Source organism: Augochlora pura, chromosome 10 (assembly GCF_028453695.1).
Source record: "Augochlora pura isolate Apur16 chromosome 10, APUR_v2.2.1, whole genome shotgun sequence".
NCBI lineage: Eukaryota > Metazoa > Arthropoda > Insecta > Hymenoptera > Halictidae > Augochlora > Augochlora pura.
In genome coordinates, this window is record NC_135781.1 from 31,085,213 (window position 1) to 31,157,301 (window position 72,089).

The window sequence follows — 72,089 nt, forward strand, 5'->3', positions numbered from 1 at the left end:
CTAGATGTTTATCACGAGTCTGACTCGTTATTATGGCGTAAGGGGTTAAGGGTATGTAAGGGATTAAAGGTGTGGTCTAAGAGATGCGAACTCGGTGAGAAGACGTCTCCTTTGGCCAGATGTTTCGCGGACTGCGTTTATTTCTGGTCTTAATCGGCGGTTTAAACCGAGCGCGATGTTTATGTATCAGGTGTGCGATCGTCTAAACCACCGTTGTGATATCTTAATTGCGATTCGGGCTCTTAGGAATACTACTCACTCGGAATTCCGAGATTATTGCTTCCGGTGGACTCGTGGATACTCGAGCGCGTCGTTCTGCTCGATTCTGTATTTATTATTGCATTGATGGGTACAGTTTTGTGTACTTTATTTGGCGCAGTTCATTTAATAGTAAATTATAAAATATTATTATTATTATTATTATTTTATTTATTATTTTATTTTATTTTTTATATTATGCCAGTGGACAATTCTGTTCGATTCTATAATTGTTATAATGCAGATCGATACAGTTTTATATGTCATTCTAGGCGCAGATTAATTTTTTTTAATTAAATTTCTTTTTCGGTATCGGTGCATGATAAGTAGCTGTGAACAATTTAGAAATTCGATATTGTAAATGAGAAGGGTTGAAAAGATTTTGCAGAAGTTAGCGCCAGCAGTAGGCAGTGGCTAGTATTTAAACATAACTCTACAAGGAACACGCCTGGTTGGTAATACAGATCCCTATAGTGTAGAACTATAATCTACCTGATCAACTGTTGATACTACAGGGATTATTTCCTATAACAATTAACAATAAATAATGATCACTTTAAAACAACGCGTCAAAGAAGTATATGAAATATTGATCTTCGAATTATCGTTATAATAATTTAATATAATTGTAAATTATGCTCTGTTGCCAAAGATATCATTTTTAAGAAATATATGTCGTAAATAAAATGACATTAGTGGTCATAATTTTTTGATGGACCTAAAATTCCCCTCTCTAATTATTAAATATTAAATAAAAGTACTCGTGTTATTATTTAATCCAATTTATATTGTTGACAGCGTGATGGCGATTTATAAATACCATCTTTGAGAAATATATAAAATGACATCAGCAGACATAATTTTCCGGTATAATTAATATAAAATGCTCTTTGTTATACAAAATAAAAATACTAAAAGACAGAGAAATTATTATAAATTTACAGTTAAAATCGTGAAGTCAATTGACAGTCTTTGCTCCGAGTGCAAAGGGTTAGCAAATAAGACATCAAAAGCATCCGCCCCATATCGTTCGCATCGCGTCTTCGTAACACAAGACGATTAGGTCAAGAATTTCAATGGCGGCTGCGAACATCTGACCTTCTCTACGGTTGAAGACGTATTATTGGCTTGTTTTTAAATGTTTACGATCATCATAGTAAACGCGAACGCGGTTGTTCGCGGTACAGGATCTGAACCGTGTAACATGATAATGCCACTACCTTGACGACAGTAGGAATGGTTTAACCCTTTGCGCTATTTTAACTCCAACATCGAGACATTTCACACGACCTACAGTATCTCAATTTTATGTATTTTATTTTTTGCGGTACACGTGACATTCAGCTTATTGATTTATAGAGCATTTTCATTTTTAACAAATACGTCGAATAAAAAAATCGATCTTTTATTTCCTACCTGACAAATGGTAAAAATAAAAATATTAAAACTTAACGTGTCCTTGACACGCGATATTTTATATTATTTCTACTGAGTGGAATAACAACAATTTTATATTTAATTTAATATTAATAGTTTTGCGAAGAGAAGACACATTTTATACTATTCTTTAATTAATAAAAGTTCTAAAAGCTATTTCTAGATCTAAATATAATTCTAATAAAAATTTACTTTTTAAAATTTTTGCAGCGAGTGCAAAAGATTAATAAATATCCTGATATTCTCTTTATTCAATTTAACAATAGAAATCGTGTTTTATAAAAATCGTATAAGCTTCAGAGTAAATATAAAACTATTAAAATTTAATTTTTCCTATCAACTCCACTTAAATTTCTCAAAATTCTTTTTTCAATTTATACTATTTATTTAAAACTAGTGTATAGATCAAATTAAACATTTTCATCTTTTCACACTATACTTAATCTCCAAATGCAACCGTTGCAGAAAACAATGAAAATCAGTGCTCGACCATCGTCGGTAATTAGTAGAAAAGAGCGGCACGCATCGAACAAATTAATCGTGATTGCGCGTGGAAACGCAAGATCGTCCATCGGCGGTCCCTTAAGATCGCGCGTAGTAGCTCGCTCCGACTGGAAATTGTTCCTCTTCCCATCTTGTTCTTGGGGACCACGCTTGCGCCAAAGCAGCTAGTACTTACCGCGTCTCTGTATAAAAGCGGCCACTTGTTGAACGACTTGCATTCCACCGATCCCTCCTCAACCGTGAATATATCTGTTTTTCCCCAGTTCGGAAATTTATCTCCTCCGCACGAGAAGTGATCACCGGACCAGCGATAAGTTGATCTCTCGCGCGAACCATCGACGTAACGAGGAATCCGCTCGCACCGTGGGATCTTAAACAATTTAACAAGGTCAGTGGCAACGTTATTCTTTGTTATTTTATCGAATTTTGCGGAAATTTTGCGAATTTTATTTAGTCATGTGGTTATTCGATACAAGCGAGTTTTAATTAACTATAGAATTGTCAAAATTGTTAAATGAAACGTCAGATAGCTAGTTGATCTTTTATGTAAAAATATCGAGAGCTAACAAAAGCTAAAATGAATCGCTGAGAATAATTATTAATTTTTAGCTTGCGTGGAAAATCGAGAAAATCGCTTCGCTCGAGAATTATACGTCTTTTTGTTGTAAAATTGTCGCGAGTTCTGCGAGATTTTGTTATTTGTTTAACGTGATATATATATAAAAGGTGATAGGGATCTAGCGTTTTTTTATAGCGAGCAATTCGCGGTCCGACGCGATTAGGCGGCCGCGATCCCGATTTCCATTCCGCGTGCAGCATTTCCCCGGGATGAAATCGCGAATCGGCATCGGCCAGCGTCACACCTAAGCAGCCCAGGCATCGCTGATAAATCCTTCGAATCGCGCACGGATACTGAAAGCTACGGGAAATTACAAAAGTCGGAAACGGAAACGGTGGAAGGACGAGCTTTTAATATCGTCGAGCGTCATTCTAGCTTAAGCTCTTGCAGATCCTCGCGACTGTCGATGTTCGATTTTCCATTTTACGTTCCGCTGGCGCGCGCGCGGGCCGGGGACGGATCTTTTATTTTCGCGTGTGTAATCGCCGGCATTGATAACGTCTCCGATCGTTCTCAACCGTCCCCGGGGTTGATCCTTTCTTTCGAAAAAAACGGCGAGCATCGCGGCCGTCGATTGTGTCGCGGGCATTCGTGCACGAAACGCCCGCGAACAAAGAATACGGCGAACTGTGCCGCGACTTCAACGCCGACCTTTGTTAATCGGTTCGATTTTAGGCGACGCGCGGAATTATGATAATTGTTAAAATTAGTAAAAATTAGAATTCGACGGACAAAGTCAATTGAAAATATTTGTGATAATTTACGTCGGCCAAATTGAGATGCAGAGTCAATTGTCGATTCCGACGTCGTAATTATTAATTAACAGTCGAAGTGTTATAAATTTCGTAGGTTTATAAATTACAAGATTTGATTCATTTTAAATATACACAATTTTTGTTTTAATATATAGGTGAAGTTTATCTGAAAATTTTGTATAGAAATATTTTATAATATTGAGCATTCGATGACTTCGTTTTCAAGTAAATGCTACTTCTGTCATACTTTTAAAATATTATTGTTACATAGTATTTTAACATAGACTGTATAATGTTCATTAATTTCTAATTTCAATCTCTAATTTCATATTTAATTATTAATTCGCTATTTCGTGCATTTTTATTCGTTCCTCAGTTATAAAATCATTTAATAATAATAAAATATAATTTTCCAAGCTTCGTTAATCTTATTATTTTCTACAATTGTTTACAAAGAGTTACCATTAATTATTATAATTCTTTTCCAATAATTATTATAATTCTGTTCCAATAATTTTTGCAAGCAGCACATAAGTACAGTTTCTGCTGTACAGTGTATTTGCTGTATAATTGTTGGCGCGTCGCTGCAGTGCGTAAAATGCCACCGAAACGCTAACTCCTCCGGTCAGCAGCCATCGTTTAAGTTCTCGATCCGTTCCAACGGAAGACAGAAGCGCGGGGTGATATCCGGCGAGTGAGGTTCTCTGTTTCCGAAAACAGGATTAATACCTCCGAAGAAGTCACTCCCTGTTCACTGTAATTCCAGACGTTCCGCACCGTGGACTATCTTCTCTCGCGCGTTCCTGTAACGCGATACCGGGGTTCCAGTTCTCCACTTCCAATTCTGGTTTGAACTTCGACCGTGGGCGAAACACGGAAACGCGTAAAAATTTCAGTGCGCGTTTTATCGTTTCGGAATAACGCGCATTGATCATGATACGATCTAAACGATCGAACGAACGAATTTACACAAAATAGCGACTGGATCGTTTAGGGATGATTGTTAACGAATGTATGGTATGGCGGTTCTGTTTTATGGTGTTTCGGGAACTTCCTATCTGAAATGAAAACTCTTTGATTTCGTCATTGTTATTTTCGATGCGTATTTGAATTCGTTTTTACTTTGATTTGATAGGTTTTTCGATGTTTTTTAAGGGAAATTTGGTATGTTAGGTTAGCTTAATAAAAAATGTAACTTTGAAAAGTTACTTTAGCTGAATACAAAATTTAACTTTGAAATGTTACCTTAGCTTAATAAAAAATTTAACTTTGAAAAGTTACCTTAGCTTAATAAAAAATTTAACTTTGAAAAGTTACTTTAGCTTAATAAAAATTGTAACTTTAACTGTTTTAAATTATTAATATTGCTCGTTGCTGCTAAAGTCTGTACTATACTACTTCACGAACCTTAGCTGATCATACAGCCATATCTGCCGCCATTTTGGGTACAATCTGTATCTTGGCATTTTTACTTTACGCAGACAGAGAGAAAAATACCACAGTACTTTGTTAAATGAAATAATTGTAACATAAGTAACATAAATTTTTACCATTTCAACTGTTTACTTTAAAAACGACAATTTAGTTTAAAATTCAATTATTCAAAAATCTCGCATTTTAATAAACCTAGAAATATCCACGCAATATCTTCTAAATTAATAAATTATTAATTTCTTCTAAATGGAAATCAAATTGAATTCTTTTGTCATCAAAGTCTAGAAACAAAAATAAATAAAGGTAATACAAAATACAAAAATTATCTGGTCCTATTAAAGACAAATAAGAAGCTAATCAACGTAGCGTAGAAAGAGTTGTAGGGCAAAGGGTTAAGTACAGTATTAATGGCAAATAAGTTATTATTATTATTATTAATTATATTAAAGACTATTCAACGCAGTATAAAACGAGTTACATCGCAAGGTTTTAACTATCCACTACATCCCCCGATCGTTCAACCTCCATCTCACGAATCGCTCCAATTGTTTATAACAATCCAAACATCGAATAATTAGTAATTCCGTCGAAGTGACGAGTTTCTCACCCGGCAGGACAGAAAGAAAGGTCAAATCCCGCATTCGAACGGGTTCGATCTAGTTCTAGGCCGCGGCGAGCCTTGTGACACTAGCCTAATAAGCTCTCGGGGCCCATGTGACGAGGGGACGCGATCGATGGATGAATCCGTACAAATCATTCGCGAGTACTGCCGTCCTACCCGTGGAAGTGTTCGGCGCTAGGTCAACACGCATACGGCGTGCCGTGTCCCTTCTTCTCAGTCGTCACGGTGAAATCGCGTTGCGCCGCGGACACGAAACTTCCGCGAGGCTACCACGTTTGGTCATCGTTGCCGCGGGCCGCGACTTCCGCCGGCTAGGTCAATTAATCGTCGCCACATGCGCCTGATACGGTGCCATCGAAATTTCGAGATCTGGCTGTTGTGAGAGACGACGGTGAGGAGATCAGCTCCGCCTTCGCGATATTCTTTCTTCGAGTCTACGATCGATCGCAATCGCGAGGGAACGCGACGCGGATTTTCTCGATCGTCGCGCTTCCGGTTAGGATAGCAAGTGGTGGCTTGATATTGGTTGATATCACTGGCGCGAGTGACAAGTTGGCCTAATTCTTTTAGACGTTCGTTTGTGGAATTTGATCAGGATTTGATCAGTATCGCGGCTGTGGTCGTTTAGGGTCTCCGAACGCGATGATGGTGACGGTGATCGATGAAAGAGGATCGAGGAAAGGGGATCGAACGAAATGATCAATATGATCGATATTATTCATTTTTGTGATAGTGATTTTCGCAGCAGTATAACCCTTTTCCAGCCCTTTTCTGAGCCATTTAAAATTTGTCTTTATTGACTCCATGACGCAGCCATTTTGAATTTGTCTTTATTGCCTCCATAACAGAGCGATTTTTAAATTTGTCTATATTGCCTCCATAACGTAACCATTTTTTATTTGCTCTTATTCTCTCCATAACAGAGCGATTTTTAAATTTGTCTATATTATCTCCATAACGTAGCTATTTTGAATTTATCTCTATTGTCTCCATAACAGAGCCATTTTATATTTGTCTTTATTGTCTCCGTAACGGAGCAATGCAGTTCGAAGATCAATTTTAAATGGCCTCGTTACGAAGTGATATTCGGATTGCGATAGTTAAAGGGGAAATTGAAATAGATACGAGTTGATTTAGGGGATGAAGGGGTAGATTTTCGCTCGGATTTGTTTTGTGAAGACCATTTCGCCCAGTTCTGCTTCGTAAAGATCGTTTCGCTCGGTTTTGCTTCGTAAAGATCATCTCGTTCGATTTTGCTTCGCAAAGATCATTTCGCCCGGTTCTGCTTTGCGAAGATCATCTCGTTCGGAGACCTTCCTCATGTTTCAAATAGAATTTAAATATTGCGTCCTTGGACACTTCTGGGATAATGATGTAATGTGTTGTATCGTTGCAGATAATATGAATCTAGAAGAGTATCGAAAGCATGGTAAGTGAAATCTTACATTCCCACTTACGCTCTTTATCCAACAACAGGATTGCGCTAGCTTCCCCGCATGAGATCGCCGAGAACCTGTGCACGCATTTTACTATACATTGTTATTTTATTTTTAGAACAGGTGCCTTGTTTTTAATAGTATATTTAATAGTATAATTAAATATTTAGATTCGCAATTTTCATTCAATAATAATAGAAATCGTAACGCTGTTTTCATTGGAAATTGTTAAATAATAATAATTAAAACCATGAGAATCAGTTCTCGCAACAAAATCCCTAAACAATACTAACAAAACATCGAACGAAATAAAATCCATGACAAATGAAAAAGAAAAAATTAAAATAGATTATTCATCCCTAAAGAGGTTATGTCAGAGTATTTTATAATTAAATTAATTTATAATCCTAAAATTTGTTCGCACAACTTGTCGCGACGTCAAGCTGCCCGATAAACGGTACATTCGTCGTGCAGAAGGGTCGGCGAATCGTCGATCGAAAATCGCGTATCTATCCGCGGAACTGTGTCAATCGTCGCCGCGATCCCTTAGCGCCGATTTACCGGCGAATCGGTGCGCAAGAGAACAAAATGAGACAGATGCCCGTAAAGTCTCGCGTCCGGGCATCGTCGCCCGTTCCACCTTCCCGTCTTTGCATTACCACAGATGTTTACGATTCCTGTAAACGTTTGCGAACGTTGTAATCTGTCGGGCGGAGTGGGTAACGCGAGGATCGTTCACGGGGGCAGGCGTTAAAACGGCACCAATAAAGAGGGATCACCGAACCGGGGAGACAGAGAGAGAGAGAGAGAGAGAGTAAGTCCGCCGGGTGTTTTATGGATTCGATACCGTTTCCAATACCAGACTAGATTTCTGTCTTTCGAATCGAAATCTATTCGAATCCTAGGCGAAACGACCGGCCGTGTGTGATCCACCCTTTTTCTTTAAATCCAATTTCGCAGACGGACCGGGCGTCGTCAACTTTGTCTTACGTTCGCGGGACAACCGGCCGAATTCGACGCGATGAGCGCGTCGTATATGGCTGGGTGACGGGCATGCTTCTATGGGTGCTCCGTCACCCAAGCGTATGGGTGACGATGTTCTTGTTTTCATTAAATTGGATTTTATTTAGTCTGTTTAGTTGATTTATGGAAATTTTATTTGTGGCAGAGGAATATGGTGGAATAAGCCATGGAAAATATGAAATATATAAAATAGAAAGTTATTGCAGAAATTGTTATGTTACTATAGAAAGTTATTATAGAAAGTGTCTATTGAAATTCTTATATTGTTATAGAAAGATATTATAAATAGAAATTGTTATAGAAATTGTTATATTGTTATAGAAAGTTATTATAGAAATTGTTATATTACTATATAGAGGAATTATAAAAATTATTAAATTACTATACAAAGTTATTATAGAACTATATTACTCTACAAACTAACTACAAAAATTATCGCATTTACTATACATTAATTTGCCAGCATACAACTCCATCAATTCGCACTATACTCCAAAGTGTTAAACGAAATCCTTGTCCTCCACTTTTCCATCAAATGATCTTTGCGCTCGCGTAAAACAATGTTTAACGTCCCCTACAACACAGTCCATAATCGGACAAATCGAGTTTCATTGTTTGGTACCCGATTCTCGAACAGGACAATTGCATCGAGATCCGCGATTCCATCAGAAGTATTTAGGAGAGCGACGAATTAAAAGCTCCTGGAGATAATAGGTTTTACGGTTCCCATTGGAGTTTAATGATTGTTCTACGACGGTGGCCACCGGCTCTCTCTCTCTCTCTCTCTCTCTCTCTCTCTGTGTTGTTGTTTCTGCCAATCCGAATCCCCCCCACCAACAGTTTATCTATCGGATCGGTCCATAAGTTCGCGCTCGGTTTTCACATCGATTGAAACTTCCCGCATAATAATTGCTTAACAGTCGCGTCTGACACGTCGCTACGACAGCTTTGATTTTCTCCTGTGCTGCGATTGTGTTCGGTTATTCGTTCCGCAATAAAGTGATCGATTTTTCGAAAATTACCGAGTGGCAGGTATAAACGTTTCCGTTTCATTGTGATTTTATAACAACTCGGCGCTGCATGGTTCTTAGAATATTAGTTGCATTGTTACTTAAAATTTAATTAGAAAGTAATGGAGAATTAATTAAAATTAACTAGTTTGTTACGAATTTATTTTATTACTCCTTATTGTAAATGACAAAGTGCAGTATTTATAGTTTGCAATATTCATATTTCCTAGTATTTATATTTTGCAGTATTTATATTTTAAATTAATTTTTAGAAACTGATAAAAGAAAATATTCTCCTTTCTACGATCTAACCCTTTCACTATAATAAGGAATCACACTCGTGATAAATATTCAATGCTAAATCTACTAAGTATGAATATTATTAATTTCCTTTATGTCTAAGTAAAAATAAATTCTTCTGTTATCGAAGATAAAATTTTGTAAAAATTTATAAAAAAAATAAATTTATAAAAATCAAAACTAATAAGTCAATTACATTAAATAGAATTGTAACTAACTTGAAAGTCTAGTTGTAAAATAAAGTCGACTTTAATTTAGGAAAAGAAATGGTGGATTACATCGCCGACTACCTGGAGAACATCCGGTCGCGACGCGTTTATCCGGCCGTTTCGCCGGGTTACCTGAGGAACATGCTGCCGTCGTCGGCGCCGGTGAACGGCGAGCCCTGGGAGGACATCTTCGCCGACATCGAGAAGTGCATCATGCCCGGCGTCACTCACTGGCAGAGTCCTCACATGCACGCTTACTTTCCCGCTTTGAATTCGCCCGCCAGTCTGCTGGCTGACATGCTCGCCGACGCTATCAACTGTCTTGGATTCACCTGGGTGAGAAACGTCTTTATTGTTTATAAAACGATACTGATTAATAATGGTTATAACACTAGAATAAAATTGACTAGACTGTGGATCTTTATGCAAAATTCTGTGCTTCAGTTCTAAGAGATAATTGTATAGTCATTTAGTCTTGGATTTGAATCTTGAAATTTTAATTAGTTAGAAATAGTCTTAATGAATTATTAAAATTGTGCATAAAGTTCGCAGGGCAGTGGTGATTATCTAATATTACATAAAATATAATATATGATAATATATTATATAGTATAGAATATAATATATGATATAGTATAGAATACAGTATAGATTCTGTACTATTATATAAAATATATTACAGTAATAAAATAATACAGCGAGAATTAGTAATAAATTTTGCAAGCAGAGACATCTCAGAACTTACTCGAGTTACAAGCTGCCGCGTTCACATTCGGTGTTTTGTCTTCCGACTTTAATATACATCACTGTTCTCAACAAGTGTCTCTACAGAGAAAGAGAGAGAGAGAGAAAGAGAGAGAGAGAGCAAGAACTTTAGTTCTTCATCAAAAGAGCAGACGTTCTCGCAAATGATTTAAAATCGTCGAGCGGATTAGAAGATCGTAAAATAATTCTAAAAAATATATTACGAAAAGCATCGCATTTTTTCCAACATTTGGAACGTATTCTTTCAAATATAAAACTTTAAAATTATTAAAATCAAATTTATAAATTTCAAATAGCTTGCAATTTTATATTATTGCACTCGAATCTAAATTAATAACCAAACTAGAAAATTATAGAAAATGTGTTCTTTGTTAATTTTCAAATCAAATTTGTGCAAACGAAATTTCAATTTTAAATCATATTTAAATTACAAAATAAATTGCTAATTATTTGTCATCATAAAAATGACTTGGAAAATAAATGAGAAGATTATCGATAATTCTTGATGAGAAAAGTCCATACTTTAGCGTCTTTTGAACTGGTTTTCCCTGCACTTAAATTACAAAATAAATTCCAAATTATTACGAACGAAATATATTCCAAATTATGTTCGAACTGGTTTCACGCGACGCTAACCCTTGCTATTCGATGCGTGCGCTTTAAAAAGGCATCGAGCCCGGCGTGCACGGAACTGGAGACCATCGTAATGAACTGGCTGGGTAAAATGATTGGCCTGCCGGAGGAATTCTTGCATCGTCCCGGTGGTTCCGGGGGCGGTGGCGTGATACAAACCACTGCGTCGGAGGCCACTCTCGTTTGCTTACTGGCGGCGAGAACCCGAGCGATTAGGGACGTTCATGAGAACGAGCCGGACCGTTTAGCAGTCGAAATCAATTCGTGTCTTGTCGCCTACTGCTCCGACCAAGTACGTCTATTTTTCCATTTCTTAATGACCAATCAACGCAGAGTTCTTTCCCCGATTTATTATTCCCTGTTGTACGTCTTGTAAATCTGCTGTTAAAAAGCGAAAAATGCGAGGACGTTAGTGCTGTTTTTCTTATTATGCTTTATGGTATTCTTTTGTGGTATCTCTTATAGTGATTAATTCGTTGCTAGTTAAACATCATGATAGTAAATTAATCTTTATAATTTCAAATGCAATTTGAAATTAAAAATTGACATTTTATAGTCGAGGAATTGGGACATACTTTTATAATTATAATATTATTTTTGTTACTCTATTAATTCTCTGCAATTGTTCTACCACATTTCAAAATAATTTTTATACTAATAGAGTTTCCCTTAGAATTAATTTTATTATTTATCTGTTCACCTTTGAATTAATTTTATTAATTATCTATTCGCCTTAGAATTAATATTAATAATTATCTGTTCGTCTTGCAATTAATTTTATTATTTATCTGTTCGCCATGATATTGTTCTGTATTCGATTTTATTATATAGGCTCATTCCAGCGTTGAAAAGGCTGGTCTGATAGGTTTGGTGCGAATGAGATACATCGAATCCGACGATCAATTTAGCATGAGGGGTGAAGCGTTGCTCGATGCCGTAACACGTGACAGATCCGAGGGTCTGATCCCATTTTTCGTGAGTATTCATAATAATTACGAATAACCTAACCAAAAATGCACGCAAATCATTAACTTTACCCTGGTTACCCATGGTTTACCCTTTTGCAGTTATATTATATTTATAAATAAATGTCATGCTCACCAGAATTAATTCAGTAACACGGCAGATTTTAAGAAATTCCAAAAATAGGTGGAGAGTGTATTAGAACCCTTTCCAATTAGTGTCATTAAGTCGAGGATCAGTATCACGGTATAGACATATCGAGCTCCCAATTAACCCTACCGGAATTGTTAGTACTTACGATAGAAAATAAGACGGGCACGACGTTGGTAGGCGGATTGTCTTTATGCTAGTTGGTCCCACTGGGCGCAACCTCCATTTTCCAAACGAAAGTAGTACCTATAAGAAGCTGATATCCCCGAAAGCAAAGTATTTGCCTCCGATACGCATATAAACCGATTCCTGTCTCATTCAACAATCTATCGACAGAACTAAACAAATGAAATCATATATCATTTCATATTAAATTGCAAGTTAAACTCAAACAATTCTAAATGAGAATAAATAAATTCTGTTTAATATCATTGATTTAATAAAAAATATTTCGATGAATTATAGTGAATTATAGTGAATTTTAGTGAATTTTAGTGAATTGTTTAACCGTGCTCTGTTTCTTTATAAAAAGGTTTGCGCTACTCTGGGCACAACAGGTGCCTGTGCTTTTGACAATCTTGTCGAAGTTGGCCGAGTGTGTGAGTACATGATCATTATTATTTAACAATTATTTTCACTTTTGCACGGAGAAGATACGTTTTACTGTATCATCGATCTTTTTGAAGCTTAAATTAAAGATTAAATTAAATTAAATCTTCCTCGTCGAATATTGAACTGAAATTAACTGAAAAAATATTATAATAACTGAAAAACTTAATTAAGAATTATACATATACTGAATTATGAAATATATATACATTCAATTACAAAATCTAAACACAATTAGTAGCAAAATATAAATACAACGAATTAATTAAAATAAATAAAAATGAGGAGATCACATTATTCGTGATTGCCTCATTTTAATGATCTTCCTGCGTCGTCTAGGCGCCGAGAACGGACTGTGGCTGCACGTGGACGCAGCGTACGCTGGCAGCGCGTTCGTCTGCCCCGAGTTCCGTGGCTGGCTCCAGGGAATCGAGTACGCCGATTCGATAGCGTTCAACCCGAGCAAATGGCTGATGGTGCACTTCGACTGCACAGCGATGTGGTGAGTCTTCTTCGCGACGAAACGATTAAGAATTTCCACACCGGCAAACAAATAAGAGAAAAGCGCAGACCCGGACGCAACGTCGCCCGTAGTCTCTGACGGTTTTGTAGGTCGACCTGCGGATGCAGAATCGGGTTTTTTTTCCATTCTTCCCGTAATTTCCGTCGTACCGTCGACCGACGTTAATTCACAATCTTTCGGATTGATATTTAAAAGGGGAGCACTTTGGTAGCGATCGGCGCCCGGCTACGGTATTATTACTTTCGCGATAAATTGCTCATTATCAGCTGATTCCACGGCGCGCCCGGGCCGCGTTCCGATTTTTCGACAGCCGTTCTAGTAGTCCTGGCCGGTGCGAGACTCGAGGGAAATTTCTACTCCTGCGATAACGATGTTCGATCACCGTAGATGGAAGCTTAATTCTCCGTTAAATCTCTTTCGTCGCCGGCAATTATCAGAGAATCTTTGCGTCCGCGCCGCGAAACTTCGCTCCTCGTAATTTGCTTGTGTTTTATTCGTCGGCGAGAGTTCGACGATTCGACAGGCTCGACGAGAGAAACGTTCGGTTAATTGCAAAAATTGCGATCGAACGGGTTAAGTGACACGAATTTCCGCGAGAATGAAGCTTCTGGTTTTGTTCACTTTTATTGCTGTAACAAAGAACGAATATTAGTCGAATATTTGATATTTTCACCTGCAGTGCACATCGACGCATATGTGTGTCAATAACATTTTTATTTAATATTTTATTACGAGAGAACGCAAGCAACTTTTGCACTGTTTTTGACAGAAATAAAATATCGTCGTTGTGAAAAAGACAGCGATGAAGATAATTATTTACAAATGTGTGAATATTTTTCGTGTTGCCTCCGATTTGAAATTAAAATAATTAGTAATTATTGCTTGAAGTAAGCTTAATTATAATAAACTAATAATAATAAAAATAAACTATTTATTTTGCTATGAAATAATACATAATTTAATAAAAGCATATGAATATAATTTATGCATAATTCATACATATAATAAAAAAATAATAAAACAAATATTTCATTATTTTCTTCGTGCTCCAATATATATTTTATGCACAGCTGCTTTCGCATTCCACAAACAAAATTGCGCACAGGAATAATTATTACCATCAAGAAATATATTAATTTCGAAGTCTGGTTGGTAGAAAGATATTAGTTCGATTGCAGAATTAAAAGAGCATAAATTCGAGTGAAATCGGCCGTAATGGAATCAAATCGAACGAAAGGGTAATTTATAGAAAAGTCGTTCTAATCAGCATTAATTCGCATAATTAGGTAACGATCCTTTTGGACGGTTGTTTCAGGGTGAAAAGCAGCCAGGCGCTGCACAGAACGTTCAACGTGGACCCGCTGTACCTGAAGCACGAGAACTCAGGTAAAACAGAACGCGCGCCGTTACTCTTTTTTTCTCCCTTTGTCGTTTTCCTTAAATCGTCGTTCTTCCGTTCAATCGAGCGTGATATGCAATTAAAAACGACGTCTTATTTACTTCCAGGGCTTGCTATCGATTATATGGTAACTAAAGACAACAACGTCGGAACAATGTTTCGAAATGATTCGTTTGAATTTATATTCTAGATTTGTTGCTTGGATATCGTTATTAATCGTTTCGTTGAAACGTTGTTTTAGCACTGGCAAATCCCGTTGTCGAAGAGGTTTAGAGCCCTGAAACTCTGGTTCGTCATTAGAAATTACGGAATCACCGGCCTTCAGAAACATATTCGCGAGGTTTCTATTACATCATGCATTCTTTGCTAAAATCACACAAACGGCACTGCACACACACAAATACTTGCTGCACTTTACTAATGCTTCTTAAAACTGCAACATTATTATTTTCTATTCGCTCTGGAGAAATATTAATACTGTGCTTCGACAGAGCAGCGAACACTCGTTTTTCCAAATTTACAAATTTTTGGAAATTCGTCTCGAGAAAAACAAAGCGAATTTCGAACTCGAGAGACTTAACTTGATTAATTAATTAATTAATTTAATTTGATATTTCTGTGATTCAATTTAAGGACTTTAACTGTGAGGATTAACCCTTTGCGGTCGAGTGGCGATTCTAAGGCGCCGCTAACAATTATTACGCTACATTTCGAAATGATTTTTATTAAGTATGCTAAATATTTAGAAAATTGTTAAGAACTGTTAACTGTTGAATTTTGTAATTCGCGTAGCAGGTAACAGCTTCATAATATTTAAAAAATGTCCGGATAGATATTTTGGATTTCCAGTTGAAATGACTCCGACTTCAAAGGGTTAAATATTAAATATTAAATATTAATTCTGTTGCAAATCACAAAATATGATCATACTGATCGAATTATGGTTATGGAATATACAAAGAATTAAAAGTATAGGCACACTATACTCTGTTAGATTTTTTTAACGATTGATTTTATTTTATAATTAGTGAGAGACTGTGCGGATTGTAACGAATGTTAATGATAATTGTAGGGAGTGAGGCTGGCACAAAAGTTCGAGGCACTGGTCCTAGCGGACAGTCGCTTCGAAATCCCTGCACCACGGCACTTGGGGTTGGTGGTCTTCCGTCTTCGTGGCGAGAACACGTTAACTGAGAAGCTTCTGAAGAAAATGAACACGAGGGGAAGAGTGCACTGTGTTCCTGCTGCTTTACATAAGAAATACGTGATTAGGTTCACCGTCACCTCCACAAAGTGAGTCTACGAACAATTGAATAGACCTAATAAATTATCATCCCTTGACTGAGGGTTCCTGCATTTTAAATTCAATGTATTAATGCAATATTGACGCGATTTAAACGACTAAAAAGATATAATCAATATTATATAAAATTAATTGCAATTTTAGAAGCAGAGTTTAACAATTTTTTGAACGATTTTAGTTAACTCTCATTTTGCACAATTTGCGTAGAATATGTTGATATACAATATATATTAAATTTACTATTCCGATTGAGCATTTATCATTACTCTAATTTTTATAGAATAATATGAAAAAATTGGAAATGATAAAAACAAGGAAAATGATTTAAAGCACGTTTTTTAGTTCCTTTTTTACATAAGAAATATTTCTGATATTAAAGTTTTGGAGCAAAATAAATTCCATAATAAGAATATTCATAATGAGAATACCTTAAATCTTGACATAACCTCAAAGAGTAACCTAAACATAAACTTGACATAACTTTAAGTAGTAATCTTAACATAATGTTAGTATAATCTTGTCATGACTTTGATATACCTTTATAAATAATCTTGACATATCTTTAATAAACTCTCGACCATAATCTTGGCACAACCTTAAAGAGAATCTTCAACAAAAGGGTTAATATAAAATCCTGACATAACCTTCATGTAATCTCGACATAACCTCTATAAAACTGTGACATAACCTTAAACAGTAACCTCATCATAATAAACGATAATAAATAATGAATTGGTTTAATTTATTTATTGGAATTAATTTATCTAGCACGACCAACGAGGACATATTGAGGGACTGGGCAGAGATACGGAACACGGCGAGCGAAATAATCGGGGACACCGCTAATTCACCAGTTAGAGCAAGAGTTCCACTCGCAGGTAATGCAGACTTGAAACGTAAAAACCAGTCGGACCTTATTGACATACATATGATTGATCCTTGAAAGTACGGCTGCGAACGTTGCGCGCACACAGACTTTTCAAGCACGCTGCTCGATCGAGAAAAAAAAGTCTGGGTCAGCGTGTGCTTTGTCTCCGTTATTAAAACTGACATTCTGTTTCAGCTTCTTAAACCGAGCCAAGTATTATTTCCTTCAATTTTTACGTTAGTTATTTAGCGAATGAAATCAGAACCCGTTTCAAGCGACAAACGATGTTCCGTTGAAAGTATGCGCACCATCGGGTATACCTTCGTTCGATTAACCCATTCGCAAGTATTCGTTTAGAAACGCGTCGATGTTGTTGCATCATCCATTCAGCATGATGTTTATCGAAAAATTTCTGGATAGCCTTAATGCTTTGTTTAGTACGCACTTTAACCGAATCCGTGTGGCATCGATTTATGGAAGTTCACAATATACGAGGTTTGCTTGATTAATTAAATTGTTCATTTCTCCCTCTTTGTATTCGTTTAAGTTTCTGATCGGAGATAAGAAAAAGAAAAAGAAAAAAGAAAGTGAAAGAGAGACCGAGTCCGTGCGAAATTAACAAAACAATTCTCCTTTCTTTCTGATCGTATTCTTTTACCTCTTCCTTTTGTTTGTTCCGTAAAAATGCATGTTCCAAAAAAAATGTTTGGAGTGCAGAAAGCTCAGGTAAGACGAGTTACAACCAGTTTGTTACCTATATTTATACATCGTTTCGTTGTTGTTCGTTTCTATATTTTTTTTTCTATGATTTCGCTCGCGATTGGTTTTTTAATTATATATATTATAGACGCGCGTGTTTTGTGTGTCGCCCGATTATGGTAAAACGGTGCAGAGATTGACAGGTGTTTTCAAACGAATTTTCAGACACACGAGAGAAGAACGAAAACTTCGGCTCGAGCTTGCTGTTAGCCAATTCGCCGATGTCGCCGAAGATTGTGAACGGCAGTTTCGCCGCCATTTACGATACGGCCGACGTCCTCGCGGAATGCACGAGGGCTTTCGGCCGATTACGTATGGAAGCTAGAGATAGCCCAGGTAAAAGAGACTGGATATTAGAGTTGTTAATAAATAGAATATATTGTTAATTAGGCGACGAATGGGGTGTGTTTTCGTTACAGCTATGCGGCGACGAATCAAAGGCATTCTCATGACGGGAAAGCAATTCTCTTTGGACTCGCACATGGACCTCGTACTGGTAGCAAACATAATTTATTATTAAATTCGAATATATTAAATTTGAATATAAATTCTATATATATTTAAATAGCATAGAAAAGTAGTCGAGAATTGATCTATATAAAATTGCAAAAATAAAGTCACAGTTACCTCGACAATTGTTACCATCAACGAGCCAACGAGTTCAACAAACGACGTGAAAATACACCGATTGTCCACGTTCCAGGGATACGCCTGCTGTCGCCCGGCCGCGGACGTGTCCGTCGAGCTACCGTTGAAGGAGACCGAGGACGGCTGCGGTACCAATAATGGCAAGCACCACCACTAAATATCAATATAGTCTACCCGTATCTCTCTTCACGTGTCGATTAAAATTCCAGTACACCTGTCGTTCATACCAAACACGCTCTCTGTTACGAAATAAAAATCGCAGCCCCCGATCTCTCGCGGAACGGGTTCGCAAAAGCTTACGCATTTTGACCTTGAACCAGATGCTTCCGACGAAAGCACGGCCACGCTACAGAATACGCCGGATGCCCGGACGTCGGACGAACGTCCGCGAAAGCAAAACAGTGTAGCCCGGTCGAATTACGGGGCGGTGAACGGCACCGTGGCGATCGGTCTCGAAGATTGCGCGAACGAGTTGACGTCGATGGTGGTGACCGAGGCGAATCTGCCGCGGAGCGAGACGATCGGCGCCATTTGCCATCGGTCGTACGACGCGCTGGAGCGACGCGACGCGAACGAGACCGAGAAGAAGACGAGCAACGACGGGGACACAGGTTTCTGCAGAAAGTGTGGCCACTGTATGGCGAAGGAAGGCAATTAGTCGACGCTATATGTAATCTCGGATGAAGATATTTCACGTATTGAGAACGAAACGGCAGCGGCGACGGAAGCACCGCGTAAATTGGTGTTCGATCGACGATGCGAACGGTTGAGAATAAATACGAGTTTACTGGTCGCATCGTATATTCTCTGTATTCGTTGTCTCTGTGTCCATGGGGTTTTTACGGTTTTAAGCTATCTAATTTTAACCGGTCCGACCTTTCTTTCTGTCCGAGTGATTTACGAACGAAATCCACGCGAACGATCCACGGTGATCGTGATTTACGCGGCGCTTTCGGCGACGATTTTACTCGGTCTCCATGCGTGAAATGTTTTCGTTAAAAACATTGAAAACCGTTTAAATAGGATAACGTATATATATAGCTGCGCTTTTATCAGTTTATTAGTTAAGGGCGAGGCTTCCAATTTGACGGAAAGAATCAACGCGTTGCGAGTTCACGCAACTTTTTGGTTGGAAAGGGACGGTGGCGCTGATTGCGGTGAAAGTCGGAAGCTCGAGTCGATGATTCGGGTTTTGGCAAATAACTTCGTAAATAAACAAGTAAACGGCTGAGAAGACACCCTGCTGTCTATGTATATGGCTTGGTGACGACTGTGCGGTGTTATTATTTCAGTACAGGTAATAAATCTTACGGTATTTAAGAGAATCTCCCAGCGGCGGCCATCTTGTGATTACCTCGCGAGTGACGCCATGCTCTCAAATATAAATTTCGTCACCATGAGTTAAAAATTAATATTTTGAACACCGCACAGCCGTAGATTAGACTTCAAAGAAACGGATTATTGCATCTTCGATGTTGAAAATTATATTTGCTAAAAGCCACTTGGATTGCACTTATAAAACATAATTGGATGCCCTGTCCTTAACGGGAAGTGAAATCGTAGTCAGGATCGTACACAATATTTTCTTTCCTAACATTCTTCTCAGTTTCTAGAGACGATACTTTATTGTTTGTAAAACCGCAATACAGTCCTTGTAAAATCGAGCACGTGACGGATCCGACGATGTTCGCAGAGCCGACGGGAGTATCTCGCTCGTCCGACACAGTGTTTCAGGCTAGGCTATCTCCGCAAACGACGACCGTATAACGAATTGAAAAAACAATAAACGACGTATGGTTTAGAAGGAGCGCAAGGTTCAAGGTGTGTCCGCGACCAGGCAGAAATAAACGTAATAAGATCAATGACATATAAACTTTTATTGCGAATCACGATACGACATGTCACAGTATGCCAGGCCCTGTCTAGGCCCCCGATTATCTCCGCTTTCGATATTCGACGATTAATGGCTTAACAATTAACTATCAATAATCTCCTCTCGCAAACGTGTATTCCCTTTCGTTCCGGTTCTTCGCGTGACGGGAAAAATAAATATCGCATCCACTGGAAGCGGATGGTGATTGGTGATCAGGAGGGGATTTTTTTTTTGGGGGGGGGGGGGGGGATGAGAAACGTGTGCGTGTTCTCCACACGTTACGTCGTATATTTTTGCAATTGAGGTAAGTCAACAAAGTATCACTTTTGCAATCTTGGTATGTCTATTGTATTCGCGTATTCAACGATCAATTCGCGATCGGTACAACGTGCCCGGTGGTGAGCTTCGGTGACTCGAAACACCGCCGGCGGTAGTAACAACAATCGTTTTAATTACAACATATGCACCCTCGTTTGCGTTCGCTTCTATCCAGCGCTGAACATGTCGCCCTTTTCCACCCCTCTTCCTCACGGAACCGCGGCGTTTCAACTTGTCGTCGAACAACGTTCGCCGTGTCTATTGGACGACCTGTTCAGTGCTCTGCAAGTCTGCATGGGTAATAGTGGAACCTCCTTTGTCTTTCGTCAATGGAACGTCGATAAAACTTTCGAGCTTTTATTGTCGCTAAACTGCGGGCTTTATGCGTCGGTGAACAGCTGACTGAAATTAAACGAACGCCATCGTTCCTCTCGTCTTTGTTTTGACGGAATATCATATAAAATATACGCAATGTACTGATTACAATGTTAATATTATATAATATACATAATATAGTAATTACAGATTGTATAATATACGTAATATAGTAATTACATATTATACAATATATATAATATAGTAATTACATATTTTATAATGTACATAATGTAGTAATTACATATTATACGATATACATAATATGGTAATTACATATTATATAACATACATAATATAGTAGTTACATACTATAAAATATACATAATATAGTAGTTACATGTTATATAATATACATAACATACTAATTACATATTATATAATATACATAACATACTAATTACATATTATATAATATACATAACATTCCAATAACATATTATATAATATATATTAAATGAAAAAATTTCTGAATATTATATTCTTCCGGATTAATTAAAATTACCTAAGAAAGAATTCATCACCTGTTTCTAATAACTGCATAAAACTCCGCGGTTCGAGCGTCGCGACACGAACGATAACAGGAAATATAAAATTTTCAATGACCGCCAAATCTCGTCTCGCTTGCTCCGCAAATTCGTATATTACCCATGCCGCGCGCAAATCGTTCCATCGTATAACCAGGACCGTAACAATAGCGGACGCTTACGCGGCGTCCGGTGCTCGGCGATCGGCGCGACGACCGGATTCGTCCACCCGATCCTCTCGTAATCTAAGCTAAGCACTGCTTAACGTTAATCCGTGTGATCCGGCCTCGCGATTGTACTACGTCTGGTAAAAAATTAATAAACGCCCGGGCAAATAATTTCTATTCGTCGACAAACTTTCGTCCCGGGAAAGACAAACACGCCCCCCCGGTGCCCGTACGCAAACGCGCCAACTCGCCTGATCCACCGCGCGCGCCTCTTACCGACTACGCTTTTTTCTTTTTTTTTCTCTTTTTTGCCATTCGGAACAGCGGCTACCCTACTGAACGTGTCGCCCCCGTTAACGCCTATACGTTATAAATCGAAAGATCTCGCCGACTTTTCCCGGCCGCGGCGACGATATGTGCATCGAGGAAACATCACTTCGCTCTATACGCTTGCGACTTCAACGCTCCCCACTTTTCTCCTCATTTCAGACAGTTTCGAGCGAGACGCGTGTCATCGGTTCGGACTGTTGCTGATCAAGCTGCTGCGTCTGCTCGTCGAGACTTTCTTTTTAACCCTTTGTAGCGTTTAAGCCAGCGAAGCGTCGGGAAGCTGAAGCGTCACGTGGCTCCAATCAGCCGTCGAGTTGAAACCGATTTCACAGAATTTTCTTTCGACGGTGCGAGCTTATATCGAGGGAATGAAACTGGGACGTTTTAGAAAATTCAGGCGAACGCTCCTTCGAGAACTCTTGCGAACAGGTGCACACACTCCGAGTACTTCTTTGTTTCTGTAACGTCGCGTCAATACCGTCATCGTTGCAAGAACACTGTCTCGGCGATCCCTCAATCTTACTCGCGACGATATAGTACTTCGAACCTCCCTGACAATTCGAGCATAGTCGTCGGTCGCTGGTCGGAACCGTTCGTGAACGACGGTCGGGGTCGCGTCGTCGTTCGCGTGGCTGTTTAAAGCTGGCAAAGGGTTAATCGGACGACAGAACGGAATAGAAAAACCTGAGACGTTTCCGCCGATTCCTCACGCGACTAGGCGTCCGTCCCGTCGGATCCTATTGGTCGAAAGAAAGAAAAAAAAAGAAAACGAAGAACGGAAACGTAACCGAGTGTCGATCGAACAGAAAACGGAACGAAACCATGGAAAGTATACGGCCCCGTGTTAATTCGTAAATAAGAAAAGAAAGATCGTGTCCGTACATCGGAGCAGAATGGGGAACAACGAGATATATATTACGTGCTGTTTAAAACGCTACTTGACCATCGAAACATCATCTCATGCTGGCCCGGGGACCATTACCCGGGACTCCGCTCAACGAAATCAACCAGAACGACACACTAACGCTGAATCAGTGTAATAATAATCAGTTTTTATAATAGAAACGATAATAATAATCATAGTGATAATAACGATAATAATAATAATAATGATAATGAAATGATAATAATAATGAACTCAGATATAACGCTGGAGAAAACAGAGATAATAATGATAGTAACAACAATGATAATGACAATAATACTAAATAATAGTAATAATAATAATAATAATAGTAATGGTAATAATAGTAATTTAAACGATGATAATAATAGGCTGAGTTAAAAAGAACCAACAAAGTCCTGGGGCAACGGCATACAAAATTCGGTTAATACACACATACTGACACGTAAATATACAGAAGGGGGTAATCTTGACACTTGCATCGTAATAAATATCGATCCCATACACCATTCAGTATGCGCAAAGAAATGTTCGTCAACAGCGAGATTAAAGTGTGTAATATATATATAATGTATTATATATATATAGAGCGTGTCGTACGGTTTTGGTCGGACAATCTCGGCGCGAGTTAACATCGAGTTCTGAACAGACAGAAAGTATATAACGTACACACACACATCGAGTTCTCATATCAACGATCCCCTTCGATCTCTTTTCAATAAATGCAAGCACTTGGATTATCTAGAAATGAGTTTTTTTTTGTCGTGTATTAGAAGCGGTCTGAGAATAAGAGTATAATAGAACGAACCCCCCGCGTAGCCCCCGAAAGCAGTTTCATTTTTTCGTTCCTCGACGAAGCGAACGTGACGACGCTTGGGTCCCGTCTATTCGTATCAGCGTGGCCGGGCGTTCGCCCGGTGTTTTGCGATAATTTGCACGACGGTGTTTGGCTCGTCGGTAGAGAGGTACATACATTGCCACGTGAATGATCGTCAGGTCCGAATCGTGCCAGATCGAGCGGTTCGCCTCGAGACTCTCGTCTCGGGCGCCGTACGCCGTTACTTCGCATGGTACTCGGATCGGGTAGCAATACCACGTGGATTCTTTCCAGCTGCGAGGCCAGACTCGGAAATGAGATTCGCCCGTGTCACATGCTGATTCCGTTTCGTCGTTGCTAAGCTCCCGCCGCGTGTCGACGCGCCGCGGTCCGCCGACGCGAGCAACGCGGCGATCGATCGACGCGATTGATCGGTGCGACTAATCGGCGCGAGCAATCGACGCGTTTCGAATCGGCGAGCGGTCTCCGCCGCGGTTACTCCAAGGAGCGTAGCAGCGGTCCGCGGAGCCACCTGGCGAACGACGGAAGCTGGGGCTCGGTAAATGCGTAGTAGAGGAAATATATGGTTAGCGAGAGCGAGAGAAAGAGAGAGATCTATAGAATGTGGAGTCAGAATCGCGTAGCCTCGCAGCCGCGCGTGCGACAATGAACAAATGACGCGACACGAGCCGCATGGCTTGCCAGAGCAAACACCGGTTAGCTCGCTTGATCTCGCAAGCACCGAAGCTTGTTTGGCAAGAAGCTTCGCTCAGGAAGCCTCTCTGTGAGGACATGCGCGTTCAACTTGGCCGTGCCAGCCGGACCCCCGACGCCGGAGCTCTTTTTGTCGGCCGGTCGCGGTAAGCTTTGCGTTTTCAAGTTCCGGCGAGGCGCTCGGGCGTGTGTTGCTCGCGCGCGACGGCCTCGCCTTCTCGCGCGCGGATCGTGTGCTTCCCCGCTTGCAACGCCGCTTTTTTTTGTTTATTTGCTTGCGTGCCGAACAACCCCGCCTATCGAACAACCGCCCTTCGAAGCGCCGTCAAAGCCAGACCCGATGGATTTTGCCGAGAGACCCGTCCCGATTGGTTGTTTCGTATAATGCGCGCGGACACTTGTGGCGTGGCACGTTCGAAGCTGAAGGCCCACGTTTTGTGCTTTGTTAGTTCGATCTGCCTCGCGTTGCATTCGTCGGGGTGGAAGGTTTCGTGTTCGGGTCACTGTGTTTCGCGCCGGTTCTCGGGCCGGAAACAGGCTTCCTTGTCGCTTCCATATCGAAACATAGACGATACTGTATCGTCGTCGATATTTAGGAGTCGTTACAGTCGATTCTCTCTCGGTATTTGCTGACGCGACCGCGTTCACGCTTCTCGTCGTGGTTTTATGAGTTGGAAGACTGTTCCGTCGCGAAACGACGGCTACGAACATGGAGTTCTATAGTTTGTCGCAACAGTACTAGTATCCATGCAAGTGTCATGCAAGGTGTTGCTGCACGGAGACTTGAACACGTCGCCGACAGAGGAAACTTCGACTTTCACTCGATTTTCTTCGCGTTGAAAGTGATCGTTGAATTAATCGAGATTTGGTTTTATAGCTGATTTTAGAATTGCTGGTTTGCAAGTGGAAATGTTCCTCTGTCACGGCTGTTAACACACTATATATCGAAGGTGCTACAATCCATGCACTCAGAGTAGCTTCTGTCTACTTGTGAACACACTCCTGCTAAATATGTGATTGCAGAACTCACTAGTCTACCGCAGTACACAGACGCTCGTGCGCGCCGTCGAAAGATCAACTTTTCAAGGTCGGATTTTGGCAATTTGACAATCGATTGATTCGAGATCGTGGTCTTATAAATGACGGAATGTTTTTGTTCTCAGAGAAAATTCTGTTTTAAGGAGAACCGAGGGCTTAATTTTTAAATTGAGCAGACTATCGTCAACCCCTTGTCATTTTAATATATATAATCTGTTGAGTATGAATAATATTCTATTCTCTTTAATAAATCGCCTTTTTGTTCTCTTCAATCCAGTCAGCAATATTTAAACATTTCAGTAAACGTATACACGCGATATAAACTGTCTTTTATCTTAAAAATTGTTACAATCGGAAATCTTGTAATCGTTTCAACTATAAAGTGACATGGGTATAGCTAGACAAGGGGTAATTTGCATGACTTCATAAAAGATGTCTATGTTCCAAATTCTATTGTATAATTATTCGATCGTTAAACAATTACTATCAAATTGTATGATTGATACAAAATTGTAATCTCAATAAACATCGCCCGAAATTTTTCCACGTAGAGATTCTTCACAACGCTCTACGCGTTTTAATATACATTTTATACACATTTTAATATTCATATTGTTTCGATGATCTTTCGAGAGGCGCGTCGGCGAGTGAACACGAGAAACGTAGAACACGAAAATGCTGTTGTCGGTGCTCGCTGGCTGCCGTCGATGCCATTGGTGTGACGTCGTCGTCGATATGGACCGAAACGATGCGGTCCGGCCCCATGGTCCACCATAACACGGATGGTACCATATACATATTCCCGTGTTTTCTTTTTTTTTCCCCTGACCGCCCGTTTCGCTTCGGCTCGAGTGCTATATTATGCGTAAAGGACACCGGTGCCCCGTCCCGTATAGCGAATGATTCGCGTTCGCGGTGCGTCACAGTGACGAAGAACAACGATCGGTATAGCAACAGCGAGAGATTCAGAGAAACATTCTAACGAGACGCGTCGATTATTTAAAAGGACGAATAGCAAAAGGCTTGATCAAGAAAATGATTGCGTAGACGTCAAATGTCGCGTTCAGTTTTGGTTGTTCTGTCAGAGTTAGGATCATACTGGAAGATGTTGCTTAAGAATGATTGACACTTCGTTGAGGTTATAATTGTGTAGAATGTTGGAAGTTAAATTATCTGAATTTATTTGAATTAATCGGAATTTTTCTGATTTTTTCTGAACTAATCTGAATTTATTTGAATTTATTTGAATTTATTTGAATTTATTTGAATTTATTTGAATTTATTAGAATCTATCTGAATTCATCTGAATTTATCTGAATTGATTTGAATTTTTCTGAATTTATCTGAATTTATCTGAACTAATCTGAATTTTTCTGAATTTTTCTGTATTTATCAGAATTTATCCGAATTTATCTGAATTTATCCGAATTTTCCTGAATTTCTTTCTCGAAACGCGTGTCAAACCGGTTCGACCGAACCGGCGCGATCGCAATTCAAATCGCGGACCAGGATCCGCATGCAACAATCGACCTCTACACAACCAGACAACCATCTCTCTGTGACCACACACGGACATCCTCCGTCACATCGCAAAGAACATCCGCGAGCTCCGAGCGCGCGCGTTCATCAAAGCTTGCTACCGCGAAACGTGACACGCGGAACGAGACGCCTGCCGGACTCTCTCCCGCGGGGCCTCGCAACGAATCGGTTCAACGGTTCCGCGGTTGCTCGTACAAATATACCTTTTGCGTAAGTTTCGTGTTCTATGATGGCTTGGAAACATGGCGGAGAACTGGTGCGGAACGAGGGCGACGTCAAGCGGCTGAGGTACTCTACTGAGAGAAACATTCAGACGAACCACAGTATGATGCTCCGCTACGTTTGGTCTCTATAGCTGTCCTGATTACCATCTAAGTGATCACGGTTTTTGGATAGTGGGGGGGTGGATGCAAGAATGACAATCAAAGTACAGGGTTGCACGGATGCAAATGAATCGAAGAAAGTATCAATGAACGAATCGAAAAAACAGAACGCCGTCGGAACGCATGCGGAATCGAAAAAACAGAAACTCGGTCGCCCGTTTGACGCAGTTAAGATCGAACGGTGGTCCGGACGTCGGCCCTTGGCGGTGGGACACCCGGACAGCTCGGGTTTGACGGCCCTTCCTTCAAACCGGAGCCGTCGGGGGTCAGGGACGCGCTCTGGGCGACGCGAAAGGGTGTCGGAATCGGTGCGTCGACCCTGCGGCCGGCGCCGTCGATGACGCGAAAGGGGAGGTCAAAGTGCTGCTAGCTTCGTGCAAGACGGACGAAAAATAGATAGATAAAGACAGAGAGAGAGAGAGAGAGAGAGAGAGAGCCTGAGGGGACGAATGATCGCGGATCCGCGGGTGCAAAATTATCGACGGGGGGGCAAATTCGGTACACGGTGCACATGTTTCACGAACTCATTGCAGCCGAACGGTGTTCTCTCAGGTGGCGACACAAACAAAAGGGCTCGTGATCGAATCGTGAGGGTGACAGTCGGATGATTTGTCTACACAGAACACGGTCGGGATCTCTCGCTACTTACTAAGTCGGAGAATGAGAGAAAGAAAGACAGAGAAAGAAAGAGAAAAAGAGAGTAGAGAAAGAGAGAGAGAGAGAAAAGATGTGTGTGTCGGGACGAGCGATGCGCAAGACGCAGGATCTTCGGACGAGAAAGACGTCTCCTCGAGCACAGTTCCCGGCTCTCGAAGCGAACCCTTTCCCGAAGCGTTCCCATAACCCTGACATAACCCTTTCCCGTGCGGCATCTTGTACTACAACGTACTATCCTCGTCATGTCACAACTTCGCCGGCTCCATTCGCGAATTGGTTCAATTCGCGAGTAGCATCGTTTCGCGAGAGGATCGCTCCTCCCGACCAGGGATAGCTTTCAGTGTCGCCGTCTATAAACTAAACGTCTACTGTGGAGATATGATCGGAACCACTGTTTTGAGGGGTGGGGGTTTGAGGGGCGGGGAGGGAGTGGGGGTGGGGGTGAATTTCGAGTAAATCAGTGTTATACAACGTGACCATTGCAACGTTCTACAAAGCAAGCTGGGGCCCCTAAGATGACCGAGCGTAGTACAAGGATGGTCGACAGGATCGTCAGGAGTACGGGATTCGAACACGAGGTCGGGGAGACACGATTGCACATATCCTCCTCACAGAAGCACATGTGACCAGTGCCGGTACTTTCCATCATGCACACGTGGTCCACCATGAACAAATTTATTTGTAGCTGCGAAGTGCAGGTCCGTCTCACACTTTCGTACGCTGCGAACAGAAAACGGGACGTTTCTCAAATCACTGCGATACAGTAATTTTTGGTGTAGGGTGAACGTTTGCAATTGTCGCACCTGTCGCAATTATCGCGACGTTGGATTGGAAACGTGTGATATATATAAATAAGTTTTAAAAAATAAGTAAATTTTCAATATTCCGCAGAAATTATTGTTACCCATATTTCACTGACGTGTTAAATATTTAATAGCGAAGATTTTAATTAGGTTAATTGAGTTATAGAAGAATTGCGATATTAATACTTACGCGACTTCGCGTTGCGAACCATTTTCACGCAGCAGCCGTTGCATGTCATCAAGGGCGGCTGGTCCCTCGGAAGCGCGGTGTAATTGAAGGGATCCTTACATCTGAGGTCCGTCCACGAGTCGCACTCGTAGCAGTATACGGAGCGAGCTGAAAACACCGTCACAAATGAACGCAAACCGTATTTCGGTATTTCTCGATTCAGATAGAGAAGAAGTCAATTTTTGCAAATCGTTTCGAATAATTGCAATAACGCTGCGATATTTATTTACGACGGAAAGTGTTTCCGTTTAACCCTTAGCATACGGGGGTGGTTGTTTAATTATTTTCATTTTTTAGTATATTACTTAGCTACTTTATAGTCTTATATAAGTATACTTTATTGTCTTATATAATATATTTTATAGTCTTATATAGTATACTTTATTTAGTAAAAATCGATGATGGTATCTGTCAATATATATTATTATTATTACTATTTAATTCTAACAAGTAAGAGCAAATTCAAAAATTAAAAACCTCTGTAAAGGTTTATATAATTCTTTGTTCGATTGTCTTTGAAAATTTCTTGCAATTATTAATAAATAATTTTGCCTCGACAGCTTTCATTTATTTTACATAGAAGAAATAACAACAAGAAGAAAACTGATATACAAGATATAGTAATAATATTGATATTTAATATTTATTTGTTATATTTACCATATTTGTTATATTTATCATATCTGCTATATTTACTATATCTATTATATTTATCATATCTATTATATGTCCTATATTTATTCTATTTTTCTCTATATTTTCTATTTATATATATATATATATATATATATATATATATATATATTTCCCTAAAAATTTCTACATATTTGATAAAAAACAATTGACTCGACGTTCCACCTTGGTATGCTAAGCGTCAACGCGTTTCTCGAACAAACATTATTAATGAATTCCCGCGATCAAAGTAGCAGCGCGCGTGGCTCGACTAATACACCGGATAGAGAATCGAATGTGAAGAGGACGTGTGCCCTGCTGTCTAATGTTGGCGTACAACGATGACAACGAGGGGACACTGTAGAGAAGCTGGCTTGATCACTCACTCTGGCACTCCGCGCGACAGACGGTGGCAACCGCGAGTACAATTGCCGCTGAAACGAAACATCGTTGATTATTTTAGACGATGGTAACAATACAGAACGGTAACTGCGAACAGCTACGAGAAACGATAATTCTGAACAACATAAAAAACGGGTGCACAAACGCTATCACTACCACTAAAAGGTTCATCCTACTTGCTACGGTCTCTCGCTATCGTCGTGGTTGCAATCTAAACGGCGGCTAACAACAGGAATCGTGGATCTGAACCGCAATTCAACGTGATTTAACAGAATCGATCCGTAAACAATTGAACTATTTCATAGTGATAAATATCTTTACGTTTATGTGACGATTATAATATACCAAATTGATCTATTATTTTAAAGGTTTAGATATTTAAGCTCGCGTACAAGCACGCTTTTTCGCGATTTAATATACTTTCGGCTGTGCTTTATTGATAACAAATTCGATCGTTTTTTAATATGTCTATTAATCTATTACTTCAAATGTCTACATATTTACGCGGGCGTACAGAACGCATAAATTTGCAGACATTTCTCGCGTATTGTTATACTTTCGGCTATGCTTTGTTAATAATAAATTCGATCGTTTTTTAATTTAAATAACGACTACCAGCATTTAGACTCGCATAAATAGGACAGACAAAAAAGATCCGACAATTTCCGGCTCTTCACGGAACAACAGAGCGGACGCGTCACCTCACAGAAAAATATGCTACCCTTTCAGCTGCGAACGCGTCAACCCGGTCAAACTTTCACCAAAATTCGAAGAAACTGTCGCGACACCGAATTTTCGATTTCACGCGTCCGGACGGTCAACGATCGAGCGTCGTCGACTTGCTGTGACCTCGTGGAATTTTCGTGGGCACCTCGACGATCGATACTCCCCAGGCGAACACCCCTTTTATTCTATTTCCATACCTTCCAGCACGCAGCGTAATCTTTGTCGTGGCATGTGTGGGGGAAACATTTTGCAGTTAATATAGAAAACGATTGACAGTCGATGGTTTCGATGATGGGGGATATGTTTAGTAGCCGTGTTTAACGAGTTGTTTTTTTTTTTTGGTTTTTAGAAAACTTGGATTTCGTACGTACCTCGGGCCGGGAATAATAAACGTGATCGATTCTCGCACGTAGAAGGATCTCTACGGCGCAAAGGAGTCTCTAACGGGCGTCTGTCTCTCTCTGTGCACGGATCGTGTGCGTGTGTGTCGCATTCGCAGCCTGTCGTTGACGATAAAAATAACCGGACCACTACGCGGATAGAAAAATGGGACAGCCGGCGTCCGGAGAACTTTAAGACGCTCTTCTCTTAGGTTCTTTCAAACCGCATCGTTCGTTAGCGACATTTCTTCGCGTACTTATTTAATGACAGAACTATACGATGATAGAAATTGGAATTGTAAAAATTGTATTGTTTTTGGAATATCTCCGAAATTATAGTTTTTGAAATATTGTATTGCTATGGACAATTATATAGTCATTGTCATGGTATAAAAGCAAGAAACTAGTTCAAAAGTTCTATAAAACTGCGAACGTCGACTTCAATTGTTTACGTTAAATATTATACATTACATTACAGTATAATTATATTATATGTATTACATTATAGCATAACTATATTATATGTATTATATTATATTATAATTATACTATATATATTATAATTATGCTATATGTAGTATATTATATTATAATTATATTATATGTATAGTGTATTAAATGTCAGAGGGTTAAGAGAAGCTTAAATACAGATCTCTATATAATACTTGTCTCTTTTGTTATATAATTTATGTATTATAATTTATATATCAAAATTTATAAATCAAAATTTATATAATTTACATATTAAATGAATAAAATTTGCAGAAATTAGCGAAAACTATCGCGACGAAATAATTAATCTAACCAGTTTGTTGAGTGCGTTAATGCGACAAACATGATTTCCGGCAGCCATGTTGGTTCACACATCGCGTCCAGATTATCGGAAGACCGTGTGATCTGACCGGCATGCGCTCGATCGAGCGGAAGTAAATCGAGAAACGGGATATTCTTATCGTCGACGACACGTTGCGCGTGTCTACCCTTATCTATGCTAATTACAAAGCCGAGCCTGTTTCGCTACAATTTCGTCTCCGCTTTTCTTTTTTTCCTTTCCTCGGTTGCAGACTCGCCGTAGGCGGTCCCCGGCACGATCGCCCTCCAAGGCAATCGATAAAGCGCCTTCCATTCGTATTCTAACCAGTCGGGCACGATTCTGGAGAGCTCTTTCGGCTTTTCGAGCGTCCCTCGAGATCTCCAATTTTCTGACGATTCTAGTGCTCGCGGTACAAGGTCGTCGATTTACTCGCGGTTTTATGTCTCGAGTGCTGACGATGCACCTTTTATGGGGGAGAAATGGCGAAAGGGCGTTTCTCGAGGGACGCTGTTTTTTATTTAATATTTGACTGATTTTTTGAAATTTTAATGGGGAGTTTGATCGATTGCAGTACATTTTTAAATAAGTAATGAATATATTTGGAATAAGTAATTAATAAATTTGAAATAAGCAATGAATATAAACTTGAAATAAGTAATGAATATAATCTTTAAATAAGTAATAAATAACCTCAAAAAATAAGTAATGAATAACCTCGAAATAACAAATAAATAATTTCTAAATATGTAATAAACACACTTGAAATAAATAATAAAAACACTTGAAATAAATAATAAAGACACTTGAAATAAATGTACTATCTCGTGAACAATGAAGATTTTTCACGTGAAATGCAAATTGGAGAAACATCGTCTGCAGAAGTTTTGTTAAAAGTCCGCTTCTGCAGCCACGTTGACGAATACGAAAATTCACTGAAATACACTGAAAGCTTGATATCGTTTTCAAATGAAAAATGGATTTCCTTAGAATCATCGAAAGTGCTTGGAAATTGAATGACAATATATTTCTTTCGTCGTGGGTATCTAGCGTCGAAGCATAGTAATCAAGCTACGAATGGAATCTTTTTTTTTTAATACAAAACTGCGCCCGTGCAAATACTTTCAATATTGCTAAATAAGGGGGAGGGAGAAATTTGGTGTCTGGAAAAAGGACGTGCTTTATTGTTTTATATTTATTATTTTATAGCTGTATTGAAGTAATAGATTAATCTATTTCAATCTATACTAATATAATTATATTAATTTATAATTTTAAAATCATAAATTGAAGTGATTGTTTCGTTTTAATTGTAAGTGAAAGTTAGGGTTATTTTGGTTTTAGAAGGCACGCCCTTGTTCCAAATGATACTTTGATTATTGTTTCAAAGGGGATGCGGATTCTAGCTGACACGAAGGGTGAAAGCAGAAAACGACACATAAACGGGGGTGATTGTTCCCCTAGCGTGGTTCATCGAACTTCGAAACCCCGGGAACCTGACGCACTACCATGGACGAAAATATACGTAACTACGATTTCATTGATTTATGTGAAGAATTATATTATGCATTAATAATTGTTTGATATTTCAGTAGAAAACATTAAAATAGTTCTTTAAAAATTCTTTATTATGCGAGAAGTAATTCGAAAAGAAATGAGTTGAGAAATCATTGAGTATTAGTTAATATTAATTGATAAAAGTTATATAATTTTTGTTAATTTTGTTAAAAATTGCCTGGATCGATTTTGAATAGTAGAAACCAAAATTAAAGTGACATAATTTTGACATAACCTAGATCAATTTTGAATAGCATATACTAATTAAAAATAAATTTTGAATTTTTCTCAATATTAACAAATGCAAATGAATGCGTTGGTATTACTATTGTCGTCCATAGTATGCAAAATACCATATGAACAAAAGGGGCCAAAATGCTTGGAACACAGATCAATTTCAATAGAATAAAACAACAGCATGACTCCCGTAATGTTTTTTCTGCCACATTTACGAATAAAATACATATAGCCTACCACTATTGTTGCTGCGCACGTCACGAATTAAACGAAGACACATTCGGCACCCATCGTTCGAGTTTACGTGTTTCCCATCGGAATCGAACGGGTTGCGACGGAACGCATATAACTATTATTTATACACATCATTAACTCATAGACTTAAACGGCATGCATCACGGACAAAATTTCAACGCTGCAAATATAAAATCAATCTCCAGTGTACAAACAACTCCACCATTAAACAGACAGAATAAACAATTAATCCTTAAATCGTGAACAATCTCAGAAACTTTTAAAATCTATTTCTTTTTAATAAAAAAAAGGACATAAAAAAAGATAAAAAGAAATATTTAAAAAAAGCTACGTATTTCGTTTCAATATTCTCAAACACACGTTTCAACGAACATAATCGACAAAATCTAGACGGATAACTAGAACAATGTATCTCCGCTTAAAAGCCCGTGCATTATAAGTTTTCTATGGTTGTGCTCGTATGTAGGTTCAACGTGTTTTGGGGGCTCCTTCAAAAATACCACAGATAAAACACGAATAGGTAGTAATGGTTCACTCGAGTAGTATATCGTTCGTAAAATCACTGTACCGTACGTGGCATGGTCGCAGTCGAAACTCACCCACTAGATAGCTACGGGCCCCCATGTTGTTCCCTGGCTCGTTCCTTCGTCTCACTTGTTGTCCAGTCTCATGGCGTGCGACGCGTTCAACGTCGATGCAACGACCGTCGCCGGGCGCGGCTCGCGCGGTTGCATTCGATCAACTGCAACCAGAACGGAAAAATTGCGATTCCAGTCGACGACGGTTGCGCCGAAATAAATTACCGCGTTGTTAACCCTTTGCACTCGAAGCCATTTTCATTGTAAATCTGTTGGAATTTGTGTCTCGTGGCATTTTCATTTTGTGCGACAAAGTGCATCTCGTGCATGTGAAACTGTAGTTTGAGAGTCGTGTAAACAATTTCGCTTTTAATTATTATTTAAATGTGAATCTTATATTTTATATGTGTAATATTGACGTTAAACTTAATATATACTTTATATTTAATATATGCAATATGAACTTTAAACTGAATATATTAAACTTATTATATATCCAATATTATTAAATATAAACTTGATTAGTATAATAATTATTTTGGAAAATTCTGGAAGAATTTTATTGGTCCCTGAGAGTCGTCGTTCGACTGCAAAGGGTTGAAATCTCTGATCTGGTGCCCTTGGACGTCATCGGCTACTTTCCAGGAACCACCTGTCGGTTTTAATTATGCAAGTGCTAACCTAATCAGGTGACAAAGGCGCGCTAATGCTGAAATAGAGTCGCCTGTTTTAGAAAATCAATATTCCAGTTTCATCATTGCATACCGAGTAGTATAGTATAGTATACTGCTGACGAACCTATTCAACTACACGAATTGCTGACGAATCGGTAGCATTTTTAATTGATAATTATTTTGTTAAGACTAGGTTACCTGAGTATTACTTTATTATTTTATAAAGAGATATATATTATTATTGGTTTAGAAGAATTGGTTGATTTTTTAAGAAAATATGTTTAAGGGTGTTAGAAGAACATTTAATTGAATATTTTGATAACAAAAGTATGAAATTTCAAGATTTGTTTTACTGTAATTATATAAAAATTGTTCCCCATTTTGACGCGAAAGCAATAGCTGTTTTCAGTATTACTTTCATTAAGGATTTTTGAATGAACCAGAAAAATTATTTCAGATTTACGATTAAAATCACTTCGAGAACAACATTATTAACATAATACTCAATATAATTTAATATAATAATTAATATAATTTAACATAATAATTAATATAATTTAACATAATCTTGACATAACCTTGACATAACAAATTGAAACCCACTTGTCCCAACGGATCATTTTCTCGAGAATATTACAAACGCCTCGAATGTAGAACGGATCCAATAATTTAAGATCATTATTAACAATTAACCCAGCACGCGAGCCAAAGACGTTCCCTCAAATTTCCCTCTACGCCGATAGGTCGCACGACGTCAATTTATCAATTAACCGAACCGGCTCGTTCCACGCGCTCGTTCCGCCCTAACTCGCACCAATAATCAAATTATTATATCGGCGCACGTGAAACAATAGCGGGAACATCTCCGCGCTAACCCGCGGTCGACAATACTGCGGCAAACAGCTGATTGCGAGCCAACAAAATTGCCGCATGTTTCTGCACGGCGGTATCGCTCCAACATGATGTATCAATGTCGCTCGGAACCTTGGATCTCGGTTCCAGAATTATAGACCGGCGTCGATCGATAATTCGAACGTCTTTAACCCTTTGCGCGGTCCGCGCTGCATTCGCGGGTTCGCCCTTTCGGCCCGCAGAGATTATGCGAGTTAATGATCCGCTTGGTATTGTTTTCTTTGGAATTTGCAAAATCCTTAATTATGGCGATCTTATTATTATTTGGTGATATTATTATTTTATTAATTCGAAATTGAAAATTTCTAACGTTAAATTTCATCGCCCTGTCGTAACATTGTTTATTCTATATTTACGAACTTTGCCATACGCGAATTTATTTTTGTAAAAGCCGCGTTTCAGAGACAAGTTTCGATGGGTTCGAGACGATATTACAGCATTTGGCGCTCAAACTTCCGGATGTGGCGATCCGCAGAAGTTGCCTCGTCGCGTCGTTAAAATTGCTAACGTCGGGAAACGCGTCGAAAAGTTCTGCAACTTTGCAGGGAGGAATACGTAAGTCCTGCGGATCGATAAGAAGCATTACACCTGCGTTGTGTGACTCATTCTTCTACGGTGTTCTTCTATCGATTTGTAAGACGCGCGCGAGGCGTGCTTTTAACACTTGGTCCCCGTTTTAAATTCTCCACTGCGCAGTTTGGTTTTAGAAAAAAGTGGAAAGAAAATTTCGCGTGAACTGTATGCTGCAGTATGAAATAATTAATTGAATGTTTTATTATCTTTGTATAGTGTAAAGTAAGTTATTACTTTAGTAGTGATTAAGTTATTACTTAGTATTACTTAAGTAAGTTATTAAGTTATACTTAATACAATAAGTATTTTATTGCTTCTATATATAATAAAATAAGTATTCTATTATATTTATATATAAAATAAAATAAGTATTCTACTATTTTTATACATATAATAAAATAAGTATTCTATTATTTTTATGTATACAATAAAATAAATAGTTTCATTATTTTTATACATAATAAGATAAATATCTTACTATTTTCAATATCTCTGTGATTAATTATATTATTCACTTCATATAATATTTATGTTCATTTCGTATATTTTATTTCACGTACAATCTTTTTATTCATTTCGCACGCGTCTTTTTAAATTTTAGTTCTAGAGTTCTAGCTATAATATAGTGCAGCTGCGAAAGAGTAGACACTTCAGGTAACGTCTTTTGTTCCGTCGAGCATCGATCTGGCAAGCGAAGTGTTTCGTTTGCCCATAAGCCGAAGTGCCACACTCGAGGGTGAAAGCGATACTAAGCCAATCGTTTAACCTTATGCCTGTTTACACTACTTCGACACTTTCGCCGTCGCCGCGAATCCTCACAAAATTTGGCGAAATTAACCCCTTTCGCGCTACCATTTATTTCGCAAGTCCATTAACCCTTTACAATCGTATATCTACTGTCAGCCTCAAAATTTATTTGTCTTTTCATTTTACATAAGATATATAATTCTAAAATAATATGATAATTTTAATAAATCACTTCATTATAGATATTAAAAAAAGAAACAAATTCCAAAATGGCTCTCATTAATTTCCCTGTATCCAGACAAGTTTCATTTTGCATAAAAATTCACAGTCGATGCATCAGCCTCAAAATTAATGTTTAAATCAACGCGAACAATTCTATCACCCCCATGAGGCTAACACTACATCGACGCCATTAATTATCAAAATCCTATCAGCGTTAAAGTGATCAAAGATGACGTCAATATATTTTCATCTATATTTCTATATATTTTCATCTATATTTCTATCTATATTTCTATCTATTTTTCGATCTATATTTCTATATAGTTCCATCTATATTTTCATCTATATTTCCATCTATATTTCTATATATTACTATATATTTCTATCTATTTCTGTGACCACTCAGACGTTATTAATATCGAGACAATATTAAACAACAATCGCGTTCGATTCACAAACTCCCCGAGCAAAGGGAATTCTCATTTGCATTCCGCGACGGGGTACCGAATATACGATTCACTTTGAAGACAGTTTCCTTCTCAGTTTCCATCTCAGATCTCGCTGGATTCTGTCGCGATCGATCTGCTTGCTACTCGATGCAAATATTATGAACCGACAAGCAATGCTTATTTAAATGAGCTACCACCGCGACCGGATAGCGTCGCGCGGAAAACTAGATCTAGGAATACGCGTGTTCCCTGAATCAGTATCCGTTTCGCGAAGAGCATTATCGTGTGAAACAACCAGCGAAATGCATTGTTCCCATCCCAGCTTGAAATATGCAACGCAGGGCGAGGTAGTTCACGCGTTACGTAGTTCCTTGAGTTCTCGACGAAAGTGCACTCTGGGTACAGAGTACATAAATAAAGACGCTAACGACGCTTTTCGGCTGAACTTTAACCCTTTGCCCTGGGAGCCATATTTGCCGTGAATATAAAATAATCTTTCTGGCTTGTGAGACCGCTATTTTATTTTTAGTAATTAGGATTGGTGATTATTTATTTCGTTTTTAATAGATAGGATTGGTAATTGTTTATTTTGCTTTTAATAGTTAGGACTGGTAATTATATATTTGGTTTCCAATAATTAGGTTTGGTAATTATTTATTTTGTTTTTAATAGTTAGAATGTAAAGGGTTGAGCACCATATGACATTCGCTAGTCTTATATTTCAATCAGAATAGCTAAATTCTTTTTTCAGAAAAATAGTTTAATAAAATCTACGTTTAAATTTAAAAAATTTGAAACGAGGTTATATAGATTAAAATTACGAATTTATCTAGAATAATTTATTAAGATATTTGTATATTTTGCAAGATTATTCTAATCGGAAGGAAATGTATAAAATTATCTTGAACATATAGAATCTTCAATTTAACGTTTAGTTATCCATGTTAATTATTAATATCAAATATAAATATTAAAAATTAACGAATAATGATTATTAAATCAATATAAAATTATCTTCGATCTGAAAGACGCACGATAGATTATTCTCTAAGTCTTTATAGCGATCTAGACACGATATTACAAAGCAAAAAGTTAAAATACATTTTCCCTTAAATTGAAAAATAAGTCCATTAACTTAGCGTTAAAAATGTACATGGAAGAGTCGACGTACCTCACGAGAAAGCGTCGGGTATTCTTGGCCCTCGCTGGAAGAATGCTCCGAGAGATAAAAGTCGCCGGCTGTCGTGGAAACCACGTCGCGATCCGGATCGGCTCGTCGACGCTCTGCTACGACGAGCGACAACTGTTCCGGTGTCGGCCGTTTTTCGCACTTTTACGTTGCGATTAAGCACCGTGTATAGGATAGCGTCGTGACCACACTCCTCTCTGTCGCTTCTTACGTCACCGTTTTCGACGGAGGGGGCTGACGATCCTGAAAGAATTTCAAGCGAAAAGATTCGGCGCGAAGTCTCTCACGGATTTGTTTTCAACCCTTGGAACTTGCGAGACGTGGGAGTCGATCGCGTGGCGCATGCTGGGATCGAAACCTTGTCAATTAAGTGTTAATATTATTATTTTTTAATTAGTATTGTTCGGTGACGATCTATTGTTACACCTGGAGATATATATAAATATATTATACTTTAAAATATAAAATCTTTAAAATCCGTTTGCATACTTGAAATTATTAATAATGACATTAACATCAAATAGATTATTCTAATAATAAAATTAGAAATATTAATTATTTCATACAGGCAAAAGCGAGCATAATTAAAATTGTACCGAAAAAAAATTATTCATTAAAATAATAATATTTCTATAAAATAATAATATTAAGTATGCAACTTTTGGAATAAAAGTTTGATAAAAAATTTACAAAACAAAAAATTGTTACTCTTCTCTGTCATCTCGAGCATCGAATTTTTATCAATATGTAAAGAATAACTAACTAATAAATTTCTCTATCTTAACTAACAACTTCAATCATTTGAAACTAAGTAAAATAGTTAATTATTTCGAACGCGCAAAGTCGAAAGTTATTCTTGCCAAATTTATCAAAATATTTTCTCTTAATAAAGAAACGAATTAAATTGAAGAAAGGATTAATTTAGGTATATAGGATAAATGCGATTGTGGAAGAGTTACGTATGCTATAGCGTATGTATAGACACGGGTACGTTTCGACCCCGCATTCGCCGCGCGAAGGTTAAGACGTACGGTTCTCCGGCTCGCGTTATTTCTCAGATTCGCGTTAAAAGCCTTGAGATTGATTCCGTTTCGACAAAACTGGCGACATTAGTCACAACAGTGGAGAAAAAAGGAGGAAACGCACATCCTCTTTAACCGAGCACGATGTGCATAATGATGTGCGACACTTTGCACAAGAGAGAAAGAGCGAGAGAGAGACGCAGCTATCATATTAAGCAGAAAACCACTTTTGCTCTTCGAGCTACGTGATACAGGCTTCATAAATAGCCCTGTGATCCAATGATATGGTTGCTACGGAATGTTGTTGTTAATCGTATCTTGACTGTAAAGTACTACTCTTCGTTGTTATATAACTATTGCTTAATTCTATTAAATAATAATAGTGAATCGAAAACACTTTAAGTACAAATTAGTATTAAATTCTTGATATCGAATATTACTGATGGAGATAAACAATATAAATTAAATAGTCCTATTTGCACAAATTAAAAATTTTTGTTATCATAGTTGTTTTTTTAAAGCACAGTTCTTGTTTATCACGAAATTAAAACATAAATGAATCGATCATTTTTAGTGATCTAATCTATGTAAAATTTGTTAGTTTTTGCTGTTAACTGTAGTATTTACTATATTGTTAGTAACGTGTATACTATTCACTGAATAATTGTTATTACTATTTCAACAGAAACTGTAAATTTCTCTTCGTGACACATTGGTATCCTATATTTCTTTTACTCGACTGCAAAGGGTTGCAATATCTGATCCGGTGCTGTTGTACGTCATCGGCTAGTTTCCAGGAACCACCTGTCGGTTCTAATTATGCAAGTGCTAACCTAATCAGGTGACAAAGGCGCGCCAAAGCTGAAATACAGTCGCCTGTTTTAGAAATAGAGTCGCCACTTTTTTAAACGCAAATCCTCGAATGTCTCGGTTTCAGTAAAAATGGACTTAGGCCAGTTTAAAAATGTACGGCTTCGCATGTTCGATTCAGGCTAACAGATTTTATATTCATGAATATAAATACCCGTCGCCGGTATTCAGTGATCGTCGCAAAGCACGCAGCGATAGAATGCATTAATTTCCAGCGCAAGCTTCGAACGCGTACACGTGTGACTATATCCAGTACACGCATACACATACACAGGTGTAAATGCTGTTCCATAAAGCTTTTGCATAATTTCTAGCAACAATACCCTGATGGCTACATGTACAATCTGCTATGGGCGTTCTTCTATGAATTTATAATTAACTAATCTTTTCTACGCTTTATTTCGTCACTGCAATTTCTGCGACATAATAAATAAATGAGAAAATACAGTTCATTCAATAATTGCAATATATTTTTAAAAGTTAGGAGATTAATTGGTACTGAATTTTTATAGTGACAGTTTTCATTGTCATGGCAGCCATTCTCCATTTAATAAATTCAATATATATATAATGATAGTATATAAATCAATATTATAGAAAATAATAATACTATATAAATTAAATTTATATAAAATAATAATTCTATATAAATTAGATGATGAAAAATCGCTGATGAAAAATTAATCTTTTCTGACCGGGGAAACAAATCTCAACAAAATCGTAGTTTTAATAAAAAAAATAAACCAACTTCTTTGCACATAAGATGATCGCGGTTACATTTAGAATTAACCGGATTGGTTTGCATAAGTAGCCCATAGATCCGGTGTCTTGTGTTCCCACAGAACACAATTTAACGAAATGCCTGGAATCACGGGAGAATCACGTGGCGATTGATCGACAGGTCAATATAGGCGACGACGATCGGTAAAACGGCTACTCGACATCTCTCATGCAAATGTTTACATAAGCGGAGACGACACGGCCTCCTCCCCCCTTTGATGTATGAGATGCATAATGGAAAATACTATTGGACGGGGCGTCGCGCAACAAGGCATAATGCGTAGCAAAGGCTTCTGTGCAAACTTCTTCGATACACGAGCCGCGAAACGAAATGGAATCGATGCTAAATCGTTCGATGATTTGTGGATCTGTTGTCCGCTGTATAAAATTAGTAGCAACATTGTAAATTTTAGAAATAAACAATAAAGATTCCTTTTACTATTAGGTTTATAGAATTTGTTAAATGATGGGTCACTAGTTTTTTCATTCGTGTGTATGTAGTAATTTTTAATGTTAAAATAATAATAATTTGATAGGTTATAATGTTGTAGTAATGTTAATATTTATTATGATGTTATGATTATATTAATATATATTATTATAGTGTAATGATATTAATGTATATTATAGTATTATAATAGTACCAACATGTTAATGTATATTATAGTACTATAATCACATTAATATATATTATGGTATTATAATAATATCAATATAATATAATATTATAAAAGTTACATTTATGAGTTATTTATTTAGCATACACTGTCTAAAGAAGAAGATTTGTAGAAGGTAAATTCAATTTATCGATTAACAATTTAAAAGTATCGTACAAAATAATTCACTATATTTTTCTACAAAAATTATAACAATTCGAAATGTTCAACCAACAGTGTACGCCTTACTTGCAACAATTACTACAACATTCACTAAAAATCGAAACGTCTAATTATTAAATTTACAACCAAATACAAAACAGCTGCTTCCACTCCTCCGAAAATCAATTGTTAACAACGACGCCACTTCGAAGTACTCGTTAACCGCGAACGCGTCGACGACCAAAATTGCGACACCTGTTGCGTTGGAAAATTTAGACGGACACTTCATCCGACGACTCCTGAAAATATCAATCCTCGAAACGACGTTCGAAAACTACTAACAATCGAAGTATTTCTCGAAGGACGTGATCCACAGGTATCCTTTTTCCATAGAAAAATACGCGACAGTGCCGAGAGGAAACCATGTGCACGAAGACGGAACGCGGAAATGGTTGACGCGCAAACATCTGTTTTGCGCCACGTCGAGCGTGTTAATAGAATTTCCAAGACGGCCGATTAACAGTAAACTTGGATTTTTGTAGGTTTCGCTAGCGCTTGGGCTTCGACGCCTTCTATAAATCGTGCCTAGCTGGACCTGCACGTTACGCCATTGCCCCGCAATCAATGATTAACAAAGTTGCAAAAAGAATGCAAACTGCAGGGAGAAATAAATTCTAAAAGAAGTAAAGCTGCAGTAAATCTAAATGAAGTAAAGAAGAAGTAGATTCTAAATGAAGTAAAGAAGAAGTGAATTCTAAAAGAAGTAAAGAAAAAGTAAATTCTAAATAAAATAAAAAGAAAAAGTAAATTCTAAATAAAATAAAAAGAAGAAGTAAATTTAAATAAAAGGAAGAAGAAGAAGTAAATCTAAATAAAGTAAAGAAGTAAACCCAAATAAAGTAAAGAAGAAATAGATTCTAAAAGAAGTAAAATCTAAATAAGGAAAATTCAGTAGATAATGCCGCAACGATCAGACGCTGCGTTCGTATTCGCTGCTGCTCCCGCGCTCTATTCAGAGAGAATCTCAAAGACAGCAAATTGCTCGAAGAAAATAACCACCCCAATTACCTACCATCGCAAAGAACAACGCCGCGATAACATATTATTTCTCTACTATTTTATATTAAGCTTTTAAATTGCAAATTATTTTACTAAGTTTGTAGAATTTACGGGACATTTCTGATGAACATCGAATGCGATAAATAAAATTTCTGTAAATCGTGGTATAGTTTTGTATAGATCTCCTCACCACCATAAACTACCAAACGCGTTCTTAAACACAGAATAATTCCTTGAAAATGAGTTTCAAAGCTACAGTCACGATTTTATACATCCACGATCTCAGCCCAGTCAGCTGTCTACGGTACGCAACAATTGCACACGCAGCCCCGTTCCATCGCGGTCGAACGAAAAAACCCGCAAGGGTCGAGAACTGTCGAGCGAGGCCACTATCGGTCGCGTGGTGATTGATCCGAACGAGAAGAGAGCCTTCTGTCGAAGAGCCACGAATAAGAAACGTGCACAGAGAACTTCACAGAGTCCGTAGACGGACGCACTCTCGGTCGCGTTGGCCATGCGGTATATAAGGGCGAATTCGTTCGGGCGCACGTGAAACGGGCGTTGCGGTGTACTCGTTTGCGAGAAACGCCGTCGTCGATACGTACACAGTTCATAGCGGGAAGATTCTGGCGAAGAGCGACACAGAAGACACAAGGTATCCTACTACCACCGAGCGGTTCTCTTCGGGTCTCTATCTCCGTCCAGGGATCCGACCAGGCTCTCCTGTTCACGGGGGTTCGCGTGCAGCCCTGGTGTCGGCGGCTCGCTGTCTACGACGGATCTATCTCTCCCTCTCTCTCTCTTTCTCTTTCTCTTTCTCTCTCTCGCTCTTCGATCACTGCACCACCAGCATGGCGACGGACGATCCCACGACGGGGCCAGGCGACGGTTGCGTTGCTCGCCAGGTGCAGTGATTGCGACTACGCCGAGCGTCGACGAGCGTCGCGGCGCAGTCCGCCGAGCGCCGCCCCGTGCCCGCGCAATCGGATACGGGAGAGAGAGGACTGCGGATCCAGGTCGATCAATATGACGGGTCAGCAGTCGTTGCCTCGTGCTCGCGCCCGTTGCCGCAACCACGAACAGACGCCGGAGGACACGGCGAACCGTACGCCGCCACGTTTGCGCCCTCGGGCGACTATGCCGCCGCCGTGTGGGCTTTTTCTTTCCTCTTTTTCGACCCTTTTTTTTTTTAAGCTCGTCGCACGTGTCCGCTTTGCCACCAGTTCCCTCGGCTTTTTGGGGGATGATTGGTCCAGGTCGATGATTTACAGGATTCTGGGATCATTAGGATTGTTTTTTTGGTTAGGAGGATTTTGGCAGATTTTTGGAAGGGTTGTTGTCGAGGGTTTTAGATTTTTTGAGGAAATAAAGTTGGTGATTAATTTGGATTTTTAATCGATTTATGTTGGAAATAGGAGTAAGGAAATTTTGGGGTTTTGTAGCTATTTTCGTTGATGTGTGAGTTAATTTTTGTGGGAGGTTTTGCGTAGATGGTTATTTCAGGGTTGTAATTGTTGTATGCTGTTTAAAAATACCTGTTAAAATGATATTTGCTTTATCTGGTTTCTTGTTGATGCTTGTTACTATTAATTAATATTAATATAAATATTGTGATAGCAAAATATTAAAATAAATATTATATATTACTATTTATTAGTGGTAAATATTAATGAACTTTGACATTATTATTTGTATATATTCTGGGAAGAATGTATCAGTTGTAGACAATATACTTTCTCTAATGGTAAAGTCGATTTTCAATTTATTTAACTAAAACCTGAACGGACCAATCATGGAGTGCAATCTCCTAATTTGTATTGCTATAAATAACCTTCTAATTTATATTACTAAAATTGTATTAATTATCACGAGAGTATAGTTTAAAATCGATTTGAGGTAACCTTAGAACAGTAAGTTAGTTCTTAGCACACTTAGATACTCTTTATAATTATTTGTAATACTTTATATTATATAATTTCCAATAATAAATATTTCTAATAATTGACAGGAATAAAAACTCAGATTAATTTCTGATGCATGAATCTTTTGAAGAATAATTACATTGAATAAATTTCATTTTTAAATTATTTTAATGATACAGTATATTCAGGTAGAGGGTAAAAGGGGTAAAAGGCAGTGGTTTTCAGTGGTTGGTACGTCAGACGATAGAAATGAAACCACGGATGGTATATCAGCAAGAATAAGGCATCGGATCTTCTATACCTCGTTCGTGCTTAAATAAGGGTTGTTTTCTCCCTCGCCACATCTCTTGTTTATCCACCCTTAGAAATTTAGTTGATTCGTGTGGCTACTCGATGACGCCACCATTCTCTTTTCTACATCTTCAAGAGCTCTTTAAACATCAACTAATACAGTAGGAAACAAAGTAGAAACTTCGAAGTAAAAACACCCTCGTTGCAGGGGTGAAATTCTGCGAATAATTTTGCTATAAACACAGTAAAATTTATACATATGTATAAATTTTTAATAACTATTTTTTAATAACTATAGGAACTTCTTTTCTTAATGATACCTTTTAGTTCTCTATCGTCTGTTTTACTATCCAATGTTTAAACAAAAATAGTTAACAAAACTAGAGTTACAGAAAATTTTTTAAATATTTCGAATTTTGTATAAATTTATACTTTAGCTATAATACATACCGTAATACGAATTAGGTATAGGTACTACTCGATTCTCACTAAGAAAATGAATTCTTCCTCTATCGATAACAATGAGTGTGATAATAGAGTATTAGTAGGGCTTCTCAAACCCTCCTTACTAAAAAACAAAAATTTTAATCCGATACTAGATCTACTCCTATAGTTTATTTGCGATAAAAATGTAAATAACAAAAAGTTCAGATAAAAGCTATAATTTTTTAATATTTAAAAAGCTGTGTTTTAGATTACAAATTTATTCTTAAATATTTTATACAATCATTTACAATCTCCGCCCCAAATTTCCTAATAATTATAATAATAATTAATCTGACCTAACCATCTGTCCTTCGACGCCTAATTCGGACAATAAAATACTTTTGTCTAAAATATTTCCTTCGTTAAAATTAACATAGAAATTATGCTTAAGTTAATTCAGCTAGTTATTATCACTCGAAGCACCTTCTTCGAAGAAACAAAAGCCGTACAAGAAACGTTCGTACAGGCGGGTCGTCTTCATTTTTTTCGATGCAGCCGCCCCGAAGTAAGAACAGTCGTAATAAGAGGCGGATGGAACCGAGCAGCACGAGTTTCATTTGCGGTCGGGAGTTTAGCCGCGCGCGGCCCGTATCCAGAGAGAGAGGCCCACGGGAATGCTTCAGCCAGAATGCTTACCAGCCGCCGCTAAATTAGCGCCAGAATTAATCTCCATCCACTTTCGCATTCTACCCAATTCACGTATACTCTCGACGAGCGTCTCAACGAATACCGTAATTCACACCCTCGCTCGCGCTTCCGCCTTACGCGCTCCTATTGCAAAAATATTTTACAGCCTCCCTGATAACTTGCCCTGCAATTTCCTCCGCGCACGTCGCTTCGGGAACTTTCTGCGAACTCTTTGCGAATTGATGCGAGGGATGTTGCATTCGGCGCAGTGTCTTTTCAATATTTGAACAAAATATAGTCGCTATTATTATTAATTATATATGTAAGCGATGTTAATTGGTTATTATTCTGTGTTATTCTTTGGCAATGTATTTTTATTGATTTATTGAAAATTGTGTATTGAAATGTTCATGCAACGTGTAAGATTAGTGGAAAAATGTCTTTAGAATTTTTTCGATTACAAATTACATTGTTTCATATTTTTCTCATAGAAAATTTAATGGTTTATAATTTTCTTCAAAAGATGTAAAATTCGACAGATTAGAATTGTTCACATAGAAAATTCCACAGTACAGAATTCTTTACATAAAAAATTTAACAGATAAAAATTGTTCCCATAGAAGATTGAACAGATCAGAATTGTTCACATACAAAATTTAACGCCCAATATATATATTTTTACAGTGCACAGTTTCTAACCTAAAATCATATTAAAACACATACTAATTCTATTTTGCTTACACTATACCGAACATTTGCTTCGATCCTACTCTCGACGTCATACGTAGCACGACGCGAAAAGAACTTATGGAGCCACCCTAATATAACGATACCGCAAGTGGAGCGTTAGAAGCGTTAAACGGCTCTCGAGTTTTCTAGGAAAGCGATGCTCGCTTTTACGATCCGACACCGTCTCTCCGCCGTGATAGCCTGCGAGGACATTTAAAGCCGGCGATACAGATTCCTCTTCGGGCAAACGTCCCTAGCATCGCGCTTACAACCGTTTTCGTTGTCGTCGATTCATTTAACTCCGCCAGCTGATCGTTCCGGGCGTTATAGCTCGTCGGTGTATCGCTCGGGAAATCTCAGAGATAACGAGCAGCCCTGGAATTAAAGGACTCCGTCAGCTGTACCCTTCGAGACGTTAAGGAATAATTGAATGTTTCCTAAGGGATGACTTTTCGCACGCCTAACTGTGCCTGGCGATTCCTAATTCTTGAGGGCGTGGTGTCCGTCTTCGAGATGAAATCGACACTTTATGGAAAATGTAGGTTCAGAGATATATTTGCAATGTTTTAAGGGCAAAAGAGATATTTCAGAAGTTTTTATTTTAATTTGTAGATTTTTAGGTTAGTAATATCGAAAAATAGGTGATTTTTCAAAATGTCGCTATTTTTTTTCCATTATTCTTTTTACCGACTGTTTCATTTGACTATGGTATCTGTTATATAGTTAAATTTGTACTAAGCAATAATGTTCAAAATCAAATGAAAAACTGTAAGGTAGAAAAATGATTCAAGATTTATAGTTAAAATGGCTCCGAGTGCAGAAGGTTAATAATTTTTGTATTCATAAAAGTATAGCAAGTGGTTAATTGAGCAATGCACGAAGCTTAAATCTTAAAACTTTAATTCACGAATTTTTCACCATCTCGAAAATCGTCGATCACCAAACCCCGTTCAAAAATTGTTGCAAATCTAAAACCGAAAGTCCGCGAATTTCTGATCACAACATCTCACTATAGGAAAGCGACGAAATTGATTTAGCGGCGACATTAGCACCCCCGGCACTCGCGGAAACGAAGCAACAGATTACGTTACATAACACGGCGCGGATACGGCCGGTACGCGATACAACTTGAGCGGATGTTAAATTGCTCGTAAAACGAGCTCGCAAAGAATGTGGGCCAAGTTTATGGTAACACGCGTTTCAGAGTTTGAAAGGATGCTCTGCAAGGGAGAAACGGTTTCATCCTTCAAGGGAAGGGGGGCGGTTAGGCGCTGGAGAAACGCTGGAGATGCGCGGCTCTCTATTATGCATACGTTCTTCTTGGACCGTGCTGGATGGCGGAATAATGCGCGCGAGCCACGATAAAAGAGATTCTGCCAAATTCAAGAGAAACGATTCTTTTAAACCCTGTAAACCATGATATACTTCATCAAAAAAAAATTAAAAAGAAACGCTCGTCGCACGTCACCGTGAATAATTGCATTCGCAATGGTTGGAATAATTGCGTGCGCAGCGATGCGGCTGGAATAATTGCGTTCGCGATTAATTGCACGGAGTTAAAGGGGCAGGACATGACACCGGCTCGGTACAGCAATTTTTAAAAGAGATTGCTGGATAAATAATATTAAAGATAAGGCTTCAATGTGTTGGGTTTCATCGATTCAATTTAACATAACCACGACCATCATTTTGACATAACCTTAAAAAGAATCCTCAACAAAACCTTAACATATCTTTGACATAACCTCGACCATGATCTTGACATAACCTTAAATAGTAACATTAACCCTTTGACCTCGAACAGTGACTCTGAGGTACCACTAAAATTGTTCTATCATGTCGCAAGATAATTTTAATACAAAGTTTAGACTTAAAAAATTGTTAAACAATAAAATTGTTAGTACCAGTGACAAGAATCAATTTCGTACGCATAAAAGTGCACTTTGTTACAGAGAATGGAAACACTATGGACCAGAAATTTTATTTTAGATTTACGATTGAAACGGCTTCGTGTGCAAAGGGTTAAAAATTGTTCCGTGATGATGCGCTCGCTTGACGTTAAGTCACCGGGATAATCCCAGATTTACAGTCGTCTGGCGCGCCGTTCACCCTTGACACGGTGTGTTCGGCTTGCAGCGCGCGAGCTACAATGACTTAAGGTTATCGAACTCTTCGCGACCTTTCCCTCCGGCGCTCGCTCCGCTGCTGCTGCTGCTGCTGCTGCGTCATCGAAACCCGCTTCCCCGTGTTTCTCATAAATCCTTCAATTTAACACTTTGCACGTCCCGGCGCGAACGACGCCGTCTCAATCTACCGGGAACTTCCCGCGAGATTGAAATCGTCCGCGGTAATTGAGAGATACTGAAAATGTATTATTTATTTATTTCAGCTTTTAAAATTTTGACGGTTTCGCCATTTTTCAATTCTGTTCTTCTAAATTTTGGTTTTACATGTTCGACGATTTTACTGCTCTTAAATTATGCGATTTTTATTGCTTTTAAATTTCGCGACTTTTGCTGGTTTTTAATTTTAATTGTTACTATTTTATGCACTTTATTTTTGCAGTCATAAGTGCGTAAGGTGCAGCGAATTTTCAAAGGATATTTTATCTGACAGTTCTGCAGCATTGTTTAAAATTTAACTCTTAGTACTCGGAAGATTTTTCTACAAAAATTGTTGATTGACATAACCTTACATAAAAATATAATAACCTTACACCTGCAAGCAACGATCTCCGAAATGTCGCAGAAATATATTTCCAATCCGAGTCGACATATACTATACCACATTATTATACATTCATATCATCTACCTAACCTCACACTATAAAAAGACAAATAATAACATCTTGTCCCCGTATCGTTTAATGGAAATAATAGCGCGACAATAACTCTATTTCAAGCGATTTACAAAACCTACTCGACCAACAATCAACGATCTCCAAAATGTCGCAAAAATATATATGAAATCCGAAGACCGAGGACCATTGTCCACGTCCGTGGGACTACATAATATGGATGAGCTGCTCCGCGCACGGGCATTGTTCAAATAAGCTGACTCCGAACTCAAGCAACGCGAGGGGGGGGGGGGGGGTTGGTAGGGGTAGGGGGAGAGGGGCATTATTTTGTGCAATATTACGTTGGCTCAGTATTGACAGGCGGTGGCACTCGAAACAAACAAGAACTCTACTTTATATTACGAAACCATCGAGTGAAGTATCGTCAGAGCGCGAATAGTTCGGCCCTCGAGATGTTCCAAGCACGTTCGGGCTTGTTTAAACGGATTCGTGTTTAGAAATTAAACAAAACTGCGACGGACGATCTTCGCGCCGCAGCTTCGCTTGTTATCGAATAAGAATAATGTCGAGGAGAGCCGATCGAGGATAAACGAAATATAGCAAAGAAGAATACAACACAATGCAATATAAAGTGCAGTACGATACAATACAAATAAATAGTACAGTGTAATACAATTTACGATACAAAATACAATGCAACACAAAATATAATATAAAATGTGCAATACAATAAAAAATTTAATACAGTATAATACGATATACAATTCGATAAAATACAATATAATACAAAATATAATATAAAATACAATATACTACAATATAATACAAAATGCAATACAAAATACAATACAAAATACAATAAAATACAAATTAGAGTACAATACAGTACAATACAGTTCAACACAACACAATATAAATAATAATATAATAGAGGTCTAAAAGTTCCTGACTCCATCGAAGCGGTCCGCCATAACGAAAGGGTTAAAGGACACGATTAACCAGGGGACGCGAATAGAAATAAAAAAAAGGGAATGATCTTCCTCTATCGATGGAACACGTTGCAGGATGGAGCATTCGAACGAAAATGAGGGTGTTCCCGTGCGGGACTACTGACCTAGAAAATTTCTCCCCCCCCCTCCCCCTCCCCCGGAAAATAATACGGAACTGCCGAAAACAAGGAGAAAGGGGGGAGAAAAAGAGAGACGCTGACCACGCGTCTGACCAGCTTAAATCGATGATAAAACGCGAGGGGAGAAAGCCCCCGGCGCGCGGACGAAAATTGCTGATCGGACGCATTCTCGAGTGTCAGCACAAAAGCGGGACCACCGGGTCCCGCAAAAGCTGCTTCCGGGCGGCGAGCTCATTGTATAGAATATAAATAAATTATCGATAATCAAGCACGCGCCGCGCGCGAAATCGTCCGGTCGGCGGCTCGGAATATCTTTTGATAAATGCGATTGGTTTCGTGGATAGTGCGCTTGTGTTTTTTTAGGGAAATCGACGCAGAGATCTGCCGAAATTTTTCGATAGTTTTGAAGCATTTTTTAATGTTTGTTATTTAAGTGTTGTGATTTTAATTGCGATTTGATTTTCGTTGGAATGTGATTTTTATTGTGATTTTTCAGTTGTTGTGGACGATTTTTGGTGGGAACTGTGACACTTTTCTTCTGAATAATTTTTCTAGTTCAAAGAGTGTGTTTCAAGGAGTATTTTATAATTTTTTAATTTGAAAATCTGTATCGCTCGTCAAGAATTTTTTATTAAATATATCGTGATGATTGGGAACATGATTTAACGGCTAAGCTCGACAGTGATTTTTGAAATTATTTCTCTCTTAATAATTATGAGCCTTTAAAAATTGTTATTCTTCTTATATAAAATGGTGAATTTTATAAAATATTCCACAATTGTTAGAAGGAAATTTTTATAAATAAAGCAATATTACAAATAGAATAATTCTATCCACCAATCAACCCCTAAAAATAACACAAACACAATATTTCCACAGAACACCATCAAAACAATTTCCAACACATTTTATTCACCCCAACCAGCACAAAATATCTCGCGGTAACAATTTCGCGTCGCTGGAAGTTCGATCGGAGATTCGTACGTACCGTTCGAATAAAAAGAGCCGGCGTAGAGAGAGAGAGAGAGAGAGAGAGAGAGAGAGAGAGATGGTGCCACGCGGCCGAGTGTGGAATTCGGGATTATTAACGTTGTAAACTCAAACAATAAACCACCGGGATTAAAAGGGGGCATACAGTAAAACTCGATCGCGACGGTTGTAGCAGCGGCGTTATTCTTGCTTTGTCGATGAAGTCGTGCCGATAGTCAAGGATTAGTACGCCGCATTGAAATTATCGGTTGACCTATTAACGGGCCCGGGGGCGACCCGACATCGGCGCGGAGAGAGAGAGAGAAGGGGTTGAGAGGTGGGTGGTACAGCTTTCGAAAATACGCCATTTTTCAGCGATGCCCGCGGCCCGGCCCCGGTCATTAGTATTCGCGGTATAATTTAGCTGTATCGCGGTATCCGCATTCGGGCCGATAAGGTAAATAACGATCTGCCGACTGAGAGGTGCATATTTTTAACGAGGTCCGTATCCCCTAACCCCACTATCCCTCTCTCTTCTCCCCTCGCTCCCCAATCGCCCGAGCCAACCCCTGGACAACTTTGCTTATCGAACGATTACAACGGAATGAAGCAAACAATGAATTTGGATTAAAGAACCCCTCTGCGGTCGGCCCGGCTAAATGAAATTATATCGGGGATCGACGATTATGCCCGGCTATCCGCGAATTAATGAGCGACGACACCGTCAGCTGGAAAATAATAAGAGCAACAGCGGCGCGCGGGAATCGGGCGTGCTTGACTCGAAACGATTGCTTCGATGCCGGGTCGATTCGCGATTAGATCTTCCGCTGGTCGTTCGTTTTAGGACAATTGGTTTTGGAACGATGGCGTGATGAGGATTGTTGAAGATACCTTGAGGTACAATTTTTGTTGATGCATTGCAGATTTGATTTAAATAAATTGAATTTAATGAGGGAAATGAATTGAATTTAATAAGGACTTTATTCAAATAAATTGAATTTAATAAGGATTTTATTCAATTAATTGAATTTAATGAGGATTTAATTTTGATAAATTGAATTTAGTGTACTAATTTAGCTAAATTAATATACTGTCCTAATTTAAATAAATAAATTCAATTCACTGTACCAATTTAAATAAATAAATATAACAAACTGCATTTATTTAAGTAAAACAATTAAATGTACTATTCTAATTTAAACAAAGAAATTTAGTGCATTCTACTAACTTAAATGAAGCAATTTAATTTACCACACTATTTGCAACAAACAAATGCATCGAAATGCAACGTAAATAAAGAAACACAATACTATCCTATTAATTTCGAACGAAAGTACAGAATTCACCGGTACCAATTTAAACAATAATTCGATACACGCAATCCGGAACAAAGAGATCGTTAACAACAATACTAATTTCTATTCGAGTTCGTTCGTTCGAAATAGCGATGTTCTCGCGACTCGAGTCGGGCGAATCGAAATCGAATTGTTTTTAACTTCCGCCAGGAAAGAGTCTGCTTTCAAACACAAGGGGGGCAGGGGGGGGGAGAGAAGATAATTTCGCCGTGGATATGAAACGTAATATCGCGGATGCGTTAAACAATCGCGACAGGAGTTCGGGAAACGTAAATCAAATATTTTAGTTTGCGCAAATATTTCGTGCGGAACTGCCCGCGTTGCGGCGCCGGTATTTGTATTCCATCGGGCATTGTTGCCCGCGAGTGCTCGCTAAATCGAAGAATCTTCCGACGGTTTTAGAAATCCGAGTTCTCGTTCCCGCCGATCGAATCTGTAAACTTCGCTTTAATAATAATAGTAACGAAACTTAACGAAAAGTCACGATTCCATTAATGAAATTTCAATTTAATTTCTAAGTTTACGGAAGCGATCGATTTTTGCTGGTCTAAATAATAGCGATGGAATTATTCCAATTTTTGCCGTTCAATTATGCGACCAGCGCGGATCGGTAAACTTCGCTTCAACAACCGCAGCAACAAAACTCAACAAAATCCTACGATTCCAATAACAAAAATTAATTTCTAACTTCACGAAAGCAATCGGTTCTTGCTAGTCTAAATAATCTAAATAATCGGCATTATTCGAATCTTTCAACTATGCGACCCGCATTCGTGAAATCGCTCACATGCTAAGAACTTTTAATAAATGTTTAATTCAGTTTTCATAGCCGCACAGTGGTTGAAATACTACCGAGAGATTCCGCGCGGCCACCGCAATAATGAATCAAACGGGAGTTCCTGCAAAGGACTTCTAAATCACGTTATAAACTAATAACGTTTAACGCGCGCGCGCGCGCGCGCACACAGCTTTCATTTCCCATGGTGTGGTGCCCGCGTTTCGAATAGAAATTAATTGTCCTCCTCATTAGCGCTTCGATTTGAAGCACCTGTAAATAACCCCTCCCCCGCGCAATATTGCTTACGTGCATAACTCTCTCTCTCTCGATGTCCTACATATGTATGCCGGGGGACGGCGTGATCAATAATTATAACGGTATCATGCCAATGAATTTTACCCTCCTCATACACCCCTCCCCCGAACCCCGCCGGTACTTACCCATTCCAGAGGCGTGTGAATAACTGAATCGGCAGAATCGACTATGTAATCTAAATCTAAATTAATAGGTCGCGCTGTCCCCGCAATAATAGTCGTTATAACACACGCGGGAGATTATGCTTCGCGCAATTTACAAACCGGATTGCACCGTGCGCGGCCAGCGATCTTTTATAATTACGCGTTTTTCGATCTTTTTATCGTCGGAGGAAAAATTTTGCAAGTGACTGTTAACCCTTTGCACTCGAAGCCATTTTAACTGTAATTCTAAAATAATTGTTCTAACATATAGCATTTTCATTTTATTGGGTGAAGAGGTTATGTTCAATTGAAATTGAATCCTGTAACTTATATAACAACAGTTATAATTTTAATAATTTTTGAAATTTAATTTTTCATAATATTAGAATTAAAGAGATAATAGAATTAAAGAATTAATTTCCATCACGAGAATCGATCGTAATGAATTTATTTTCTTATTATATACGATTATTAATAGTTACACGTAATATAGCAAGTTTTAGTGAAATAACAAATGACTAGAGCGAAGAGTCGAGTCAAAATAGCTCGGCATAAAAACGTGTTAAAAACTTATTTCAAACAAATATAAATTGCGCTTATATATTTTATATTTTTATTACAAGAATCTTCTGTCGATTTGCAAATTAAACGCACTAGAGACTGTCAAATGTTTCGGATTATATTAATGTTTGAACAGCGCCGCTGGTTTAAATGCATGTTATATGTTGTTCAGCGATTATTTATAACGCATGATGTGTTCTCGATTATCGTTCTGCACAATTGTTACCAAATGTAAATATTTGATATTGAATATAATAATGGTGACTGTTGGACCAGCGACGACGATGTTGTATTCAATTATGTGCAATTTAGAAATGGTTTTGTTAAAATAATCACTGTATTTAGATATTGATAATATATATTTTATTAATTAATTTATAATTAATTTTTCTTAAGAGCATTGTCTAAGATATGTATAAAAATTTCTATGATATTTTCATATTAATTCGCGGGGGCTGAAAGCGGAGGAATTGATAATACCACTCGCGTCTGACTTATGGCTGATATTTCTACTGCACCGCGTCACTGCTTTGCATTTGCGAATCTCTGAACGCCTTTAATTGAACCCAATATTCAGCGAAGGTATTTAAATTGTATATAGGTAGGATGTGAGACAGTTGATCACGAAATACTATACTTATTTTTTAAAACAGTAAGTATGTCAAGGTTATGTCAGCAGCTATCTACGAAACAACGTTGTGTGTGGTTGACAGATGAATAAAATTTTTATCTGAAACAGATAAAAATTGACAGATGAATTACATTAATTCAACAGATAAAAATTGACATTTTGTTGCTACCGTAAGCGTTGCTCTATAAAACTCCTTTTGTTGCTACCGTAATAATTATTCTACAAAACTCCCTCTGTTGCAACCATAAACATTACACGATACAACTTCTATTGTTGCAACCGTAATCATTACTCGATAAAAGTCCTTTTGTTGCAACCATAATCATTTCTCTACAAAACTCCTTTTCTTCCAACCATAATCATTACTCGATAACAACTCCTTTCACTGCAGCCATAATCGCAACTCGAACAAGCTTGTAAAACCGTACGCAGCTTCGTCTGTTTGCAAATTGCTTCCGAAAACATTCGACGAAATTAAAATCCTTTTATGCCGCTGAATACTGTACGAGGACAAACACAATGAAAAGCCTTTCCGAATTAAGCGATATCGATTTTGTGCGGTGAAGCGTGTCAACGGTATAAAAATAAATATCCAACCTATTTTATTCTATCGTTTCGCATCTATCATATCGGGCTGCATGTATCGTACGCTTTTTATGGTGTTCATTGAACATTTAGATTTATTACTTTGACTATTTAACCAACATATTTGCACGGCTGATAAAATCTCTCAGATAGTTTATTTGACTGTGTTGCATGTATTTACTATGTTTGATATATGGTTATTATTCGGGTTGGGTAATATTTTTTTCTCTTTTATTTATGCTTTGCGTTATATTTATATATATTTGTCTTTTTTATTTGGAATCGTCTGATGAATGGATTTGGGATTTTTTTTTCTTTTGTTCTGTAAGAAAAGATTTCTTTACTTATATACGAATTTTTCTTTATTTATATGATAAATTGTTATCTTGTTTATTATTATTTTTTAGAAGATATTACTAGCTTATCTTCTATGTAATCGGTTTAATTTTATTTCAAATTGTTTATTCAAATATCATAACTATTATATTGAAATGCAATATAAAAATTTAATTATTAATGTAAATAATGTGAAAAATTATAGACTGCTTTATATAAACCTCATACGATCAAAGACAATAGTAAGAAACAAATAAATGAAATCTTACTTTAAATCTTATTTAATTCGTCGCACTATAGCAAATTAGTCTAGCGATAACGATGTCACACAAACTGTACTAAAAACGAGTCCAACAGTATTACAAACGACTTTCGAATCGTGCCATTTTGTCCGCGACAAAAATGTCTCCCCGATCCACTGCAGAACAGCGGAACCAAGTCGGAGAGGTCGAACGAAATCCGACGAAGTCAGAAACAGGTAGACAAAAGACGCTCGTTACTAACGCCTCCCCGCCGGCAACGCCGCGGACCTTCCCCCATGATTAACATCTCGCAGATATTGCGCAATAACGTCGGCACATCTGCGCGGCTCAATATTAACTGAGATTTGCCCGGCTTGAAAAATATCGTTCCTGCAAATATTCCCCGCCGGTATAACATCGGGGCACCGGGGGATGTACGTAAGTGCGTCTTCCGGCGGCGGCGGGGCGCAGCCCGGCAGGATAAAATATAACGCCGCGTGCCTCCACGGCGCGGCGTCTTGCTGTTTATGAATAAACGCGTTCGAACCAGGAGGGGAGGGCGCAGAGGATGGCGAACTTCGACGCCGCGGCGCTAGAGAGCGAGTGTTCCTCTCCTCCGTTGCGAAAACGTTGCGCCTTCCATTTCGATAAATTGCGTTCATTTGCATACCGCGTAGTCGGCGGATTTCGCTGCCGTTGATTCACCACCCACCCACACCACCCCACCACCCTCCCACGCTGAATTATCCACCGGTTTTTGGAAAACCGGGTCGCCGTCCGAAATTCTCATTTCGAGATATAAATAGGTAAGTGAGCGAGTAAATTAAGAAAGAAAGAGTGGAAGGCAGATAGGAAGAAAGAAAGAGGGAGATAAGGAAATAAATGAAGAAAGAAAGAGAAAAAAAAATAGAAAGAAATGGAGAAATAGAGATATAGAGATATAGAGATATAGAGATATAGAGAAATAAAAAAATAGAGAAATAGGGAAATAGAGAAATAGAAAAAAATAGAGAAATAGAGAAACGGAAAAATAGAGAAATAGAGAAATAGAGAAATAGAAAAATGGAGAACTAATAATAAATTGCTGTGAATAATTCACATAATAAGCAACGTATCCAATATCTTTTATCGCTTGAAAAAAATTTCGATCGGCGTCTCTTTCCCCCTCCCTCTCTAGTGAATTATACCTTGGCACGCGGCAAAGAGAAGAGCCAATTATTGCGACAAGTTTATGCGCGTCGTTAAGGGTTTCGTTAGCGTGGAGCAAGCCCGTCCCCGCGTTTACAGTCGCATTAAATTGGTTAACTCCGCGGATTACTTTATGCCTCCGGTGGTAAATAAGCTGGAACAATTAGAGACCGCCGCGCAGGCCGGCTCTCGCCTTTCGGCGAAGAAGAAGAAGAAGAAGTTCTTCCAGCGATCCTCGGTAGCATCGATTGTTCCGGCCGACAATCGGCGAACGACTCTTCGCCTCGCCCGTAGTTACATGCCCGGATGCGTCGGCGGAGTAAATAATTTTTCCTTGATGAAACAAGTCGATAAAACTTCCGCCGTTTCGAATCGCGTTTCCAATCTTTCCGGCGTTACTTAAAAGGAGGGGAGGTGGGGAGGGTGAGGGGGGGGGGGGGAGGGGGGGTAGAAGATCGCTTAACGGGAGACCCATTAAGCGGAGTTCGCATTTACCCGGAGACTTTGCCATTTCGAGGCTGTAATATCCGACCGGATGTATAAACGAATCTAATTTCGCTAGACGCAGTGGCTCAACGGAGCGATGTATTTTTCCTTGACTTCTTCCGCCTCTCTTCTCTTCTCTTCTCTTCTCTCTCTCTCCCCTCCCTTCCCTCGTTGAGCTTTTAATCTGCTTTGAATAATTTCCATCGTGCGCGGCCGATGTTTGCTTTAACCCCCCATCCACGATCTTGTACGACGCGTCTGATACGGTGTAATCGCGACGTTATGTCGTGTTTGGTGAGGTTAGGTCGAGGTTGTTATTTTACGTCCTGTATATTCCATGCGTTGGGTTCTTTATATTATATGTTTAATATCATCGATTCTGTGGGTTTTTATTTTGTAATTACGTATTCTATATTCTGTAATTTTATGCTTTGGTTAAACTATATGATTATATATTCTATATCCTATAATTCTATATTCTATACTTTATTATTCTATACTCTATAATTCTGTGCTCTATGTTCTATAATTTTATGTTCTATAATTCTATATTCTATAATTCTGTATTCTATATTTTGTAATTCTATAATTCTACAATATAGTCAATACTCTATAATTCTAAAATATAGTCAATGCTCTATAATTCTTAAATATAGTCAATACTCTATAATCCTATAATATAGCCAATACTCTACCATTCTACAATCTATTCAGAGACAGTATAATATATTAAGCTGTAAAATAAATAAAACTCGTCAACCCTCAAAAAACATACTAATTTAGTACAAACCCGGCAAGAGTTGTTAAATAGGGGCTTGTCGGCAGGGGTATTAAAGTTCCCCCGATGTTTCCTCGATCCTCCCCCTCTCCTCCTCCGCCCCTCCAACCATCACCAGTAATGCAGACGCTTTCCACGGATTCTACTCAATCCCGGGGGCAGAATAGCAATTCGGTATGGCACGGTGGATCGGCATCGGGGGGACCGTACGGACCGCGCCGAACTATTAATCTTCCGGTTCTTTGATGTCGGGGGCAAAACCATCGAATTTCTCAAGGTAACGCAAGATTCTTCCGGAAGAATGTTCCGCCCGGATCTCTCCCCCCCGCCCCGCCCCGGCGCCTTTCGATCCGCACGAAATCCTGTCTCTTCCCGTCGATCGCCAAAGGGATTCTTTCCATATTTGCCGGTGGACGGGTCCGGGAGGAGGAGGAGGAGGAGGAGAGGAGAGGGTGGCTATCGGGTCCGCTCTCTAAATTGCAGGCTCATTGAAAATTGCGTACCCGGTGCTCACCGATCGGCGTTCGCTGCAAAGAAAATTACCCGGGCATTGTCTCAATAACTTCGCCGTTTCATCGCGGTGCCTTTAATTACGTTCCATTTCCTGCAAAAGTGTCCTCTCTCTCTCTCTCTCTCTCTCTGTCTTTCTCTCTCTTGTCGATCCTTTCTCTCGCCGCGGCGTTTATTGGCCTGATCGCAAAGTAACGTCGCCGCTGCCGGTCAAGATGTAGGCGCTGACTTTTTAACGCAATTTATTTACGCAATCCGTGGACCGACATTTAGTAAAATTTATGTCATTGTAGAATATAAAATGGTGAATTTGTCTTTTGTATTAATAATTCTTTGCGGTTGTATGTCTACTGTTAGACATTTAAGCTAGTTATTTATTTATATTATTCTTTTTATTTTTATGAAAGAATATATTATATTGTGTTATATATAGCTATACTTTAAAAGTGAGATTTAATATTGTTACTCCTCTTTACTGTTCTAATAAAAATTAATTCCGAGCAGTATGATACATATGCTTGCACCATAACCTCAAAGTGTTAGATAACAATGCCAATAAAAATTTAATAATTACACGATGGAAAAACTGTATATAAAAATCTTCTTTTTCAACAAACGTAAGAAATATTTCCAAATCATTGAAATGTGTCACGCTATCTTTCATTCGATCACCCCTTTTCTACCCTAATCGCGCGCCACTCTTCCTACAGTAATTATCCCAGTTCCCTCACCGCTTCCATAAAACGTATTAAAAGTCGCCGATCAACAAGAACTAGAAGCAACCGTCCCAGTAAAAGTCCGTTAAATTAAGTCCCGCTAAGCCGAACCCGGATTTGATTATGCCGGAAAGGGCTCGATGAATTTCAGATCGAATATCTCGGCGGTCGGTCTCTCCTCCGTTTGGATATTACAACGAATCATCCCGATGGATATTATCATCGGAGGGCTCGCAACCGGCTTAAGAGGTGAAAAGACCGCGGCGATGGCGGCGTCGATGGTCGAACGGACCCGCGGAGCATCCATTCGCAAAAATTGAATATCATTCGCCGCGATAACTTACGGAATGACGAGCGGATCCAACGCGCGGGCGGGGCAGGCTAGGATCTAAATGTAAAATGCAATCTCGGCTATGCAGATGACGCGTAAAACCGGGCCGAATATGCGGCCGCGGCGGCCGGTTTGTGTGCGATGGATCAGTAGTATTCGGCGTGGCGCGATCTCTTTCCTTTCTTCGTTCGTTCGTTCGCTTCCCCTTTTTCCGGCTAATAACGGCGTCCCAGTTTTTCGCGGCGCGCGGTCGCCGGCCGATCATTTTGCCGGGACACGTACGTAGACGTTCCGCGGCGGTTTGCACAGGAATCGCCCGCGATTGTACAGCGGGAACGCGTACTTTTCTCCGATTCGATGGGAACCGTGCTCGACGGTCGAACGCTTTTGAAATCTTTCTCGGTCGCCCGTCGTCTTTATCAACCGGTTAACCCTTTGTACTCGAATGGCGACTCTGACGCACTGATATTATTCTATTACGTTCCAAAATCATTTTTAGAACAATACGGCTTAGTATTAAAAAATTGTTCTACGACGTGCGAAGTTTGTTGGTATAAAAATGATCTTAGCACGTCATAGAACAATTTTTTAATACTAAACTGTATTATAATAAAAATTATTTTGGTACGTAATAGAATAATATTAGTTTTGATCAACAAAATTTAGACTTAAAAAATTATTAAATAGAGAAGCTATTACACGAGCCACAAGAATAAATTTTGCATGCGTAAAAGTGCACCTTGTTGCACAGTGTGTAATATAGTAATATTATGAACCAGGACAATGATTTTAGATTTACCCTTAAAATGGCATCGAGAGCAAAGGTTTAACCGGTTACAAGCGTGCGCTCCGCGGAAAAGATTCCGCCCCAGATTCTAGTGCGTCTTCGATCTGACATCCGGACCAGGATCACGCGAGCTCCTGGGACATTGATTAGCCCTTCCACCGTCGGACGCCGACCGACGCGGCGCGCACCAATCCTACTACTATCCCTCTGACCCAATTTATTGTAAGTAGACTGCTCTATGCAAATTACCGTTCTCGTGGAAATCGGGCCGAAATTTCTCCTGCGAGGGCGAGAAGCTTCTTTATGGTGGACGTGGGACGGTGATCTTTCGCTGGCGATCTGTTAAAGGGGTTGCTTATATTTTTTATTTGGGATTTGGGTAATTGTTAAGATTTGTGTAGGTAGAAAATACTATAGTGTGATGGGGGAATAATTATTACTTAATATACTGTTATAAATTAGTTTTGAGATAATTATGTTATATTCTAAAATAGTTGAGTAATAATTATGTTATATTGTAAAATAGTTATGGAATAGTTATGTTATATTGTAAAATAGTTATGGAATAATTATTACTTAATGTACTGTTATAAATTAGTTACGGATTAATTATTACTTAATGTACTGTTATAAATTAGTTGTAAAATAATTATGTTATATTTTAAAGCAGTTATTTAAAAAATTATGTTATATTGTAAAGTAGCTGTGTAATAATTATGATATACTAATTAATACATACCAACTGAAAGGGTGAACCCCGTAGCACCTTCTTAAGCAAAGTAATAACACATCGAAAGATCGCTAAAAAATCTAATGCAACGACTTATTATAACATTGAATTATTTGCTTCAACAACGTGGCGCACGAAATTCTACAGTCCGTTTAGGAGTAAAGTTGTTTAGCAGCTCCCAGAGCCTGTCGATACGATCCCGGGCGATCGCGATAACGCGTAACAGTCGTGCTCCTGACAGCCCGGCCACGGACAGGCGTTCCGATAAAACAAAAAAAAGAAAAAAAAGGAGCGCTCGCGCTCGCGGAGAAATTTACATGGTTCTATTCTTCGGCGGCAATGTAAAACGGAGAGTGATTGAAGTTAACGAGCATCGACGCACACACGACACGGACACACGTGTACGTACACGCGCGCGGGTATTCCAGGGGGGGGGGGGGGAGGGGGGGCAGCCGACTGGCTGTTGAAACTGGGACAACGGCCGACAGATACCGCGGCGGATAATGGATTTCGCATTCAAATTTTTCACGTGTTCGTTTTTAATCAGTTACCACAATACCCGCGAGCCGAAATCGTTAACGAGCAGAAAGAAAGGATATTATTTTTACGTGTAGCACGGCGGCCGGAACGACGGCCTGCGCTATCTTACGCGCGGAGCACCGCCGCGAAATTTGTTTCCGTCGGCCAGGGAGGAGGGGAGGGGGAGAAATTGTGCCGGCAGCGCGCTGCGACGACTTCTGATTGGCGAAGCGAAATCACGGCGAATATTCGCGACGAATCCGCGATCGTTGTCGCGCGTTGTTTTAACCGACGCGTTAATTGGTGAACGCGGGACACGCGCGCGCGCGCGCCTAATGAGAATCTGTTGCGCGGTCGTTGCTTCGACGGCAATTGTTGTTTTGATGTGGACCGTCTACGGTTTTGCGATGATAAATTACAGAATTTTATATATCTTAGTATTGAAGCTGGTAGCAACAATTTTTGTTTAAATAAACACTGTTTTGTTGAGCACAGATTTTATTTAACGCTTAAGACAATCTTTATGTAAAGGAGAATGATTAACTATGGGCGAATTTGTGACGCGGCGCCTCGTGCAGAGACTGTCATGGCGGACAGAGTGCTAGTACCGAAAGGGTTAAACAACTTATTAAACTATGTCGATTCTTGTAGCGTGTCGGTGTTTTTAAATAATGTATAAGCAGACAAAAGGGACGATGAGAAATGATTTTGGTAATATTTTATTACTCAGTATACTATTATTTATTTACTGGCGATATTTTTCTAAATTATGAAGCTATAATAATCATAATAATGTAATTATGTAATGCAATGTTTTTTTTAAGTTGCAATATTTTTCAACAAGTTAAAGTAATTTTCATCGCGACACAGTTGAATAAATGAAATGTTACGCAGTATCTATGGCGCATTTATTTAGTAATATTGAGTGCCTCCATGGCAAGCGCAACAATTTTCAGCGCATGTCGTAAATTCATACTCTTATAAATATGTATAGGCTACTTTAAAGTAGCAAGCGCGGTTGCCAAAACGCAATACCACTACCACTACCTATTACTAACCTTCCACTAAATCAAAACTTACAAATATGAAGACAGAGGACTATCTTTTATACTGACAAACTACGGATAGTGATTCTTTTGTAACCACAACTCATTCGAGAGCTCCATTTGTCAAGATCACCTGCATATATTTCATAGATTGCACGTAGACACCGTGTGAAGTGTACGCTTCAATGAAGTATCGCCCACGGCGTTCCATGGATAGTCGAACGTCTACGCGCGGACATTTTCAAAAACTGTTGTCCGAACAATCAATTTAACCGGACACATTTATTCCTGGAAATTTGTCAATTTGAAAATTTTTTAAAGAATTTTTAATTATTGCGATGGTCTGAGAGCGATTTTAATCACGTTTGATAGCTTATATTTTTATGCTTTTGCAGCTTCATTTTTTAATATTTTTATATGTTTATATTTTTACGTTTTAACATTTCTACATTTCCACATTTTTGCGCTTCTATATTTTTACATTTTTATATTCCCACGTTTGACTTTTACAATTTTACATTTTTACATTTTTACACTTCTTCATTTTTCCACTACTAATACTTTTATATTTCAACATTTTTACATAAATTGCAGTTACACATTTTTACCATATCTACATTTTATTTTTATATCTTTACATTATCACATTATTGCGTTTCAACTATTGTCTCAACATATTCTTAACATATCATAAAAAGTCTCAATAATTATTTTAACATACTCTTAACAAATCATACAAAATCTCAATAATTATTTTAACGTATTCTTAACATATCATAAAAAGTCTCAATAATTATTTTAACATATTCTTAACAAATCATACAAAATCTCAATAATTATCTTAATATATACTTAACATATTATACAAAGTCTCAATAATTATCCTAAAATATTCTTAACATATTATACAAAGTCTCAATAATTATCCTAACATATTCTTAACATATCATACAAAGTCTTAACTTATCCACAACCATAAATCACATACCACACCCCGAAACTCAAAAACCCCATAAATCACCACTCGCACCCCCACCACATAACAAAACAATTTTCAAAGCCGACTAATAAACCAAACACAGCCTCGCAATCTCGACGAGCATCGCTCTCGAGAACTTCGACAAGCTCGAGACCCGTCGAACACTCCTAAGAATCTTCGACGCACCGTCGAAGCCCGAAATGTTCGTGAACCCGACCGGGGCGTCTCGCCGCCCAGAATCTCGTGTTTCCGATATTTCGACGAAACCGGCGCCGACCGCCCCAATTAGCGCGGCCAAGGTACCATCACATCCCGGGCATTGACTTATTAAGGAAGCAAAGTCGAGCATCGCAGCATCATAGTAGAGCGTCGAAGAGTACGGCCGCGTCTGATTCACGCGGATCGATCGGCATGCGGCCCAGACCACCCCATAGTTCTCCTAGCAGAAACGAAACGATCGCGGCCGAAGTTAACGAGCAACAACGTGCCACGTATTTATCAGCTGGAAGGCACGAGCGACGGCTGACCGTGCGGGAATGATGGATTCCCTAAATAGAGGAAGGCCGGGTGTACTGGCGGCAAGCCAGGAACCACTCGCTGCCTGACATTTATGCGTTATTAATGCATCGGAAACATTTCGCCTCGATTGCCGTGACACTGGATTTAATCGTATACCGGCAAGTTAACCTGCGGACGAACGCGATTCGCTGGCATGCCTCAACCACCACCACCGTCCACCATCCACCGACCATCCCCCTGTTATCTACCCGAGTATAGCTTGACCCCGGTATTGCTGGCCTATAGGCTCCGGTACCACCGTTGTGTCAGCGAGTTTTTCCCTGAACGTCTCGTCCCTCGGTGACTTCGCCTCCCTTTTCTATCTCCCTCCCTCCCTCCCCCGGTTCCCTGGATATCCCAGTTGCGAATATCCGCTACGCCGGTCGAGTACAGGCTGGCCCACCGCCAGAATGTTTTTATTAACTGTTCTGTATAATTAGAACAGACCGGATATTTCCCTCGGCCGCCGCCGCCGCGACCAGAAACAAGTTTTCTTCCACGATTTATTATAATTGGAGAAGTTTCGCCCGGTGGGGGGGGCACCGAGCCCCGCCGGGATTAACCCTTCGCACTCGAGTGGGTGAATCCGAGGCACCGCTGCGATCGTTACGTCACGTTCCAAAATAATATTTCTATTGTGAAAACTTACGTTTAAAAATTATTAAAAGCGTTTTTATATACGAGTTACGCGATTCAATTTCAATCGAACATAACCTCTTTACCTTACCGTGCCACGTGTACCGCTGGTGATTTAACCCTCTTAGTGCCGAGCGAAAAAGTCCGCGGCTTTCAATTTAAGTTCAATTTAATAGATTAATTTAATAGATTAATTTAATAGATTATTGGTTTAATAAAAATTTTAATTATGAATTTGAAATTAATTGTTGAATTTTTTTAAAAATATTTATTAGATAGATAATGATGCTTAAAGAGTTTATTATATTTAAATTAAAAATTATAATTAATCAGTTGAATGAAAATTTAAATTAGAAATTAGTTTGAAAAAGGCTCTTGAAAACCAAACGAAAAGCAATATTTACATAATTCGAAAAGCAAATGTATCAAGGACGACATTGAAAATGAAACGGTGACGCAAATTTTTCTCTATTCATTGGAAATCGCGTGTCTGTTGTTACGCGAGTTGCAAGATTCAATTTCAATCGAACGCAACGCCTCTTCAAACTTAACAAGGAAGAGCAGCGACGCGGGCCCGCGGCGAAACAACGAATTGTTCCTGCTGCGCGTGTCATTGAAAGTGTCCAGACGTCCCCGATGAAAATCCGAGTCCCCGACGTTCCAGTTTCCGCTTTACTAACCCTCTTAAGGGTAGTAAGCCCCGCGTATACATCTGTATGAAAAGCGCGAGCCGTTTCATTTTTTAAGAGGCTGCTAGGACGAGAGAGAGAGCAACGGCGGCGGTGGGGGGAGAGGGGTGAGGGGGCTAGCAGAGGAACCGGGCGAGCCTGGTTAATGGAAACACTTAGTTCCGTTCCTTTATTTTTTTTCTCCGTCTCTACCTCGGCCCGCCTTTATCTCTTTCAATGAAAACTACGACGGCGGAGGCAAAGGGTGCCTTCTCCTTTTCCTCTCATTGTTTTCTTGCACTGGCGACGGGGGAGGAGGGGAGGGGAGGGGGCGAATTGCTTTCTTTTTTCTTCTCCTTGCTCGTCCGGCCGGATCCACGGGAATTCTAACTACGGAATTAATTCGTGTGACAACTGATAAAAAAACTAGAGGCGACGGTCACAATTAACATAAATTATTCACGGCGTAAACGGTACTGTCGTTTTCACTTGGCCGACCAGGTGAGAATTACAGGCGGCGGTGTACGAGTGTTCTTGGATTTTTTGAACGGTTCTTTTACCCTTTGCGCTAGAGTCGGTGCTAGACTTTGAGGCATCGCTGAAATTGTTGCAGTATAGTTAGATGTTAAATGCAGGTAGCTGCATTTTATGGGACAAAGTGCATTTTGTTGATATTGTTTTGATTCTTTTTGATATTTTGATAGTTTAGGTATTTCCGGTATTTTTATTTAAGATTAGTAGACTGATTTTTATGCAAATAATTTTTAACTCAATTGTACGAAACGATTGTCACATACATCAGAATCGGAACGATTTTTTAAGAGACCCTATCGAAACGAGTATACTGTTTTTCTTGGAATGCATTCAAGTGGTGTGGCAAATGGTATTGTCAGGTACAAGTTGCCAAATGTCCTTTTCCAAGATGAACGGATGTGTACTCCATATAGAATCATTCGTCTACGTTTCACGATCGAGTTAAAAAATTTTTGCACAAAGACGCGCAGTCTACTAATCCTAAATAAAAATTACTCAAAATATTTAAAATATCCAAAAGAATTTCTCTAAACTACAGTTTTTCTACAGTTTTATATTATTTTTTTCTTCTATCAATTTTTAATACAGTATATGCAAATAAAATTAGATTTCGTACTTTTACAGCACTTTTAACAGTTTTTCAAACATAAACAATTTTGTATATAACAAATTTAAAAATTTCAATGTGAAAAGATTGTTAACGGTGCCTTAGGGTTGCATAATGTCACACATTTTTATATGAATGAATAATAATAAGAAATGACTAATAAAACAATGAATAAAGGAATAATAAAAAAAATGACTAATAAAACAATGACCTAACGAACAATAAAAAACAAGTGAAAAGTAAAGATTTAGTATTAATCGAGAAATAAAATCCACTGACAAGCAGCGAATTAAAATATTGATGAACCAAGAGATTTTCCACCAGAACCCAATCTGCCGCGCGCAATAATGAGTCGTAATTATTGCTCTCCGTGGAACATGATAATGGATGTTGGTGGTGGACGGCGATAGTCGCATTACGCACAGTACAGTCTCGTATTAAAAGCCATTTGCGAATTATGTTCAGTTCGCACGAGGCCAATTATATTTTTCCCAGCGATCGCTTCTTAATCGACTTAAAACAGAAATTCTCCGCCATTGCGGGACAATCGCGGCGATGGTTCCCATAAATTCTGATTTAACCCTTTTCTCTCTCACGAGTGACGCCTCCGAGGCGCCGTTAAAATTCCAAATTAATTTTTACATTAACAAAGTTTGCATTTAAAAAATTATAATTGTTTCCAAGAGTCTGAAGAAAAAAATTTGTGTAAAATGTCAATAATTTTATTATTGTACATAAAATGTACATTTATATGCAAATAATTATACTTCGTCGCATGAAATGCCATAAGTCAGAAAGACTATTTTCCACTGACAATTAAAATGGCTTCGAGTGCTGAGAGTTAATCTTCGCCTCACAATATTTCAATTAAATAAATAATGGAAAGAAAGAGAATTGAAAAAGAATGAAACTGTCTGACAAACAGCGAATTAAAAACTAACAAACAAAGTATGAAATGCCATAAGTCAGAGAGGTTATTTTATACTGACAATTAAAACGGCATCGAGTGTAAATTATTGAACTTCGCCTCGCAATATTTCAATTAAATAAATAATAAAAAGAAGTGCATAGTAAAAGGAAGAAAAAGAGTTGAGAAAAAATGAAACTGTCTGACAAACAAGCGAATTAAAATCGGACGATATCTTTGCTCGAGCAAGCCATTACACCGTCCCCGAGCGCAAAGGGTTAATCGCGCGCTGAACTCGCCCCAATAATTTCGTAACCGGCGGTGTATCATCCGGATGTTAAGTCGTCAAGCTGCGATCTCGTTTATTCTCTCCCCGGGCGACCGGGGGGCGACCGGGTATCGTTCGATCAATCGGTCCCCTGTCTGGCTCGCGGGCTTCTTTTTGCCTCCGCAGAGGGTGGGCCGACCCTCACCCTCCCCCCCCCCCCCCCTCCTTCCCTCTTTTACCGCCCCAATCCTATCGGGCCGGGATTACCAGTCTAAGTACTTGCAGGGCATTTCGTTCCTCTCGCAGTTGATGCGCGGTCTTGAAAGTTTACGATCGACTCTTTGTCGGGATCCCTCATTACGTCGCGGCTCCTTAAACGGCAAGAAGCCGGAAAAAAGAAGCCGGACCCCGCTAATAAATCACGCGGAGAATGGAGATAAGAGGAACGGCCTGCGAGCGAGTTCCCCTCCTCTCCTTCCCCACCGGACAACTTTCGCCGGATTCTTGTAAAACGAACAACCCCCCGGAACGTTGATGAAAACCTATCAACCGAGTTTGACGGTTTCTGGGGGTTTTTCTGGGTGTGAAAGGATCGGCCGTGTTGGCCCGCGAAAGCGTCGTTTATGTTCGGTAAAGTTCACAGACGTTCCTTTTAGTACTTGGTTAAATCAATGTTATTTAATATTGTTACCATAAAGTCTAGGTTATATTTAACATTAATTATTTTTAGCACGGTTATTTACTATCTAAACTCGCATGTCAAAGTTATGTCAAACTTATGTCAATATTATATTTAACATAATTTGTTATTAGCAGATTTATGTATTATTTATAATCACGTGCCGAAAATTATTGACGCTCAAAAACATTTTTTGGAAAAATAAATTCTCATCACCGATTTTTGTTTATTTATCACCTGCAACCAACGTATCAAAATATTCGACGTTTAAGCATATTCTAAAATAAATTCATTTCATCGACTTCTATATTTATTACTAACAATCGTGTGTGGAAAATAATCGAAGGTCGAAGACATTTTCGAAAATAAATCGTATTTACCGATTTTTCGAATTTATTCGTCTGCAACGATGTATCAAAATATTCGACGTTTAAGTCGATATTTTTCCAAAGTAAATTCTCGTTTTATCGATTTTTATATTTATCGTCTGCAACGATGTATATTAAAAAAAATGCTCGACGTTTAAGCATTTTTTTTTTAAATAAATCCATTTTTACTGATTTCTGTGTTTATTGTATACGGTCGCTTTTAAGAAATTGTACCAATTGAAAAATTCCTAATCGCGGTAAGTACGAAGAAAATGGTTTCGTGAAGGGGTTAAAGTACGTCAAGGGGTTAATCGCTGGATCGTCGCGTCCCGTCTCCATAAACGCGAATAAACAACGCGACGCCGCCACTCAGACGAAGATACGAATAATTCGTCGAGTAGCGTATCTCGATACCCGATAACATTAATCACCGCGCCATCGAAAAACAACGGCGTGGGGGGAGGGGAGGACGGCGAGAGAACGTTTTATCGTGCCGATAAAACGCGGCAGAATTATTTAAAAATTATCGTTCGCATTATATCGGACACGGCGCGCATATCCCTGCCTCATTTTAAAATATTCGGCGGCATTTCGCGCTCGCCAACCCTCACCTCCATCCCCCCCTCCCCCGCTCGCGGATAAAATAACCATCGCATTTCGGGACAATTGAAATCATGACCCCGATATCGAGCGTTTGTTTGAACAGGCCGCCCGAATATCGGACGCTTATCAATCGGAAGAATAAACGAAACCGCGCCGCGGCGGCGCCGAATAAATCGATCGTTATTTCCTTGAACGGCTCGCGTTTCACGCGGGCGCGCGAATGCACGGTGCAACATCCGAATTGCAGCGATGAATGGTGCAGCAACGCGCGGTGCAACACGCGAATTGCAGCAACGTATAGTGCAACGCGCGAATTGCAGCAACGTGCAGTGCAGCACGCGAATTACAGCAACGTATAGTGCAACACACGAATTGCAGCAACGTTTAGTGCAACGCGCGAATTGCAGCAACGTATAGTGCAACGCGCGGTGCAGCAACGTATGGTGCAACAAGCGAATTGC

General features: G+C 38.9%; 2 protein-coding genes across 4 annotated transcripts; one reads left to right on the forward strand and one right to left on the reverse strand.

The window, feature by feature from the left end:
• Nucleotides 1–2,469: 2,469 nt before the first annotated feature.
• On the forward strand, nucleotides 2,470–20,257 carry Hdc (histidine decarboxylase). 2 transcript variants are annotated; one of them, XM_078191649.1, is made up of 16 exons: nucleotides 2,470–2,587; nucleotides 7,026–7,058; nucleotides 9,657–9,943; nucleotides 11,040–11,297; nucleotides 11,837–11,980; nucleotides 12,651–12,717; nucleotides 13,067–13,229; nucleotides 14,566–14,636; nucleotides 14,757–14,776; nucleotides 14,891–14,989; nucleotides 15,722–15,942; nucleotides 16,721–16,830; nucleotides 17,745–17,915; nucleotides 17,999–18,075; nucleotides 18,283–18,367; nucleotides 18,548–20,257. In XM_078191649.1, exons 2-16 carry the CDS (start codon nucleotides 7,031–7,033, stop codon nucleotides 18,883–18,885), a joined length of 2,139 nt encoding a protein of 712 aa, XP_078047775.1. In that variant the 5' UTR covers nucleotides 2,470–2,587; nucleotides 7,026–7,030; the 3' UTR covers nucleotides 18,886–20,257. The 2 variants fall into 2 exon arrangements, with proteins under 2 accessions (XP_078047775.1, XP_078047774.1); XM_078191648.1 differs by lacking the exon at nucleotides 2,470–2,587 and adding an exon at nucleotides 5,876–6,020.
• Nucleotides 20,258–22,968: 2,711 nt separating this feature from the next.
• Nucleotides 22,969–44,813, reverse strand: Qvr (glycosylphosphatidylinositol-anchored protein quiver). 2 transcript variants are annotated; one of them, XM_078191651.1, is made up of 6 exons: nucleotides 44,440–44,813; nucleotides 39,268–39,528; nucleotides 34,541–34,683; nucleotides 29,960–30,007; nucleotides 28,863–29,009; nucleotides 22,969–28,589 (listed from the first exon to the last, which is right to left on the reverse strand). In XM_078191651.1, the coding sequence occupies exons 3-6, from the start codon at nucleotides 34,563–34,565 to the stop codon at nucleotides 28,333–28,335; spliced, it is 477 nt and encodes a 158-aa protein (XP_078047777.1). In that variant the 5' UTR covers nucleotides 34,566–34,683; nucleotides 39,268–39,528; nucleotides 44,440–44,813; the 3' UTR covers nucleotides 22,969–28,332. The 2 variants fall into 2 exon arrangements, with proteins under 2 accessions (XP_078047777.1, XP_078047776.1); XM_078191650.1 differs by lacking the exons at nucleotides 39,268–39,528; nucleotides 44,440–44,813 and adding an exon at nucleotides 33,924–34,101 and having other exon boundaries at nucleotides 34,541–34,679.
• Between the last annotated feature and the right edge of the window lie 27,276 nt (nucleotides 44,814–72,089).

Coding starts and splice junctions, on each gene's coding strand:
- Qvr (XM_078191650.1), bottom strand. CDS start 33,966: ATGTGTCTTCGTTTAATTCGTGACGTGCGCAGCAACAATAGTG. Junction 29,010..29,959: donor CTGTCGCGCGGAGTGCCAGA/GTGAGTGATCAA, acceptor CGGTGTTTTCAG/CTCGCTCCGTATACTGCTAC. Junction 28,590..28,862: donor GGTTCGCAACGCGAAGTCGC/GTAAGTATTAAT, acceptor TTCTGTTCGCAG/CGTACGAAAGTGTGAGACGG.
- Hdc (XM_078191649.1), top strand. CDS start 7,031: ATGAATCTAGAAGAGTATCGAAAGCATG. Junction 16,831..17,744: donor AGCAAGAGTTCCACTCGCAG/GTAATGCAGACT, acceptor ACGAATTTTCAG/ACACACGAGAGAAGAACGAA. Junction 18,076..18,282: donor CGCACATGGACCTCGTACTG/GTAGCAAACATA, acceptor TCCACGTTCCAG/GGATACGCCTGCTGTCGCCC.